Raw genomic sequence first — 72089 nt, 5'->3', positions numbered from 1 at the left:
TTCCCCCATCCTGAATTCAAGGCGTTTAAGTAGTTCCTGGTTGACTGTGTCGAATACCGAGGATAAATCCAATAGAATTAGGAGACATGTTTTGCCTTGGTCAAGGTCAAGGCTTGAAGATCATCATCCACAATATGGAGAATAGTAGTTTCCGTGCTGTGCCCAGACTTAAACCCAGATTGGAATTCGTCTAGCCGATTAAAGTAGGTGATACGTTGCCTCAGTTGAAGTTGCACACATTTCTCTAGAGCTTTCACTAGATGGGGACAACTTGACTGGCTTTTAGAGAGTCAGGTATGGACCCTTGTAGTAGGGAAGCGTTGATTATTGTAGTCCAAATGGGAATGATAAATTGGGAGGTCGCAGCCACGCAGCTGGAGAGGAGTGGGTCATTATAGTAGGATTTCGGATTTAAGGTGGATAGAATTTGCGAGATGGAATGGTCGTCATGTAACTTAAAGTTGGACCAGTGCGCTCTGTTCTTGGGTGTTGTCTGGAGGGGAAGAGAGGAGAGATGGGATCCAGCAGGAAAAGATCTGATGTTGGTGGCCAAATCAAGTTTGTTTCCTAGGGAGGTAATTTTGGCTATAAAGAAGGAGGAGAACTCCTCACAGATTAATAGTGATTTTGATTCTTCTTTGGAAGTTTTAGGCAGTTTGTTAGATTGGTGTTTCACCATTTCAAAGAACTTACGAGGTCTGTTCTTAGCATTTTCCAATTCCGATCTAAAGAACTCTTTTTTAGATTTGAGGATGTTCCTGTTGTAAGCATTTCTGGTCTGTCGGAGAAGTTTTAGTTGGGAGGCTAAGGGTGCTGTTTCCAGGTTCTTTCTGTTAGCCGGAGGGTTCTCCTTTCATTGTTGAGGGATCTGTTGAACCAGGGGTTTTTGTCTTTGACTCTGGATTTTTTTTAGCTTTAGCGGTACATGATCACCAATTATGTCAGACATAGTCGAGTTGTTTTCTGTTAGGTCGTTGAACTTTGAGAGATTTGGGGGGGAGGAGGTCATTCTTGCAACATGCAGTCAGCTTCTCGAGATCTAGGCTCTTTGTTTCCCTGAGCCAGAGTTTCGGTTTCACAGGTTGCACTGGCCTTGTTTGTCTTGTGGGTGCCAGGCAATAGGAAGGTAATAGCGTGGTGGTCAGACCAGTCGCATGGATCTATTGAGTTAAGCCCGACCGCCGTTGCCTTCGCAAGGACCCAATCCAGTGTGGTGCCTTTTGTGTGAGTTGGTAATGTGCAGGTTTGAGTAAGTGATTGGTCAGCAAGGAAGTCTCAGAGGAAAACGTCGTTGGAGTGGAGGGAAACCTTAGCTGTAATGATTCCCATGAGGTGGTCAATGAAGGTGTCGTTCTTGCCTGGGGGGTGGTAGAAGATGTACAGTTTGCACACCTGGATAGCGTTGTTACATATGGAGAATGCGAGATTTTCGCAGATTAGTGTGAAGTTCAGTGACGAGGAGGTCTGAGCGGTAAATGTAAGAAATGCCTCCCCCTTTGTATAATTGCTTGTGAAGCCTTACGATGCTATAATTTGAATGGACCAATAAATCTAGGTAAGGTGTTGATGATTCATTGAGCCATGATTCGGTATGGATTGGTACGTCAGATGTTTTGCTCTGGATGAGAGCGGTGATGTCCGAGGCTTGCTTTGCTGCTGATCGGCAGTTAATTAGGAGGCTGCCGGAGAGAACAGGGTCAGTGCATGTCTTGTGAGTTAGGGAGGATAAGGCTACCTGCTCTAAGTTGTTGTGGTTTACTCCTCTGTTACAGGGAGTTGATGGTCTATTAGAGTTGATTGCAACCGTGTGAATTAAGTATTCATCTTTCATGTCTGAAGGACTGGGGGCACCAGGAGAGGACTTATAGGATAAGAGAAGGGATTGAATTTCGTCCTCTGAGAGGTAGTTGGGATGCTTGCGAGGGCGAGGAAAGGTTAGCAGCAAGGGTTGAAAGAAGGGCCTGGTGAATAGGGAAAGAACTGAGTTCTGGGAAAGCTTGATATTCGGGATAGACTGTTCCGTGCGGTTAAGGATCCTTTTTAGTTCAAGAATGGAGTTCTGGATGCTCTGAGCTATGTTGGCTGCTCTGAGGTTTAGAGATTCAAGGTCCATAAGTAAATGTTAAACTTGCTGGAAGGCAACCAGTGGATCAGGACTTGTTCTACTGGCATGGTCTACTGGGTGGTTCTACTGGTAGTGGAGCTTAACCACCCTGCCTCTAGGTTTCTGAGAGGAGGGGTGTGCAAAGGGCTAGGCGCGCTCAGCAGGGTAGACATAGGGCTATTGGGGCGTGTGTACACTGTGCTTTGAGTGACTATTGTGTTAGAAACTATGATTGATGGAAAGGAGCGAGGGTTGGAAGAGGGTAGATGCAGCGTTGTCTTATTGTGAGATGATGGAGGTTGGGGGCAGTGGAGGGAGGTTCACTAGTAGATATAGGGGAGATGCTTCCCAGAGTGTCATTTTGAGTGGGGAACACCATAGGCATAGTTCGATCAGTCTGAACCTTAGGAGAGGGGGTGCAAGTGGGAGTGGCTGTAGCTTTGGTAGACATTAACGGGAAGCCCTTAGCATTGTCCTTAGAGCTGCATTGTCCGGAGCTATGGGGGAGCGTAGAGAGATAGGAGTCATGCACATGTTTTTTAAGGAAGGACAAAAAGTCAGCAAATTTGTTGAGATCTGTGTTTGACGCTTGGATCAGAACAGTGCCATTTTTGTATAGGGTAATGGTAAGGTTAGCTCTTAGATTATGGAAGGGCACAATGGTGAGTTTGTCGCCATATGGAATGTTCCTGGATTCATGCATGTTAAGTAGGTTAGATATGGCTGAGCACCATAGTGCTGTTTTTCTTGAGTAGAAAATAAGGTCATTGGTAATTGTGCCCTTGTCTGCGTTAAAGTACAGGTCGGAGATCAGAGTCTCAGGGTATCTTCTCAGGAGGGTATGTTTGAAGGTTTTAGCAGAGGTCCTGGAGAGGTTAGGAGGGTATACGATGGTGTAGGAGTTGCCCCTGTTGCATTTAGGCAAGAGCATGCCATACTGGAGATAGAAGGGGATCGGTGAGGCCATTATGGCGAACTTTGATAGGCTGCAGGAGTGGTTCAAGCGTTAATTCAGAGAGATTGCTACTCCAGGGCACAGTCATGGATGTCCGCTGAGTTGCAGGTCATTAGGAAGCGGGAGAAGCTACATTATATTCTGAGCCCAAGTAGCATGGGCGATACCCATTCATGGTGCTGGTAGATCATGAGGAGGGGCAGGGGTCAGTCAGTGAACAGCCCTCTGTAATCCAGTAGGTTAACAACATCACTGACCTTGTGAGGCTGACCCTGGCTAAGGCAGTCCACGCGTTGTCACCAGACGAGGACAGGGAGTAGCCCAAGTGCTCATTGGCCCAAAAGTTTACGGCCGGGAAACTGGCAGTCCGGTCAGTTCAGGAGCTCCAGCTAGCAGTGAGATCGCGGTGAGTTAAATCCAGTATATACATTAAGAAGTGTTCAGAAAGTAAATCAGTAGGGCAAGTGGATGGTAGGCATTCCTCTTGGTCTCCCAAGGAAGGTTCCCGCAATGCCCCGAATGCAACTATGCTCCTGCGTTTATATACATCAGAGGCAGGCAGGAGCCAAAAAGTAATCAGTAGCTGGCGGAGGCAGGAAGGAGCATTAGAATTGGTTGCTGGGCTCCACTCATAGATTTGCTAGGATTTGGGCTACCTCAGTGGCAACAGACGGCCCAGCGTCTTTTCCCATAGTTGTAATGCCAGGTGGAAAGGGGGACAAGCAGGGGGGTAGAAGCTCCTCCTAGCCACCCCAGGAAGGCTAATGAACCGTTTTGGCCAAAAAGACGGCAGAGGCAGGCAGGGAGAGATTCCAGTCAGATGTTGGACTACTTCTAGTAACCCTAGTAGGATTTGGGCTATATCAGTGGTAACAGAGGCCCCAGCGTCTGTTCCTCCAGCTGTACTCCCAGCTATTATTAAGCGTTCAACTTGACCAAAGCCATGGGTTTCTCCCATAGTGGTTGTGCCCATAAAAAATAATGAAGGAGCTGTACGCAGATGCGTTGACATGCGTCAAGTAAACAAGGCAATTGAACAAGAACAACATCAAGGTCCAGATATTGCTGACATGATAGCGCAATTAAATGGTGCAATGGTCTTCTCACGCCTTGATTTAAATAAAGGTTATCATCAGTTGGAACTCGAAGAAGATTGCATATACATTGCAACCTTTTCTACACATTTTGGTCAGTTTTGAGACAAGAGACTCCGTTTTGGTGTGTCATTGGCTGTAGAACCTTTCAAAGATATCATTCAATGTGTCATACAACCTGTTGTGAATGCATTCAATTATGATAATCACATACTGAGCTACACAGAAAGAGCATGATAAAGCTCTCACACAAGCATATAATTTCCTTACTGATGCAGGTTTGACTTTGAATGCAGACAAGTGTGAGTTACACAAGACAAAGTTAAATTCTTTGGCCATATCTTTTCAGATGAGATTATGACACCTGATCCTGCAAAAGTACAAGCACTGTCAAATGCTGATCCCCTACAAGATGTTTCTATGATACGGTAATTTCTTGGCATGGCCAGTTACTGTTCAAGATGCATATGATACTTTGCTACTATAAGTGCTCCATTATGAGAGTTAACGAAAAGCAATGTTTCACTTAAGTAGTCACAAGAATGTGAGAGAAGTTTCAAGAAAATCCAACAAGCCATTCAAACTGTTGCTGAAATGGTCTACTTCAATCCAAAAGCTTCTTACAGAGGTTGTTGTTGAGGTTAGCACAGTTGGGTTAGGCGATATTCTTTGAAAGCACAACAGATACTCAAATGCTTAAAGGCCTATTGTGGCATATGCTATTAGATGTTTGTCCCAGAAAGAAGGTGCTGAGAATGAAAGTTTAACCATCGTATGGGCTTGTGAACATTTCCATCTATTCCTGTATGGAAAGCCTTTTATGCTGATAACTGATCATCAAGCTTTACTGACTATCTTTGGCAGTCCATAAGCCAAGATGCCTCCTCGCATTGAACGGTGGGGACTACGATTGCAAGAGTGCAATCGTACCATTGTGCAATGTCTAGGGAAGGTTCGAAACCCTGCTAACTACTTTCGAGAGTGCCTATAGAAGGTCAGGGTACTCCATCCAATTCAACTGAAGCCTACATTAATTTCATTATTAAATCAAGTACGCAGCAGCTATATCATTAACTCAAATCATCACTGCCACAAGCCATGAAAGTGGCATGCTGAAGTTGACAGATATAGTTAGACATCAGTCATGGAACCGACTCACTCGATCTCTCATCAGTGATGGTAAACGTCAAAGATTCAAAAATGTTAACGATGAACTATCCATAACTCAGGAAGGAGTTATACTGCAAGGGTTGAGAATCCTTATTCAGAAGAGTCTGTGACAGAAAATAATTAAAGTAGCTCACGAAGGACATTGTGGTATTGTTGCCACCAAAAGAGCTCTCAGATACTAAGTTTGGATTGCATATTTAGATGAGAGGGTTGAAAAGGAACTACAGGCCTGTCATCTATGCAACTGCCTTTCTACAAATATTACGCAACATAGTGTTAACATGTCAGAACGCCCTAAGCATGCATGGGAGGGAATAGCCATCAACCTATTTGGTCCACTTGATAATTGACATCATCTGATGACAATTGTGGATGAGTATTCAAGTTTTTCATTAATAGAAGATCTCTCATCCACAACTCACGAGCGAGTCATTGAGAGATCAGATGGCATCTTTGTGACATGGGGCATTCTAGCCATTTTGAACTCTGATAATGGCCTGCCATTTAACAGCCTAGCATTAAAGGATTTTCTACAGCATCAGAACATAAAACATCATTAAAGTAAACCTTTATGGCTGAAAGCCAATAAATTCTTTGAGCGTTTTATGAGTGCGCTAAAGAAAACAGCACAGCGTGCAACTCTTGATTGAGTTCTACCCTACGAGCCTATCATTTAACACCTCACTCGACCACAGGCAGAAGTCCTGCAGCTTTGATGTTAAGTAGAGCAATGACAACCAAGTTACATCAACAAGACATTTAAGACAGGAGATCTTGTGATTGCCTGACAAATGCAAAGAAGGAATTCTGATGCTCCATATGGTGCTGAACCTTTCTGCATAGTGTTCACCAAGGGACAAATGATGACTGTCCAGTTCAATTCTATTCAATATATTTATTAGGAATTTGGATCTCAAATGAGGTCCACTTAAAATATACACACAATTAATGCATAATAGACATATTACAATACAGTCTCAATTCATTTCCATCAAAGATAAAAAACCAAAACAGATGAAACATCTGTTTCCAGAGACTCTTCTCACCTTCAGCAATAAATCACTTCAAAATTCACTAAGAAGCAGAATTTATGACTATATGACCATAGCCGTTTTAAATTCGAGTTAGTCCATCTTGTAGGAATCAAGATCCTTCATGGCCAGTCCTAACCTCTCTCTTACTCAACAAGACAAGATATCCACAAGCAGATGAATGTATTCATTGGCCCCAAATAAGCCAAAGTAAATAAAATAGTCATCATTAAAACAAACAACCAAATTACAATCCCATAATTACGTTCATTACCCTCAAAAGTATATCAAGTTTGCATACAAACGGGAAACCTCCGGGTAGCTGTGCGCCTTATAAATTTAATAATATTAATACATATGCAATTTATAAATATAAAATACTGTACACTAGCAGCATCATAAGCAGACCTGATTTTAAAATAAAGTGGATCACATAACAGCAATGAGTGGTAACAGAGAATATTTTAAAGAAAACTAACACATTTGTAATGAACAATTCAATTTACTTTAACAAAATAAATAATAGAAACATATAACCTGATTTTATGCAAAAACATTTAAGTAGCTGCAGTCGCATGTGCAAATATTAGAATACTATACAATAGCAGCTTCATAAGAGAAACAATTTTGGATAAAGTGCACCGTGTAGCAGCAGAAGAATAACTCAAGGAAACCTCCAGAAAAGGGCTAACACATTTATCTCTAACCATACATTTTTTCTTAGCCACAATGGTTATAAGCAGAATATATCCTAGTTTTGTGCAAAAGGCAGATTAAATAGCAGTCATAGCATATGCTAAAATACAATTATAATAATGCTAAAACTCTATTAACCTTAAAAAATAGGGTCCCAGGACATAGGAACCTAAATGTGAAAAGGGCCATATATCTAAGGGGGAACCCTGCCTAAATAAGATATAAAGAAGCCAAAAATATATTCATAAACTCCTTAAAATAATTATAATTTTGTACACACTGTTTCATTCTTTGGATAAAAGAGAAATTCACTGGCTGATGCTACATTTTTGATGCAGTTTTGTATAAGCATTGGTCATAGCCATTGGTGTCGAGATGAAACCAAGACTGGGCAAACAAACAAAATATGGTTGAGATTCTGACTGCATAGATTACAATTTTTTCCAATTGTCGTAGTGTGGGACCAATTTGCTGTTAGATAATTTAATGGCAAAAGATTCATGGGGCACAAAATAAGCCAATGTTGAATACCATGTTCTAGATTCTAAGATAGGTATCTCTGGGGTGCTTTCGCTGTATTTGACTTGGCTATTATCTTCAGCCTTTCTTTCGATCTACAAAACCTAACATCTCTGCGGAAACTGACCATACAACTTGTGATTTTTAAAAAATATTTAAATTCTAAAAACGGGAGAGAAATCACTGACTCCTCCTGTGCACCGAAGTGGTGACTGTCCAGCATCCTGGAAAGTCTGTTTCCAGAGACTCTTCTCACCTTCAGCAATTGATTCATCGGTCTTCTGCTCGAGATGGTGAAGGAAAGACTGAACCTGAAATCTCAGTAACTGCTGTTACCTCTTCACTGTATTAAAAAATGTTTGACACTGAAGATGACAGCTTCCACCTTCCAGTAATCAGATCAGGTTGAATTATTTAAACACCAAGAAGGTTGATTGAATAGATGTAATTGTACAATATATATATATATATATATATATATATATATATATATATATATATATATACATATATATATATATATATATATATATATATATATATATACTGATTTGGAAATGTTAGGCGCAATTGTAGTACTGAGGCCGATTTTGTTCCAAACATCAGAAATACAAAAAAATGATTCAGAAATCAGGGGAGTGATACTAAATCTCCGAATAAGGCTGAGGAACGATTATACATACTACCAGGGCTGATGTTATGGAAAAGATGGGCTCAAAATAGACTGTATAAGGACCCAATACAGTAGCGTTCATCACACAGTACAATAGACGCAGCAATTACATATACAGCATTTTAAAAAGACATTGGAATCTTTTGACCAACCTACCTTGCCTTAGGTATATCATTCTGAAAAGCCCAAAATCATGTATCGCTGGGGGGAGAACGATAGGGAACTGGCTTAGACCTAGTTATGTGGTTACACAAAGACCTGCCACTTGGCTTTCTAACCCTATCACAGGATTCTTTACATGCAGGGAATGCAATTTTTGCTCTCTGGAAAAAGACAAGACAAAATCTTTCTGCCACAATATGGGCAGAACATATGAAATCAGACAACACATACATTGTAAGACTAAATTTGTTACATACATTATTGGTTGCCGATGTAATTAAAACTATGTGGACAGTACCATAAGACCGTTGAAACTACATATTGAGGAACATTCCCATACCATAAAACATGGGGACATGAGATACCCCTTAACTTACCACATGCAAGAATGTCATTTCAATGGGACCAATATATGGTTTCATGGTATTGACCATATACCACCTAATCCCAGGGGTGCGGATAGGGAACTCTCTCTCAGATGAAATAAAGCAGACTGGATTTGCAAATTGTGAAGTGTGAAGCTGGACCATAACTCCAATGATGAATTAGACTATTTCCGATAAGGACTTTATGCACACCACTTTCTCTTATAACTTTAGACTGCATCGCTCAATACATTTCTAAACTTGGGGGGTGATTAGTATAGCGGGCGGATCGCCACCTCCCGTATGGCGGTGGCGATCTGCCCACCAAAAGTCACTGCCCGCATGACTTTTCCTCCACCACATTATGATTGCGGGGGTGACCCCGGCGGACGGGAAGACCGTCCGCCGTTTTTCCACCGGTAGGCAATCTGCCTGATTGCCTACTGGGTGGAAAAGCACAGAAATATGCTGGCAGTGCCTTGCAGGCACCACCATCCAAATTACTATGGTGGCGGAGAAGTGCCTTTCCATGGCGGAGACTCCGCCATGGAAAGGCATGCGTTTTATTCTTTCCCCAGGGTTTTGGGGGGGTGAGGGGTGCACATGGGGGGTACCTATGGTACCCCCCTGCATTTACATGCACAAGGTCGAAGGCACCACACGGTGCCTCCACGTTGTGCATGCAAATGTGCGACATGCATATATTGCATTGTGGGGGGTGCTGCTTCCAGCGCCGCCTGCCACAATGCATGTATGTGGGATGCCACCGCCACCATGGCGGTGGCATCCTAACTGCCAGTGTGGGACCGCCGCACCACTGGCGCCTGGTCCCAGGACCACTAGGGTGCCATCCTAATAGGCCCCTTGGTGTTTACCATTGTACTAACATTTACTTCATAGTTCTTAACTGTAACATTTGTTACTCAAGCATCTACCTTACAGCTTGGTAACATGCTTTGGTAGGCAGCTAAATACCTGACATGATGACATTAGTTGGCTGGTATGGTATACTTATACTGACGTGTAATTTTGATAACTTCTTTGGCTGTCAGATGTACTTCTAACATAGGGGAGGTCAATGCCATCTCGGCCCGTCGTCTTCTTTTCTTGTGTATGATGGTACATTGTTAGTGGATCACAATCTATTGTTTCTGCTAACATGCCTATATCCTGAACCAACTAGAGGTTAATGCCATTAGTTAATGCTTATGGTATTTTTTTCGCAGTTTTTTTGTCTTCTTCGTTAGTGTCGTTCTTCTTATAAATTGTTATCTATATAATCATGACACTTTTTGATTATCATTTTGTGGTATCTCTATACTTTTTTCATGTATTATATTCACATGTATTTAATAGTTCTTGCTATACCATTTGTGACTTATGCATACTTTATAGTTTGGTAAGATGCTTGGGCAGATGGATACATACCTGACATGATATTTGTTGTCTGGTATGCTATACTTAGCTTGACATGCAATTGTAGTAACATCTCTGGACGTCAGATGCAGTTTCAACATGTAGGAGGAAATGCCATCCCGCCCCTCCGAATCTCTTGCATATAATGCCACATCTTTAGTTGTATATTACTTCACGTGCTACTTATTAATATTCTTGTTATTTTTGATTTCCTAAGTGAACGTTGATCTCTCAAAGCCTGTCTTTTGAGTGTTTTACTGCACTTTTACTTTACATCCCACTATACGTTTTGGTTCCTCATTAGGGTTATCCAATACACATCCAATATGGCGACATTAGTATTGTTATGCCATTCTTTAATCAATGGCTGCCTGTGGAGCTACTTTTTTGTGTAAGAATTGCTCCTAATATTATGTTTAGCACGTATTTCCATTCGTTCATCTTGCGATGTTTCGATTATTGACTAATTGGATGCAGGCCCGGTTCTAGCGGGTGGGCCGGGTGGGCCAGGCACACCCAATCATAAGCCTGGACCCAAACATGAGACTTGGCCCTCGCAGTGAATCTGCCAACGATGCACAACAACAATAAAAAATGTCAGGATTACTCTGGTAATTTACGATCCTGCTGGAGAGCAATCATTTGTCTGTTGGTAGTTTTTGAATGCAGATAAACTGAATTTTATGTGGATAGCTCAGTAGGTTACTGCCTTTGTCTCAGAGATCCTTGTGTTACTTGCAGTTTAGAAGTTACAATCCTAAAATAGGACAGTGACCTATGAACTGTCATCAAAGAGCTGCATACAAACTTCGCTTTTTTGTGTTGTGATATAATTAGAACTGCCCCAGTCTTTCATTATTCTAATGTTGCTAAAAAGATTTTGTTTGGGCAGTTACACATTTTTATCAGTAAAGCCAACCCCCAACCATTGGAGTACTCTTTAAATCCTGAGTTTTTGCTTGCCCAGACCAAACCCTCTTAAAATATACTGCCCACCAGTATGGATGACGTGATTCCTACACCTTGTAATCCTCATTGGCTTATGTGACATTCCCTGTAGACTGATTTATTGTCTCTGTATAATGTTCATGTGATGTAAAGTACTGTGACACCCTACACTGATATGAATAGCGCTACAGAACAAATTAAATGCATATAAGAGAGGAGCTACGGAGAGATGAGGAGCACTGGTGGAGGGTGGCAGTGAGGGAGTCTTAGGAGTAGGAGGTCATGAGGGGAGGGGCTACGGAGAGATGAAGGGCACTGTTGGAGGGTGATAGTAAAGGCATCTATGGAGCAAGTGGTCATTGGTGGGTCAACCAAAAAAGACTTTCGCACCAGCGCTAAAACCGGCCCGGTCATGGCCTTTCTGTTTTTGTTTATTTATTTAGTAGTTGGGTCATTAAGGCAACTGCTGTACATACTTTAAAGTGCATGCTAATTACATTTACTGCTATATTCAATGTTTCAAGTTTGAAGGTGGTTTTACTAATGTTTTTACCATGAAAAATAAAAGTGGAACCGTATGGTGGCTGATATGGGGCTGGGGACCAAGATATGCTGTGACATAGGGTGCACTGGAGAGGGTTAGTAGAAAAGTGGCTAATCAAGCCACTAAGGGAGTGTGCTGTAGAGTCAGGGGTCAGGTGGAGGTAGTAATGAAGAGGGATTCTCCCTGAAGGCTCACACAGAGGGAGCCCGAGTAGTGTCACTTGTATGATACTCCCACCTCAGAAACCTCCTCTTCCCATCGAAGAGACATTACATGGAAAAAAACACTTTTTGAGAGTGATAACATTTAGAAAGAGATTTGGAAAAGAGTGCCTTCTAGACATATTAGCGACAAATCAGGCCTGCAGTGGCCCACCCGAATGCACACTTGGTCCAACCAGAAAAAAAATCCTGGAGCCGGGACTGATTGGATATCTGTGCGGCAGAGGAGTTGTCGAGCTATCGATTGTGTGCTTTTATCGGGCCGCTTAATGTGTTCATAGCAGGGTGACATCAATTGCCAGTAGGTTACACGTGCACGGGTCAGCTGTTGCGGTGCAGTTTTTTTATGTGCGCCCAGGTGCTGGTCATTTCATGTGCCGGGCGGGTACTTTAAATGAAGGTCGATCACATAGCTCTGTTTGATTCTTTCTGTTATTTGGTGTACATTTGACTGTGACGTTGGTGCTGTGGTTACATATTCTGCTGAGTAATTATTTGTCTGCAGGAATAGGGGGTTTCCCCTTTTCGCTCTCTGTTCGTGTCTGGAACTTTTTTGTTTTAATATTTGGAACATTTTCTATTATTTATTCTTTATTTGTATTTCTGCAATTTTGGTGAATTCACAGTTCACTTGTGGCCCTTTCTCAGCTTGACATTAAAGATCTGATTGTTCTCATATACACCTGTGGTCAGTTACCAGCAACGGTCCATGGAGGGTGTTCCGTGGGGCGGAAAGGCGGGGCGGGGGTTACTAAACACCAGAATATGGATAATTGGAGGTAAGTAAACAATTAAATAAATAAAACGAATTTCGTAGCGCGCGCTGCACCGCATTTTGTGATGCAGGGCACGCTACGAAACTCATTTTATTTATTTAATTGTTTACTTACCTCCAATTATCCATGTTCCGGTGTTTAGTACCCCCCACCCTGCCCCTCCCCCACCCCGCCTTCCCGCCCCACAGAACGCTGCTGTCAGTTACCAGTTTGACCGTGATGATTTTACCGTCCTTATACACGGAGACTCACTCTTCTATTCCTGTACGTATATGTGTTCCCTGATCAGTCAGTATTCCCTGTTTGGTTTGTCTGCTAATTTGTGTACTGTTTATCTTTGGAATGACAGTTATTCTGTCTTTTTTCTTATATAATCTTTACTTGTTTATTTTTGGTAGGTGCCGGTCTAGGGGCTTGATTGATACCCCCTCGTTTCCTTAATTTGAACATTTTGGCAACATATTTGTCTTGCAATCCTCGTACTTGTTCTAACACTGCAACTAAATGCTCATAGTAAGTATTAATCATTACAACATTTTTTATTGATAAGGAGTCGTGTTTGATTGTTGTGTTGTAATTTTAGTATTGGACAGTTTATACATATATCTGTTCCTTGTACATAGGGACACGCTCACTGCTACGCTTGAGATCTGAAACCTATTGTGAACTGGGACAGATATTTATATTGATACCGCAAGCCTTGACATTATTTTCGTTACATTTTGCAGGTATGCTTCCTCCTTGTATATATATATATATATCTCCTTTTCTATAGCTTTGGGCTTTTCTCCCAATCCTAACGACTCTTAATGACATAAACATAGGCTATACCTCTTTCGCCCTTGCTGCCTTTTTTTTTCTTTGTGTCCCATCAATTCCAACTAGTTATATTATATAATTATGTAGATAGTTTTGTATATGTTTTGTAAATATATGTATTTATAAATTTGATTATAGGATATCATTTGTATACTGTTTGTAAATGATCCACTTTCACTTTGTTGTTTACATTAGTAATATATGTTGGTAAATGTATGCTCTGATATATATATATACATATATACTTAAAAGGGAGCTAATCACCATGTGTTGTTTCTCTCTGCAATTTTGGGATTGTCAATCTCATAATGTAATATGTTTCATGTCTATGTTGGTTTATAGATGTTTGTATATATTGTGTTTGCAGCCCTGAAGAAGTCCAGTGTAATGGACAAAACGCTTTGGCTGTTTAAGTGTAACAAACGTATGCACTTTTTGAAACAACAAACAGAATAAAAGAAGATTTGTATTCTAATTGGAAACCTTTCCTGTTGGAATTTTTATTAAGTTTGCCTTACAGATGTTATCTGCTGCACCTTATTTTGTATTTATATTTTCTTAGTCCTTTTGTATTGTAATACACCTTGGCAGCAGGTGTTGATATTGTGTACACATTTCAAATACATTTCGTTTTTGAACATTTGGGGATATACGGATAGTGTGCATTTCACATTCAAGGTCCGCTGCTATGTCTATGTTCTGATTTGTAAATGTATTTAAGAGAGGGAGATGTAGTGTCTTGCGAGTTTTATGATGACCCCTTTTGGCTCCTAACAGACTCTGTAGAGCTATGACGTAGGTGTCAGAGCGGAATGCATGAAGGCTTGTTTTAGAATATTGGCTTCACAGTTACACGCAGACAAATAAAGAAGTGTAATGTTAAGCACCATGTGTGGTGTAGTCATTGGTGGGGGAGGATGCTACATTAACCATCTGACCAACATCATGTTTAGACCAGCCATGTTTTTTGTCCTACAAATGGTAGAGGTTGGTGTAGCAGCCTCTGGCAATATAAGGCAGGCAATATACATTCGAACAAGTCTAAGTGACGCTTGACTAGACTAGGTAAGAAACATTGTTTAACTATTTTGTTTATGGACTTAAACTGATTTAATTATACTTTGTTTTAAGGGTATTGGGCCAGATATGTACTCTATAGTAATGTTGATCTATTGTTAACCCAATTATTTTCTTAGAGCTGCCTTCGTATTCTGATAAGATGTTGTGAACTATATTATATTTTTGAAATCGCCATGTAATTTTCATAGACTCTGTTCTGTACATTTATGGGTTTTAATATGAAACCTAATAAAATTCTTACTGGGTGGCTTGGAGCGTCAAGATGGCGGTCACACAGTATGAGTGCTCCAGACCCCTCCATCATCCTCTGCCATCAGACTCTTGCTACTGAGCCTGAGACTTGCTTCTGGCGGGTCTCTGGTTTCCCCTCACACTTGATCTGGCACGAGGCATGGGGAGTGCCCTGAATATCTGCCATCCCTGAGGGCCTGTTCTCTTCTCTCATGGTGGCCGGCACCACCTATTAGCTGTCACAGTTGCCAGGCCCTGTGAGACTCTTCCATGTAATTTCTCCATCTTCCGCTGGACTGGAGTGATCCTAATTGTTTTCCAAGCATTTGTATCTGCCTGCCCCCTGAACTAGATACCATTGAGGCCAGGCATGAATATTAGTTGCTTACACAGCACTCTGGGTGAATGAGGTGGCCTGCACTGACCCTGCATAGAGGGGAGGTAAGTGAGGCTCCCCCCTTGCTGGTGCAGCTCCAAAGCATCCTCCACAAACTCTTCGACGCCTGCCTTCCCCGCTGCCTGCTCCCTGCTGACCTGTGATTTGCTGTGCTCCCTTCAGCCCTGGAGTGAGGCTTGCCGCTGCAGTGGCTGCGGCCCGGTGGCCTGACTGGCCTGCTGCGAGTCCCGTTCGCCTGCCGCTGCACACCCACACCCTGGATTGTGCCCCATCCACGTCAGGCATGTATCTCAGTGGCCATCCCGTCCTTTCTAGAGACAGGGGCAGCCCGTGCTGACCCAGCAGTGACAGGAAGGGAGTGAGGCTCCCCCCTCGCTGGTGCAGCACCAGAACAAACCTCCAATTCTTGCCCCCACTGACTGCTCCCTGTCAGCCCAGGCCCTCACATACTCCGTTGAGCCAAGAAGAGAAATCTGCTGCTGCTGCAACCATGGCCCTGTGGCCTGTATGACCTGCTACGAGTTGGGTAGACAGGGCTTTTGGTCCACTGATCCCTCTCGAGCTTCTTGTTCCGGCTACATCAGAGGCCCGCACACACTGGAGCTCGGTGCATCGGTGCCAGCTCGTCCTGAGGCCTGCTACCACGGTGCACCTTTGGCCTTGGGCTCCAGCTTTTCTCTGGGACCTCCAGATCTCGTGGGGAGGTCCTTTAGCCTCCGTGAACCCAAGAAAAACGCTGAGGATCTAACCAGACTCTGGGCTGACCATCATCCCCACTGAGCCCCTATAACTATTGCAATCCGCCCCTCAGTAATACACGGCGTGAATGCAAAAAGGAAAACACAGCTTGTCCAAATCACCCAATTGGAAGCTCAGGCTTTGTGATAGAGCTGCAGCTCTCTGGCTCTGTCCACAAAGCCATCACAAGAGAGCTGACCATGCTCTGAAAGAAGATCAGGGCCTGCTCCATTGAAAAGGCAAAGCAACTCTGGCAGGTCTCAACCGCTAGAATATACAGATGGGGAGATAAAAATAGTAAACTTTTGTATTGGTTAGCCTCCAGACCCTTGACAGGGTGGATTATACCCAAAATAATGGATGCCTAGGGTAATGTACACACATTCTACCATGGCTATTAGCAGAGTTTTTGCTGACTACTACTCCAACTCTACAGAGCAGTCCTCCAACCCCGGGCTGAACAAATCTCACCCATTCTTGATGAAATACCATTTCCCAGTCTCTCTATTACTGATCGTCCTTCCCTAGATGAGCCACTCACTCTCAAGAAGATAGGAGACACAATCTCGGAGATGGCTTTTGGGAAAACACCGGACCCCAATGGGTACCCAACAGATTTTTACTCCAAATACAAAGATCTCCTGATGCCCAATCTCTTGCAGCTTAATCAAGAAGCAAGACAAAGGGGCTCCCATCCCCAAGAGATCACCCAAGCCACAATCGTAATCATGCCAAAGACACACCTGCCATCCCTCTTCCACTTGTATTATCGCCCTATCTCTCTCATCAATGGAGAGGTAAAGATACTGGTGACAGTGTTGGCCATTCGCCGTGTCAGTCATTCACCCTCTAATTCACCCTGACCATGTGGCTTGATGCCCACCAGAAGTATAACACATTGTCTGAGACACCTACATAAATCATCAACTCTGTTAGCTTTGCTATTGACTTCAAAAAAGCATTCAATACTGTAGATTGGGCTTCTCTGACTAAAGTGCTGGACAGGGTGGGATTCTGGCCCCGTTTTACTCGAATGGTGCAAATCATCTATTCCAACCCAATAGCCTGAGTGCAGATTAATGGGGTGATGTCGGATGAGTTTACAATTGATCGGATGACCAGGCAGAGATGTACCCTTTCTCCCCTCCATTTCGCCTTGGCCATCAAACCCTTGGCATGCCTTCTATGATGCAACATGCAGATTTCTGTCTGGTGTTGGGATTCGGGACACGAAGACCGAATCACACTTTATGCAGATGATGTGCTGTTATATCTTTCAAATCCACTTGATAGTGTCCCCTGTTGCCTCCGAATTCTACAATTGTTCTCTGAAGCATCAGGCTTGACACTTACTTTACCTGGCTAAGTCGATTCTTGTCCCACTCACATACTCTAGGGATTACTAGCCTGCCAGATGAACATTCTAATACCTAGACTATGCTTCTGTTACTTGGGTATCCACGTGGCACTGGACCCAACTCTCACTTGCTCCTTCAACATCACTCCCCTCACTTACAAGATGACGGCAGATCTTAAAAAATGGCAAACCTTACCTTTGAACGTTATGTGGCAGATAGCACTCTACAAGATGTTGATACTTCCCAGATTTGTATATCTTTTTCAATACTTCCATCACACTATATCTCAGCACTGGTTTCAAGAAATGGACTGACAGGTGATTTTCTTTCTCTGGCATGATTCTCGGCCCTGTCTCACCTTCCCGGAATGTCAACATGCTCTCTATGACAGTGGGCTGGGTATGACTGACCTATACTTATATCATCTGGTATCTAACCTCCTGAATATTGACAACTGGCTTAATGGAGGATGGTCAGATCTCGCTTACAGATATGAGCTCATAACAATGGGCTTCCCTCGAATTCTAGACTCTCTTTATGGTTGTGCAGTGCCCCAAGCAATTCCTGAGGTGACTCGGCAGGTGGTTGGGGGATGTGGTGGCCTTGGAGAGGTTTGCACATTGGGACATCATTGGTACTACTGATCGGGTGGACGTTTGGTCAGAATCACACATGGGCTCCTTTCAGGAGTTGCAGCAAACCTATGCATTATCCAAAACAGTATTCTATAAATTTTTACAACTGCGTCATGCCTTACAGGTTAATTACCCCTGGCACGATGTCCCTGAATTGAGCCCCATTGAGTCCAAATTGATGATGGGAGCCCTGGTTAAGGGTGCTGTCTTCCAGATTTACTGCACCTTAATTAACAATACTCCTGACACACTCCATGGCCTGAGAGTAATTTGGGAGACCTTGTTAGGGCCTCTGGATGACGAAGACTGGCAAGATGCTTTGATGGCACCCAAGGTCCTCACAATCTCCTCCAAGCTCCAATTGATACAAACATACTATTTACACTGCATTATTCTCACCCCCAAAAGGATGTTCCAAGCAGGGCTAAAATACAGTCCTGACAGTGACAGCTGCCTGCGTTGCCCCCAGTGGACTTCTTTCATATGGTATGATCTTGTCAAATTATAGTGCAGAATTGGGATGAAGTAATAGCTAAGATCTCTGATGTTTTATACCTGTCAATAGAGCTTTCTCCCCTTTTGATTTTACTGGGAGTGGACAATGGGGTGGGCGGCACCCGAGCAGAGAAGGCTTTCCTGGGCCCTGCTTTGTTGGTTGCTAAAATGGACATTGCCTCTTATTGGGAGGCAATCACAGCACCGAAGCTGTCGAAATGGAGATGGAGTGGATTGGTGCACTCAACAGGAAAATGCTGTTTATTAGGCATGTACATGTCTGACCAAGCACAAGAAGATTTGGGGCAAATGGATTGGGGGTTTGGGAGGAGACACTGATTTGTTATTGTGATGATATGGGTTGTATGCGCCTTGACTTCTTATGGTGTACTGATTTTTCTATTGCATTGGCTCTCATTCTGATGATATGTGATGTGCTTAGAGTCTTCTTCAAGACCATTAACGTGACTTGTTTTTTCAACAATAAAACTATAAAGCTGTTTACAAAAAAAGAAAATTCTTACTGACTGAGTTTGCTATTCTCAAACCACACTTCTAAAGTTATTATCAATCAATCAATCCACTCGAATTTGTAGAGCATGGCTAACCAGCCGTGAGTGTATCCAGGCACTAGGTTCTTGCTGGGATCAGTCAAAGAGTCAGGTATTGAGAACCTTTCTGAATTCTGGTGGGGGGGATGATGTACGGAGGTGAAGGGGGAGGTCGTACTTGGTGGAGAGGTAGGTGAAGGATCGTCCTCTGCTGGTTCTCGCTCATGGAGGGCCATATAGGCGTATATATGCATCTTAAAATGGCATCTTTACTGGATAGCGAACCACTGGAGGTTCTTGAGGAGTGGGGTGATGTGGGTCCATTTGAGGAGGTTGAGGATGAGTCTAGCAGCTAAGTTCTGTATTGTCTGAAGTCACTTCAAGATTTGGGTGGTGATTCCTGCCTAGAGCGTGTTGCTGTAGTCCATCCGGTTGGTGACTAGGGCTTGAGTGACGGTTTTCCTGGTCATAATGGGGAGCCATCTGAAGATCTATTGGAGCATGCAGAGGGTGTGGAAGCAGATGGTGGAGATTTCGTTGATCTGGCGTTACATGGTGAGCTTGCTGTCCAGGATGTTTGCCATGGTTGCAGGTGTGGTCTGTTGGCATGGGTCCAAGTTCAGAGGGCCCGCAGGTATTGTACCACGGCGAGGTATTGTTCCCAAAAATCAGCACTTCCATCTTGTCTGTATTCAGCTTTAGGCATCTGGTCTTCATTCATAAGGCTACACTTGTCATGCAGTTGTTGAAGTTAGTCCTCAAGGTGGAGGTGTCTTTGGAGAGTGAGTGGATGAGCTGGGTGTTGTCTGCATATGAAATGATGTTGAGGCAATGGGTTTTTGATGACTTTTGCCAGGTGCATGATGTAGCTGTTAAACAGGGTGGGGCTCAGGCATGAACCTCGAGGGACACCACAGATGGTGATAGGTAGATTCTCTGAGTTCATCCCGTGAGGAAAGATGCAATACATTTGAGGGCATCTCCCTGGATCCGGATGTGGTAGAGACTCTTGATGAGTGTGTGATAGGATACAGTGTTGAATGCTGCTGGGCGTTTGAGGAGGATCGTGGCCACTGTTTCAACCCGGTCGAATGAGGGTTCTGATGTTGCCATTTAGGACCCAAAACAGTAGTGAATGTACTCCATCTCATAATTGGAGTATGTTCAGCACCAAATAGGCCCACCACCTTCCCACTGAAATCAGTTGAATATGAAAATTAAAATAAAACCCCATAGGAAATCGTTATGGTAAAGTATAGGGAAAACAATAAAGTTTATTAAACTTGAAACATAAATAGTACAAATATTTTACATTAAATATGAATGTAAATTAATGCTGTATATTTATTTTAAATGTAGAACAAAATATAAAATGGGGTAGCACTATTAACTTAATATTTACTGAACTAAATATTTAATCACTTTAATCCTATTTAATTAAATAAAATGGTTTTTCTGAATCTCAAATTAAAAAATACCCGCTCAAAAGTATATTATTTAAAGTGATGTATAGAATTAATTAAAAGTTATTTAATTGTAGTTTGGTAAACATTAATGTTACATACATTTTTAAATTAAAATCATTTATTAAAATATTTTGCAATTAAATAATAAATATGTTTTCTTTCTTATAATGTTTTAATATTCAGTTGAATGCATTTATATTTTTATTTTAAATATTTCAAATAATTTATTTTCATTTAATATTATAGCTTTCAGGGTTTCATTTCAAGTCCCTACTTCCATTGATTTCTATTGGAGAGTGTTGCACTACCACTGGTTGGTCATGTTTGGTGCTGGACTGTCTAGTGCTCCTTTTCCCTGTAGTAACTTACACTCATAAATTTGGCTTCAACCCAATTTCAGGAGGTGGACACTTGTAAGTCTACACTTTTGAGTAACTGTACACTCAAAAATGGTGATTAGCAAAAATCATAAAGTTACTTAAAACATAAGAATTAACTTACGCGTGTACATTATTCACAAATGTAAGTTACCTTTGTGAATAGCCCCACTAGTCAACAATAAAATTTCCTAATTTATTCTCCTCCTTTAAGGCAGTTGATGCTGGAAGTGAACAAGCAAAAGCAAAGCTTCAAGACCAGCATTGGATGGTTGGTGTCCGCAGCTGTGGAATCTAGTCTTCAAGTTTCAATCTGAAAAAAAAGACATGCTGGAAGTTGTTACTTTACTGCATCAAACAGTGGTTCATGGAGTATTGTTGAAAATGTTGTCATTTTTAACAAGGAGCTTTTATCTCTTTCTGTCATCTAAGTACTTGGAAAATCCCAATCTTGGAATGTTCAAGTGGGTAGCCCTTTCATTCTTGGCTTGAGGTCTATCAGGATCACACCAGCATTTTCCCCATCATAAAAATGAACCCTGGTTGGGGTATGCTGACCCTAAGATGATAAGCGATCTATCTTTCTGGATATGTCACTTGGTGATAAGGTTTGCCTTCATGGGGGTGTAGGTCACCTGGTTAGGTACTTCTAAACTCAGTACGTTATCCCACCCAACCACTGTCATTTGTTTCCACAGACTAACTCCCAAATCATCCTCCTCTGGGTCCCTAAGCATACACAGGTCTACCTTATAGGCTGCAAACCACTTATCAATATCGTACCCAACCACATATTTAGGCACCAGGTCTTTGTGGATGTGTACGCTTCTGTCTTCATTGGGCACAGCATGGTAGTTTTCATCATGCTGCTGGACTCTGAGAGCTGCTTGGTTCTTTGTTCCAGCTTCTTTTGACTCTCATGATCCAGCAACATTATCTTATCCTCCAAGTCCCTTTATCCGCTGTCCTCTCACCTTCCAAAGCCAGCTTATTTTCTACCTAAGTTCTATCTACCCCAGCCTTCCGCATGGCAAAGGCTCTCTTTGCCTCAGCTTTCTCCTTCTCTGCAGACAGTTTCAGATCGGCCAGCTGCAGTTTCATCTCCCTTGCTGCTCTACAGTCCTGCATCTCCTCAGGCAACAGGTTGTGGGAGGAAACACTGCTCCCTGCTCTGGATCTAGCAGTGGACCTCACAAATGTGGGCCCACCTCTGTCCTCTGGAGCATGGTTAGGAGGTTTTCTCCCTCCTTTTCTATTTTATCCTCCTCTTACACACAATGCTCCTCCTACTCCTCTTGTGCTTTATATTGCATCTGGTGGGCCGCCTCCAATGCTCTGAGAGCTATCTAGAGCTCCTTTATCTTGGAGCCCTTGGCCCTTTACAGTCCTCCAAATTGTGTAGGGTAACAAACTGCTTGCTGAGGACGTCTTCATGAATGCAAAAAGTATCACAGGGGCACAAATATGAAGCAGGAGTTAAATATAAAAAATATTCTGATGTCAGATTATTTATAAGGGATTTTTGTTTTTTACACAAATCATTGAGTGGCACTGCACAAATACAAGTACTGGATACCACCACTGAATACCAATGTAAGAAATTGTGTTATTAGTTTAGAGGGGTGGAAGCCGCACTTCAATAATAAACACAATCCTTGTTAGGGTGAACCACAAAAGTCACTAAATAAACCTGTGCTTAACCCTCTGTTAGCTTGTCACAAAAGCAGTTAGGCTTAACTTAGAGGCAATGTGTAAAGTGTTTATGTTTAGCACTCAAACAGTAATAAACTGAAAACAGAGCACAAATCTCAAACCAATGTGGAAAAATAGAGTTAACTTTAATAAATAAAATGACACCAAAATGACAAAAGTTCTTAGTTATGAATTTTTAAAGTTCTAGGTGAAACTAACGACAAAATGCACAAAGCGCCACTTGCGGATATCTGGTCACTATAGATTGGGTTAAAGTCAAAAAGTCAGACCAACCTCGAAGGAGTGCTATTGGATAAAGAGACCGGGTTTGCCCCAGTAAAGATTTGACTTTCTCTGAGTTCAGGTCCATAAAGGGAGGTGCAGTGGAGCTTCACATTGGCTGTCAACGTGAGGAGACCATTGTCGGTGCGAGGAGCTGGTCATGCATAGAAGATGGTCACTGTTCAGTATGAAGAGTCAGTCATTGCAGGAGCTTCAAGGTGGCAGTCGACATGGCTGTCGTTGTTGGTGCTCGATCTTGGAGCTGACGCAAAGAGTGAATTCCGGCCAGCAGGCATCACAGATGGTCACCAAGTGACTCAAGCAGTCCGTTTGAGGTCATGAAGAGCCCAAAAACCTCTGAATCTTTACCTAGACTACAGACTTGTGATTTTGAAGCAGGGGGAGTACACTCCAATGCCAAACTAGGGTCCAGGACCTGGGGAGCACTTCTTGGGGATCAGGATTGCTCCAGCAGAGGCCAGCAGCGGAGCCCAAGCAGGTCTAGGCAGATGCAGTTGGGGCTGGTCAGCTGGGTTGTTGCAAGGAGACATCCTAAAGCTTGTTGTATCCCTGTAGCTCAAACAGGATGTCAGCCAAATGATTATTAGAGTCACTTCTGGTGTGCCAGGGATCAAAGCAAGGAGGTGCACTCTTCCGTCTACAGAGAGCAGGGCAGTCATTCTTCTAAATCTTCCATAGGTCATGATTTGAGAGGTTGTGAGGAGGATGCCCCCTTTGTTCAACCTTCCCCTTGTCTTAGGTTGGGTTACAAATTGTCTAGGGTAACCAAGGGCAGGCAGAACTAGGTCTGAGCTGCATTTGTCAGTGGCTGGACAGGCATCCCTTATAAGTCTGGAAGAGGGTTAGCATAGTCAGGATGCTACTCTTAGAATCTCAAGAAGGCTGATTACACCCCCAAGGACATACTGTTCTGGAGAGCAACACTCTACCCCACACCCAATGTCCTTTTGTCCCCATGTCTGGAAGGAATACACAAAGCACCACAAGAGAGCCATTCACACTCAAGTGACCCTGGACACTTACAGAAAGGCCTATTTTATCTAGGCAGAATAATGCCACCTTTCTAAAGGAGGCAGTTTCAGAATAGTAATACAAGTTTGCCATCGTAGAGGATTTTAAATTACAATTCATTAAAGTGTAAGAAGAATTTTTCTATCTGCTCCCAAACAAGAGATATCACTTATTGGGCTAGATGTACGAACCTATTTTGCATGCGAACGGGTTTGCGAACCGTTTGTGCATGCAAAATAGAAAAGGGTCATGGACTAACCCTATTTAGCGAGGTGCAATTTATTTGTGACTCGCTAAATAGGATTAGCGACTCGCTATTAGGAAGGGGCATTCCGAGGGTGTCCCTTCCTAATTGCGAGTTTGAGCCCTATGTATGACTGTTTTGCGACCGCAATTGTGGTTGCAAAACAGTCACAGTTTACCACCCTTCTCAGAAGGGTGGTAAAGCACTCACAAAAGAAAATATTTTCTAGGGCCATGCATTGGTCTGAGGGACCACTACCTGCCCTTAAAAAATGAGACAAAAATGTTTCATTTTTCTTTTTTTAAATGCATCCTGTTTCCTTTTAGGAAAACGGGCTACATTTTTAAAAAATCTGCTTTATTTAAAAGCAGTCCCAGACATGGAGGTCTGCTGAGCCCAACAGGCCACCATACCTGGGAGGGCCAGTCATTACCAATGTGGTCGCTAATTGCGAGTACCTCATTAATATTCATGAGGCATGCAATTTGCGACCCCATTTGGAATCCCAAACAGTGTCTGAGATACTGTTGTACATTGTGATTTTCGGCTCCCAATTTTTCGTAAATTGCGAGTCGCAAATCACAATGGTCGTACATCTGGCCCATTGAGTATAATAAGGTAGCCCAGTATTAGACTATGGGTGAGACAATGTTACTGCGGTGAAAAATTAATTTAGGAGTTTTTCACTGTCAGAACATGTAAAACATAAATACACATGCCCTACATTTTTTAAATATCATGCTCCCTGCCATAGGGATTGTTGGGGCCTACCTCAGGGGTGACTTATAAGTATTGAAAGGAAGATTTAGGCCTGACAAAAGGTTTATTTTGCCAGATCGAAATGGCAGATAAAAACTGCGCTACAGGCTGCAGTGGCATGTTTGTGACATATTTTATAGGGCTACTTTAGGGGTGGTACAATGAGTGATGCTGCCCACTGGTAGCATTTAATTTAGAGACACTGGGCACATGTAGTATTATTTACTAGGGAATTATAAGTGAATTAAATGTCCTAATAGTGTGTATGTCAATTTTGCCATGTTTAAGGGAAAGAGTGCAATTGCTTTACCAACTATTAGCAGGGGTACAGTGCACCTAGACCTAATGGCAACAAAAAGGAGTTCAGCAAAACAAGGGAGTCATGGCAAAATATTAGGGAAAATACCACACTAAGGATGCTATGTCTAACTCTTACAAATAACAATTACATATTGACACGGTGCAATTGAATACTCTTTGGGATAAGTTATCAAGTGGGAATATCACCTAAACTCCTGAAAGCGATCCAGCTGCTGTATACGAATACCTGAACGAGAGTAAGGTTGGGCCAGGGAACAACAGTTTCCCAAAAAAATATTAACAACAAATGGTTTGAAACAAGGTTGTGTCTTGGCTCTAATCTTGTTCAATCTCTATCTTGCTGAAATCCCTTCAGGTTTGAATAGCATTAACTCACACTCTCCGTTGGTGGCTGGCTTCAAGGTCTCCCACTTATTGTACGCCGATGATGTTGTGCTGCTGAGCTATACAAAGGTGGGGCTGCAGCAGTTAATTAGTGAAACTGCTCTTTATGCTTCATCCCACGGGTTAAAGGTCAACTTAAAGAAGACAAATACCATGTTGGTGTCAAGGGGTATAGCAGCTCGCCCAACACTGAACATAAAAAGGACTGTGTTGGAATCAGTTTTAGAGTACAAATACTTGGGTGTCATATTAGACTCAAGGGGTTCATTTAGGAACCAGTGTGCAGCATTACAGAGAAGTAACAATTTGTTAACTGCAGCATTCACTACCCTCCGGAACAGCTTAAAAAGGGCTTTCCTCAAGCCACTATTCCAAGTTATGTCAGTTAAACATGTTTCATCTCTGACATACGGAGATCTTAAGAGGGACGGCTGATAACATCATAGATACGCTCGTGACAGGAACCTACCATTGCCTGTTCAACCTCCCTCAGCAGGCATCACCATCACAAATTCGATTCGATTAGAGTTTGGGCTCATAAGACAGAATTTAAACAGCCTAGGGGCATACTTGAAATTCTGCCACAAACTTAGAAGGGATAACAATTCCACACTTATGGTCTGGGAGGCTACAAGTGACTGTAAACACATGCAGGCCCATGAATACTTTAAATTGGCTTTAGTTACGTTTAAGGCAAAACAATTATGGGCTTTACCCCTCTCTCAGGCAGCATTTAATAAAGTCACCAACTGGTGTAGTAAAAAAATGTCTTCTCTAATGTACAGAGTGGCGTTGGCGAAGAGATCCCATGCGTGGACAGTAATTGCATCATACAGCAAGCTAAAATCGCAGAATTCTTTAGGGGATCTGAACTGTCTATGTGCTAAACTGAAGTTTTTGAGATTCCGGCTTGGCAGTTTCCAATTTACTGGTGATGCACCAGCTTGGAAAAAGTTGAGTAGTGAAAGGAGATGCCGCCTTTGCAATTATAAGATAGAACACATTTGCCATATAGTTTGTAGCTGCCCAGCTTTAACAGCTGAACGCAGAAGCCTGTTGAGGCAGGATTTTAACAGTCAAACTATACAAACAATGTCGACAGGCAGTTATAGACTGCTTGCAGGGAGAATTATTACAATTAACTGGCAGATTGTTTTACTTTGTAGATATCGCAGAGAGGAAATTGACTAATAGTGCCCAGTAAAGAGATCTTATTGCTTATTGTTATTATTCTGATGATTCTCATTTTAATCATGTTGGTTGTTAAATAATGGTTCAATATTGGTTATGTACGAAATATAGGAACTTTGTATAAAGGTGTTTTATTGTAAGTTTTTATTAACTGAGCAATAAAAATAAACACTTTCACTTTCGCAGATTGAGAGTTTATTTGGTTATTCAATCAATGTAAACTATACTTGCTTAGGACCCATTTTACTTTTCAATCTGATGACTATCACTTGGTTAATGGAAAGTAATAGTGAATTCCCAAATTGTCAAGTTGGGGAGTCCATTTCTCTACAAAGGACCGAGCATATATCTTTCCAATGAAGATTTACTGCTTTGATTCTTCTATCACAGAGAATATTATTGGAGAGCTGGAATTTTCCCACATAAACAGTTGCACAGATTACAGAGAGGGACAGCTGTCTCTCTGTAGTAGGTAGCCTCCTTTTTATTTCCTTTGGAAATAAGCTGGGTAGTGGGCATGAATATCAGAAACCTGCTTCACTAGCAGAAGGCACTCATTGTTCAAGTTAGAAAAATGACATCGAAACCCCAAAAAACCCTCTTGAGATTTAGCATATAAACAATTTGCAGTAAACGCACAGAACTTTAAGCCAGGTCATGGCCTCTGCACTTGATGGAGAATCATATTGCTAGTAAGACTGAAACTGAGAGAGAAATCGGAGTTGCACCCAAGCATTTCACAAGCCCCTCCGAATATAAGATGGGAAATTTCACTAGTTTATGAGAGGTGTTTTTATTAGTGCTTATATTGGTTAAGTTCACGGTTTCCTTTAGTATCATCTATCAACTAGACAGATGTCTGTTAAGTTTGCCAGCTGTGGCAGTGGAGTTGCAAGGGGGGGAGGTCTGTCCCAGGCAGCACGAGTTTTGGGGATGGCGTCCTCACCCAGCTCTTACCTGCTGTCTCGGGGTGGCAATCACCCCCCCCCCAGCCAGACGGCAATGGCATTCTAATAAATCTGCAGCAACCCCCCCTCTCCACCTCCCCCTTCTCCCTCTTCAATCCCGTCATGTCGGGCGTCAAAGGTCTAGCTATGCCACTGTGGGCCAAATTGTCTAATTAAGTTACTGAACTCACTTTTGAAAACAGATTCCTAGGAATATTTCTAAAATTGGAGACGGTTTTCCAGAATCTGCAGGACTCTTTCGGAAGAACCGTGCATCCCCGATATTATACACTAATATTGGAGTTGTGGTCTGGATAATGAAAGTCGTGCACCAGTTGATGAGCATAATCTGATTTTCTTTTATGAAACCAATATTTCTGGGTGCGAAGGTGTGAAGATGTGGCTGCCCATGTTAGAGTTCTCAGTGGAAGACTTGTTGCAGGGCTTTGATAAGCTCTTTTCTAGCTGCTCAAGGCTCAGTCCCTCAGTGTAACAAAAACAACACAAGATCTTCCAGTTTCCCCCAAATGCCCTGATAGTCAAATTGCAATTTGGGAATTTGTCATTCTAAGTAATTGTCTATAATAAGAATAGAATTTTCTTTATTGGTAAAGAAGATCAACTGCTTGTCCAGCTGCATACATGTCAAGCAATCCACATCAAGCCACATTTTCAAATACTCCAGCTTAGAATTCCTTGATATCAAACATTTTTACTTGACAAGTGAGAACACAAATTATAACCTTGTCAATTCTTCTCACTTCCAAAGCGGATTAAGTACACTTTCTTGACCCCAAAGACTATTATGAGGTAATGAGTAGGATGTAGGAAGAGAGCCTAGCCCGGTAAGTTGGAGCATTTGGAGGCCAATTATTAGGGCAGGGTACTGTTGCTGGGGCCTCTGACACCTTCTACAGCTTCTTTATTTTTACAGCAGGTGGGGTGGTGAAGGGGGCGTCAGGAGAGTGAGCGAGAGAGGAAAGAAGGAGAGGGAGATGAGAGAGCTAGGGGAAAGGGAGCCCGGCTAAGCTGAACATTTTGGCTAGTGCTTCGTTTGGTTCCCAGTCTGGCCTTGAAGCCCTCTCAACCTCTTATGACTTCCTCACTTCCTGCAATTAGCTTTTTAAACCTGGTGAAGCATTGTGTACCAAGACATGTTAGTCATTTCGGAGTATCCCACAGTGTTTAATTTGAGGCGGAGGTTTCCGGTGCTCAGCACCGCACTTAGGGCCTGATTACGATGCCACACCATGGCAGAAGCAGGACCGCCCGACTAGCTGTCGGCGGTCACACTACCAGTATTAGGATTCAACCACCTTAAAGGCGGTCACAATCTGTATATTTTGTACTGTGGCATGTGCTGCAGCCCGCACCACACACCGCAGTACAAAATATACACTTTTTAAACATCGCTCCACTATGTGGCAGGTACCATGTGGTGCCTGTCACATGGTGCAGGGATGTTTCCCAGAACCTATAGCTGAGAACCAGGGGCCTATTAGGGGCCCCAAAGTCATGGCGGTCAGACCACCATGAAATGGTAGGCGGAAAGGACATTGTAATCCCTACGGCAGTGCCTGAGCAGGCATCGCCCCTATTGTAGGGATGAAAGTCCCTCCGACTGTCTGATGGGCTCCTTGAGCCCGTCGGATGCCTGCCGGACAGTGTCTCCACCAGCCCACCATCCGCCCGCCTTCATAATACGGCGGGCAGACCTGCAGCAGCAGATGGCGGTGGTACTGCCACCAAAGGCCTGACGGTTGCAGTCCCACCGCCATCGTAATCAGGCCCCTGATTCTCGACACCAGCACTGATGGCAGTCTAATACATGGTGGTGCTATCTGTCTAGTTTTGAGATCAGCACAACAGTGTTGAATATTTCAGTATACATTTAAAAGATGAGTAATACCAGCCACCCATGACATTCTCATAGCTTTGGGTGTTCTGGAATAGTCCGAATTGTCACACTTTTAGGAGAGAAGGTTAGTAGTTGTGTTGATACTGCCATTGGCAGCGCTGGCACTGGCAACAGGTGGTGCAACCTGTAGTGGCCTCTTGAAAGGGTGAATTTACAAATTATGCAGTGCCACAACCAACGAACCAACCACCAAAAATAAATCATAAATTATGAAACAGACTTTTCGAAATGCAACAGTTTCGCACTAGTTGGTTTATGTCCCCGGAATTGTCTTACGTACCTAAAGAAATAAGTGAAAATGATTGGAACTCACCTCAGTACTAACGCCGCCACCGCCAGGAGTCACATGAAGCAGCAGGCTGTGCCGCCACCGCCAGGAGTCATCGGCAGCCACTCACAGCGTCGCCGCAACAACGGGACTACAACTCCCGGCAGCACCAGCGGCGGCGCGCGAATCACGCACGTACGAACAGCGCCAGGAGGCGCATTTAAACAGCGCTAAGGCCGGCGGAGCGGGGGAACTCACCTCAGTACTAACGCCGCCACCGCCAGGAGTCACACGAAGCAGCAGGCTGTGCCGCCACCACCAGGAGTCATCGGCAGCCACTCGCAGCATCACCGCAACAATGGGACTACAATTCCCAGCAGCGGTGGCGCGCGAATCACGCACGTACAAACAGCGCCAGGAGGCGCATTTAAATAGTGCTAAGGCCCGCTACGCGGGACGCACGCGGGCGTGCGCCGGGCTAAGCCCGGGCAAAGGGTGGGCCATCTGTGGCCGTCCGGGGCAGGACATGGCTGGGCTGGGCCACCTCCCTTGATTTTTCTACAGGTAATTCGATCCATGCTAATGATATTGTAACGTTTGATTGCCAGGAAAGCGGTGCTTTATATAGCTCGATTTCACGTGACGTAGTAAGGATGGGCAAAACTACACCAATGTCTACTCGTTTCACCGCAAGGACTAAAGTTCAACCAACAACCCCATTACCAACCCTGACAACAATAGACAGGATGCTACAAAAAACTATAGGGGTAGTTGTCAATGCTATCGAGAGCACAGAGAGGCGTCTGTCATTACCTTCTAGTATGTGTTTGCCAACTCAACTTATCCAAGATAATATCACACACGTGAATACTTCCTTGAATACGGCGTACTCGCAGGAATCAATTCTTATGGATTCATATGCGGATTTTCCAGCCAAAGACTCTAACTGTGTTATTATGTCGCAAGTTACATCTCCCGCCGAACTTATGAGTCGGGAAAATAGGTTGTCTCTTACTCCCAATTTACGGTTAAATGAGGAATCTCCCCTTTTAATCAATGTGTCAGATAATTTGGAGGAGCCAACTAATTGTACAAATAACGGTATTAACACAGTAGGAACAATATATAATGTGACTTCCCCACAAGGATTACAAGGGAAAGGCATAAAAACTAAAGTTGTACCAAATAGGAATTTGCGAATTGTAGCTAAAAATAGAGGAAAATCAAAAGGTAAGCACAAGAAATCTGTACCGATTTCTCTAAAAGAAAAAGGGGAGAAAAGCAAGCCACAACATAGTACAGATGATAGGCACACTGTGCAACGAGGAACTACATTGACAGATTTGGTAGACTTTATGATAAAAATCGAGCAGTTAATGAAATCACTTATTTTGCCAGTAGTAGGAAGACTAAAGTACTTGTTGAAAAAGTAGAGGGTTTAGAAAAGCAGGGAGTAGTTAATTCTGACACACTGGAGTATCTGAGTATATTAATTAGGCCAATAGCTGCCTCTAATTCTAGAAAATCTGATAATGTTGTTAGTGGTGCCTCAAAGTCAGCCGAATCCACAATACCAGTGGTAAGTTGTGATAAGGGTCGTGTACTTCATACCACACCCATAGGGACTAACTTGTCAATCCATAGGGATTCTGGACATGAAGGAGCTGAGAGGGAGACAGGTAAGGGACCCATAGGGACGGAAGGTACGACAGACTTGATTGCGATCAATCGAGATAAGGTTATAAATACCTATGATAAGGCCAAACACATACACATTGATCTCCCCCCCTCAGTCAATCCCTTATACAGTGGTGTTGGCAGGGGTGCCAGAGCTGAGTAATGGAAAGGGAGAAAATTACCAAGAACTTAAGAACAAGGTAATGCATTGGCTGAATTATAACAGACCCTTACCTGGACAAGCACGAGTTGAGATTCTAAATGTTAGGAGAGTGCATTGGATTGGTCATAGGCAAAAAGACTTACCTGGAGATTGTATAATTGTAAATCTCAGAGATAGAAGAGTGGTAAGTTTTATATGTCACTGGGAATCTAATTACGACAGTGGCAGAATTCAAACTGTAGACTTGACCTATTTTTACCCACTAATGAACTTAAGGGGAACCAACACATGGTACCAAGGGGAGTATAGGTCTAGATATAGAGACAATCTCATTCCCAATTTTGATATTCCACTAGCAAACAGATTTCATATCTTGCAAGGGCTAGAAGATATTGACTGACTTAAAAAAGATAACAGGTCCACTGATTTAATCCCTAGTGGACGGCCGGAGTTTGAGGACCGAGAGATGGAAAGTACCACCATAGATATTGAGACAGATATGGTGGTTGATATTAGTAAGAGGCAAGGTCCTGTGTGTCAATATAGCCCTCAAATTGAGGTACCTCAAGGGGATATAACATATTCAATTAGCAATACTGACTTAGCGGTCAGTCAGACAAACGGGGAGGTATGGTCATTTTTGAGTTGGAACATTGCAGGGTTGAGATCCAAATTGGGTAATGAAAATTGGGAAAAGTTGTTAAGTAACCACGATGTTATAAGTCTCCAGGAAACCTGGACAATCGAACCAGTACACATTAATGGATTTAAAACGTATTTCTCCCCAGCTGTTAGCTCACCTTATGGTAGGGCCAAAGGAGGCTTGTGTACTTACGTTTCAAATCTGTTAGTAAGTACCAAAATTGAATTAGTTTTTAATAATACATATTATCATATTATTAGGATCACAATTAATAAAGGGATGTCCTTAGTTTTGGTTAATTTTTATAATAACATTCAAGGAGAAGACATAGATGACGTCTTTAGATTATTAGGAAGTAACATTATATCTGCTATAGGGAGGAGGTCCAAGGAGACTTGTATCATATGGGTCGGAGATTTTAATTGCCCAATATGCAGGAATGTAGAGAGTGGGACATGTGGGGTAAAATTAGATAAAGATATTAGTCTCAGTCATTTTGAACATTCTAAATGGGGGGATCATTTAAATGAACTTATATTTGAGAATGACATGGACTTTGTTAACAGATTGATTAGTCCAGAAGTCCCCTTTTTTCCAACGTTTAATGGCAGAGGGGCAAACACAACTATTGATTATGTCATAATGACTACTAGTCATGGGGGTATGATACAGGATTATAGTATTCTTGATTGCCCGCTTAGCGACCATTTTCCTCTCACTTTTAAAATGAGATTGAGACCTAAAGAATTTTGTGGTAGGGCCAAATTTAAAGTGTTAGTAGACAATATTACTATGGCCCGAAAAAATGGATACGCTTTAAAGTGGACACAAATTTCCCCAGATGACTTTCAGGAAAAATTTATAAAAAGTATGTTGCCCCAATTCTATGCATGTACAGATGAGAATGTTGATGACTTTGATATGATTAACAACGTTCTGATGATTGTTGCCCAAACCAGAAAGTTATTTTGGGTTGGTATTAGAGGTGGAAATAAGAGGCAGAATGGGTGGTTTGACTCTGAGTGCACAAAGGCATACTCAAGTCTAAAGCAAGCCCTACATGCCCCGGTAAAAGATAATGGCCTAATTAGAAATTGCAGGAATGTCTACAAGCAAACCCTCAAAACTAGAAAAAATGCTCTAAAGAAAGAAGCATGGGATGCTTTATGTGAAGCTAAGTTGAGCAAAGACTCTGCTCTATTTTGGAAAGTTGTCAATGCCCCTTTTTTAAATCATAGTAATGTAGACCCATTAGATGTGGCAATAACAGAGAGTGAGTGGGTTGAACACTTTGTAAAATTGTATTCCAATGTACAAGATAAGAGGGAATGTGTTAATGAGAATATTCAAATGGGAGCATGCACTTACTCTAGTAGCACTTTTGTTCCCGAAATTACATTAGCAGAAGTGCACAAATGTATCGATGCCTGCCTGGGAGGGAAAGCACCCGACCCTGATGGGGTCCCGGTTGATTTATTTAAAAATAATAGGGAACTGTGGGCCCCTATTCTCACACGCCTTTTTAATGCCACTTTACACAAAGGTCTTCTCCCTTCGTGGTGTGAATCCCTGATAGTCCCTATTTTTAAAAAGGGCGACCGAGAAAATTGTCAGTGTTACCGCCAAATATCACTCCTGGATTCCACTGTCCAAATCCTAGGAAGAGTAATTTTAAATAGACTTCATGTATGGGTAGAAGAAACTAAAATTTTAAGTGATCTGCAGTATGGTTTTAGGAAAGGGCTTGGAACAATTGAACAATGTTTGAACCTGCATATTTTAATTGAAAAATATACTAAAGCCAAAGAAGGTCGAATGTTTTTAACCTTTATTGATCTTACTTCTGCATTCGACTCTGTAGTACATAGCAAACTTTGGCTAGCTATGAGAAACATGGGAGTAGACCAACCAGTTATTAATTTTCTCAGAGAGCTCTATGCAGGAGCTTCGGCCAAAGTCAGATATGGAAAAAGTGGTGAATGTACCAAATCTTTCGCAATTAAAAGGGGTGTGCACGAGGGCTGTGTCCTGGCACCGTTCCTTTTTACACTCTATATTAACAATGTGGAAAAAACTTTGCTAGCTGAGTGTAGGGACGTGCCGATGGTCGGAGAAAGACCAATCCCAACTTTGCTATACGCAGACGACGAGGTCCTGATGGCCAGAACACCGCAGGCCATGCAGAGACTAGTCACCTCCTTTTCTGACTTTATGAAACAGCTTGATTTGAGTATAAATTGCTCTAAGACATTTACCATGCATTATGGGTCGGGTGCACAGAGAAAGAAAAAAGTAATTTATATTGGTTCTACCCCAGTAGAGGCTACCTTAACATTTCCCTATTTATGGGTTTTAATTGATAGTATAGGCCTATGGAACACTACAATCAAGACCAGGAAATTGTTGTACTGTAAATCTATTATGGCATTGAGAAACTTTAGCCGTAAAATAGGGAGGAAACCAATTAAAGATATGTTGACTGTATACAAAGCGACTTGTGTAGCTATTGTTACATATGGGGCAGGCCTGTGGAGCTACGCTAATGTAAGTGCTCTGCAAGTGGTTGAAAATAATTTTATGAAATATCTCTTAGCTGTTCCACAAAGTGTTTCGACATATGTCTGCCATGTGGAACTTGGGGAGCCATATTTGGAAGACACAATAAAAACAGCCCCAGTTCTACTTTGGCATAGAGTATGGACTGTGGATGAGTCTGGATTAAATCGATTGATTATGGAAAATGCGATGGGATTAGAGAAGTGTGGAAAAATTAGATGGTTGAATTATATTAAGAATTTTCTCACGCTATTAGGCATGGGGAATTATTATCTAGAACCATCCTCCCTATGCAATATCTCTAGAAAATGTTTAAAAGAAAAATGTATGACCTACTTGCATGAGAATAGAACTAGAAATGAAATTAAGAAAACCACGGTGGCAGCTCATGAGCAAATCGTTTTTTGCAAGAATATAGAGCCGTATCTTAAGTTATTGATGAGTGATCATGAAAGGTTTTTGTTAACACGTTTTAGATTTAATTTATTATTTAGATCACTCAGCTTTCCAGCCATGAAGGACTGGTCAAAAATTTTGATTAAATGTCCCTGTGATGATTTATCAGTTCAAAATGATATGCATATACTTTTTTTTTGTAAATTTTATATTAGACCCAGACGAATGTATGTTGTTCCATTGCTAAAGATCATGGAAATCAATCGTTGTCGCCCTGCCTTTTTAGCTGTACAGAAACTGGATAGTATTTTAACTGTTGTATTTATTTCCTCATTTCTTAAAAATGTTTTTAAATTACGAAAAACAATTGTGATCTGAACCTATGTGGAAATTTCTCTGCTTGGCCTTAATGATAAAAACCCTCTTTTTGTGATTTTTTACTGTACTTTCTTGTACTTTTATGGTTATCTTGTTACAATAAGCGAATAAAGTTTATTTGAATTTGATTGGAAGAGCTGCAAAATGGAAAACCACAGAATCGTGTTTCTGGGTTTGCAGTGGCAAAGCTAGCACCAAACCATTAACCAAGCCACTTGAAAGTGCACCTACAAATATGAAAAAATATTTTGTAGCTGAATATAAGCATGTGTGGTGCAAAGAACCAAGAGGAAGTATTCATACATAGTGTACCCCTTGACAGATTGTGCCCTGTTAGGTGCCTGATGAGAAATGCATTTAACTTTTTAACTAAGAATTTTATATAAAATATAGTTAAAATGCCCCATAAGGACATCTAGGCTCTAAAACATAGGGGTATATGTGCAAGCCCCTCTATCGCCACCACTACATCACTTTTACTGACGTTGTGGTGGCGATAGTCACTAAGCCTTATTTACAAGGCAGCTTTAAGCCACTTAACTTGGCTTAAAGCTGCCTTGTAAATAAGGCCCCCGTTCACGCTATGGTTAGCGTGAATGGGTTGGGCCGTGGGTGTTGCAGTGGGCGTTCCACAGCAACACCTATTGATTTTGACGCTGCTCCCTATGTACAAAGGTGGCGTACCTAGGAGGCAACACCAAAATTAAGACCAGGGAAAACCTGGTCATAAGTTGGCGAAATGAGGAGAAATGCATTATTTCTCCTCATTTGTGCTTTTTCCATGTGTGCAGCACACATGGAAAAAGCAAAATGTCATGGATTGTTTATGTACGGCAAGGTGTTCCTTCCTGTACATAAACAATGCTTTAAAAAATTCCATTTTGTGACTTTGATGTGGGCTGCACGAAGCAGCACACATGACAGTGACAAAATGGCTTTTAGGATTGTTTATATGCAGGAAGGGACACTTTCCTACACATAAACAATCCTCCCCTGCATGCAGAAACCCTTGCACTATGGTGCAAGGGTGCCTGCGTTGGCGCTAAGTTGATAAACTTAGCACCATCGCAGGGGGAAATGCAAGGCTGCACCACATTCTTGTAAATATGGTGCAGCCTTGCGTTTCAGAAGTGGCGGAGAGAGGCGTTAAGCCAGGAAGGCTAACTCCTTTCTCCGCCACTTCCTTGTACATATCCCCCATAGTTTCAAAAAATAATATTTTCCTAGTCTTGAACAATTTAATGTTTACACCCAATATGTACTGTAAATGTTACTACCGCCTTTCATGCTGTGACAGCCCCATTCCTCTCATCCACCTCAGCACACCAACCTCACAGTAATGATCAGCTTTCCATTGTGACCGAAGAGGCGGCCTTTATAAACAGCATTAGCCCCTGCAAATGAAGGCCCCTGTGGAGTTTCATGAATGTAGCTTTAAGAAGAATCACCCTGGGCTGTTTACGGGAAGTTCACAGCATTTTGCACCTACTGTATGGCCCAGAGCTCCGCGTGTTACATCTGGCCAAGTTCGACAACACACGTTGAAATTCGCAGTTCAAATGCATAGTTCTCATATGGAACGTTTAGTTCTTCCAACGTATAGCAACATTAGCAATCCAAAGCAAAGATACCTCTGATCAAATACCATGTATCCTGTTTGTTCAAGAATACATTCAATAGTCCCACATGCACTGTAAAATTCAGGTAGGTGTGAAGTGCCTTATACTACCACTGATATACAAAAAATAAAAGCAAAATGCATCATACCTGTAGGAGAGTAGGATCTGCTTCACATGTTTACCCCCACTTTTTGCTGGTGTTTCACTGTTTTTTTACTTTCGTCTGGCTGGGACCCTGCTATTCAGGGCCCCAGCCTAGCTGCTTCCTCTCTAAAATGATTCCATGTACTTTAGGTACAGTTCAGATTGTGCCCTTTTAAGTCCCTAGTATATGGTATACTACAGGGTATAGGTACTCCAGAGGCCAACCAGGGGCTGAAGCATGTATTAAGCCACCCCTGGAAAGCCACCCAAAATGACACCACAGGTCTGCTACTGCAGCCTGAGTAAGGTGGTGCATGCACCCCTTACTGAGATATAGGTTCACTATATCTCACCATATACTGCACATACAAACCTATCAGTCACCCCTATGGCAGGCCTTATCAATCCTGAAGGCAGGGTGCTTGGTTATATGATAGGTGCCCAGGCATGAGCTGAGCCCCTCTGCAGCCTTCCGAGTCTCTTCTCCGGGGTTGTCAGTAGTGCAGCCTGACCATATACTCTTAAGTGCATTGTAACCAAACGGTAAATGCTAACTTTTGACTGGCTGCACGGAAACATGTCGTGTTTGGTGTCAAACACCTTGGAATCATTCCCCCACACCAGTAACTGGTGTGGGAGTATGCTCCCACCCTTCTAGAGGGAGAGACATGACAGCACTGGTATACCCAGTAGAAACTTAATAGAGCCCTGGCATCACAAAATGGATGCTGCATCCACAGACACGGGTCTGTCCTCCTGCTGCTGACCGAAACTCCGGCAGGGGAGGCCTGGACAATAAGTTTCCTGTCACACGGAGGTGTAACCACCTCCCAGACAGGCTTATGTGTATTGGGGCGGAGTGGGAGCACTTTCTGAGTGCTTTGAAGTCTTGCACCGGGGGCACATTTGGTGTCCCTGTGCATAGTCCAGCTCAAACCGGTTCAGGGGCTTCCAGCCCCTGCTCTGCCACGAAACTGGCCAAAGGAAATGGTTGTAGCCACCCTTCTTTCCAAACCCTCCCATAGGTGAGTCTCCAGAGTATGTCCAACCCCGGGAGAGAAATCCTTGGGAGAGGATGTGGTCCGTCGGCTAGACTGCCGACTTTGGTGCTGTAAACCAGGGTTTGAGCCTCGGGGTCATGTCCACATCCTGTGATTCTGGGCAAATCACTTTCTCCCCGTGCCTGAACGTGTAATGTAAATATGGTGCTCATATAAAGCGCTTCAATACCTTCGGGTCGAGTTTGCGCTATATAAATATGCAAAAAAAAAACCCTACCTTAGTATAAGTATGGGACCCCAGTCCTTAGGACTTTAGATTACCCTGGACGAAACTCAGTAGCTGAATCCTGGACCTTCGATGCTCTGCACAAGACCAGAGGACTAAATACATTTCCCTTGGTGGCTTGGCAGGCACCAGCAAAGCAATTTGCCGGTCTGCATGATTGAAGCTCCCGCCGGACTCTCAAGTATTTGCAGCCCAGGAAGAGGATTTCCAAACATCTCAGAGACTGATCCGAGTCGTCATCAAAGCTGAAACCCACAGCCCTCGTGACTAGCATGGAACCAGAACTCCTGGTCACCGTGTATTTCTGCAAGTGCATTGACTTCTCGATGTCTCTCGAAGTCATGCTTGGTCTGACTTGTAGCCCCCACCTCGAGCACTGAATCCATCAAAGGTTGTCAGCCTGGTCATTCCGAGTGACTCGTAGGCCGCCTTTTTGTGTTTCATCTTGAGGACCCTTCGCAATCCATGGTCCGTTGAGTGGTGGGTCCCTGAGGGGGTAACTTTGTATTTCCTTGGGCTTTCCTGGTTTCTCCAGACGTGCCCCGACTCCCTACCAAGTGGTGAGTCCCACAGACCTTGCTGGTCTGCACCGAAGCATCTTTCTCGTTTCTGCATTAGTTGCCGTTGCCAAGGCTTGTTGTGTCCAATCTAGGCACCAACACAGCAGCACTCGACATCCTTTGTGGGACAGCTCGAATATAGCTCCTGGTTGTCCTCGACACCTCCTGATCCTTGTGGCAGAAGAGTCAAGCTTCACCTCTTTCACCTGAAATCACCCGACATCGGTGGGCATCTGCTCATCGCCTTCCTGGTCACTGGCTAGTGACCCAGACTCTGTCCCCTCTGCTTTCAGGTTCTTCTCATCTTCAATCCAGGCGTGGATCTCTTCGGACACTTCGCATCTTGAGGGCAGAAGCACTTCTGAGCCAGCTCCCATTGAAATCAACGACGCGAACCGACACCAAAAGACACCTATGCACCCGGCTTCCCTGGGTGAGGTAACATGAGTACTCCAGTGTTCCTGCGGGTGCTAGCCCTAGAACTTTCTAAGTCCCTAATCTTTAAAAATCTAACTTTCCCCATAGAAGCTAATGGGAGCTCGCGGCTGTGTTCACACACTGCACACGGCCCCCGTGGGTCCCCTTTGTCACTACCTTGGGTGGTTCCTTGGGGTCCCAGGGATTCTACAGGCTCTAGGCCTTGTGTCTAGTTAAGTCCTGGTTCTTATACCACTATTTAAGTATATGGTTTGGCTCCCCCCTAGGGCCTGACTTGTATATGTGCTATTTTACTGTGATTATTGAAGTGTAACTTATGTGTTTTGACCTCTAGTCTCATGAAGAGACTAGGAGGGTGTGTTTAGTAATAAATACATATATTTTATATGTATACCTGGTGTGGATATCTATTTAGTGACTCAAGAGATTATAGACTGGTAAAACAAGCTGCTTTACATTCCTTCAAGACTTAGCCTGAAGGCTGCTCTCCATAGCTACCACTAGGATAGCTTTCAATAAAGGTTGTCTTTAACCTATAACCAATAAGGGATTGTTTGGACTGATACAAGGTGCCCGCTATAACTAGTGGACAGCATATATCAGGCCAACTTCTCACATTGTTGTGCAGCGTGTGGGATTCCAGCTTGCTATTGTTTTACCAGATAATCTCAATTGAGTAACTAACTGAAAACCACTAAAGGTACCCTAGGTACATATAATACAAGCTTTAGAATACCGTAAGTACTACTGAACTTAGAGTTGTGTGTTAAGGGATAGCACACAAGAGAGTTTCGTAGGCCACACTAGAGTGGGTAGTGCAATACACCACACCACACTAGTAATGTCTTCAAGGCCAGAAACCAGTAGGTCCTTGCCAGAAGCCAATGGGCTTCAAGATTCCCAGTATGATAGACTCCGATTCATGGAACTGAGAGCATTATGTACAACTAGGAAACTGAAGACAGGCAAAAGTCCAACCACCAAGCATCTCATAGAGGTACTCAGGCTGGATGACCTTAGCAGATCTTTAGGATCTGAAGGACTAGGCAGAGTGGGTGGGACAGCACCTGAGGAAAGGCCAGGGGTTGTAATTCCCCATGACCTGACCTCTGAGGCTGGCCAGGCAGATAACAATGATCTGGACCTGGAAAATCCAATTCCCCTAGACCGTGATGGAGAGGACCAAAATGGACCCCTCTTTGTCTGTCCTGGGAGAGTTGGTGGTGGGATTAGAAGGTCAAGATCTTCCTCCAGGGAGTCTAACCATTCTAACTCATCAGTAGAGACCTCAATCTCCTCTTATAGGAGGGAATTCTCTCAGGAGAGAAGGGAGAGACTGCTTAAGTATGAGGAAGCTCAGCTTGAAATCAGAAGAAAGCAGGTAGCTATAGATAGGGAGGCCCTAGAGCTCTACAGAGTTAGTAAAAAAAGGTGGGACTAGAGTCCCATGCTGGCAGCAGCATCCCTAGAGATAGGGAAAGGTCTTATGACCATAGAAACCTGAATAAGATTGTCCCTCCCTACCAGAGTGGGGATGACATCCACAAATGGATAACTGCACTTGAAAGGGCCTGTAAAGTACAAAGGGTCCCCCAGGAGCAGTGGGCAGCAATCTTATGACTCTCCTTTGCTGACAAAGGTATAGATAAACTCCTCACTGTTAGAGAGGAGGAGTCAGATGATTATAATAGTCTGAAGAGTACCTTAATTGATTGGTTTGGGCTAACTGTGCAATACACGTTATAGTTCAGGGATACCCAAAAGGCACAGACTCAGGACTGGGTAGACTTTGTAGATTGTGCTATTAAGGCTCTGGAATGTTGGTTACTTGACAGTAAAGTGCATGACTATCAAGGATTGTACAATTTGATTATGAGGGAGCAGATCCTTAATAATTGTCAGAATCAGCTGTTGCACCAGTACCTGGTAGACTCAGACCTGACCTCTCCCCAATAATTGGGAAAGAAGACAGACAAGTGAGTCAGAACCAGGGTGAGGCAGAAGGTACAGAACCAAGGTGGTGAACTCAAGAAGCAAGATCCTAAAATCTCTGATAAGGGTGAGGAGAAGGGTAAAGACCAGAAGTCTTCACAAGGCCCTCAAAAATCTTCTTCAGGTGGTGATTCACAGTCTAACAAGGGAAAAGGCCAAAAGAAACCATGGTGCAAGATTTGTAAACGAAAAACTCACTGGACCAGTGATTGCACCAATTCCAAATAATCTACTCCAGCCACCATTGCCCCTAAGGCAACTGTTCCCCCTAATACAGCTACACTTGCTGGTGGTAATGTTAAGAATAAGGGTGTAGTAGAGTTGACCCTGGGTTCTGAGATGGACTCTGGCCTAGTCAGAGTTCCAACTCAGGCTGTGTTAGTCTGTGATGGGTGCATGGATATGTCCCCCTTTGTGAGTCCCAGTAACCTGGGCAAATACAGACAACAGACCAATATGGAGGCAAGCAGTTAAGACAGACAGACCATGGATAGGCAGACATTGATGGACTGATGGAGTGAATGGATGGATGCATGCATAAATGAATGAATTGATTTAAATGCAGGAAAATCTTTCTATGCACCAGACTTCTCCAATGAGTAGCTCGTGGGCTACTGGTAGCTCTCCAGCTAACTGTGAGTAGTTCTCATGTGTGCAGCCAAGCCTACTAAATGAGAAGCTTTTGCTTGGTTGAATTAATATACCTATACCGAAATTGAAAAGCCTGTGTTTGCAATGAAAATGTGTCTATTTTCAGAACTCCTAAGCTAATGTTTGGAAAAATGGCTGTGAATTTCCGAAATATTTAGAAGTCTGATGTTGAGTAATAAAATCCAAACTGAGTTAGGGAGACTTATTACTAATATTATTAACTTGGTGCTAGAGTATTTATGTCCAGGGCTGATATATGTTACCCATGTAAAGGCATGCCACATTGATAAAGCATTTTTACATTACTGCAGGCAACTGTGCCTGGGCACTAAAATGATCACTGCTGGAAATCTTTCCATATAGTGGCCACTAATATAATCTTGTCCGATGTGGTAACTATTGCCTCTTTAATATAGTAGCTCAGGATGATTTTCATTGAACATGAGTAGCTCTTATTTCAGAAAAGTTTGGAGACCTGTGCTGTGGGCACTGCCAAAGGTCCATTTCTAAGTTAGAAATTTGCGAGTCGTTGAACAAAGGACGACATCATAAAGAGTTGCTTTCAGATTGCATTATGCTTCTATACTGTCTATTCTATTCTGTCGACATTTGGAGAGGGCAAATAATCACCCGAGAGGGTATGCGGGTGCAACAAGGAAATGCTGAGGAAGGCAGAATGATGAACTTTAAAAGTACATTTTTAAGCAGTTTCGAAGGTAAAATGGGGAAGAATCTGCTGTAGAGATGATGAAGGGCATTCCAGTTTTCAGGACCACATAAGTAGAAGAGCGTCTGTCTTGCCTTAGGGGTGAAACCTGGTACCTGGAGTGAAAGAGGTGTAGAGGCTCTGAGTATTCTTGTCAGCTCATAAGGTATTGACCAGTAATGAATGTAAACTGGTCTTCCTTGATGGACCACACAAAGAAACAAGCAGAGAAGCATGAACAGATTACATTTTGGGATATGTATATGCGTTTACATATATGGAACTATGTGTTCAATACACACACAGAGACACGGATGTTACTAAATAAAAGGCTGTATTGGAGGTATATTTAAACCTTCTCAATATTCACAAAGATATCCAGAGAAAATCTTCTGCTTTTCAAGATTAAGACATCAGAAAATAAGAAAACCTTTCTTGATGTCACTAGTAAAACATTTAAATACATCAAAGTTATTCAGGTCCTTGCTAGAATACAAGGCCAATTGCATATCCATGAGCCCCTTTAGAAGCTTTTTTGTAGATGCTCTCTGCCAAGCGCCATGATCTGGCATCAGTGTCGTACAACAGTGAAGACTGTACAAAAATGAAAATCTCCGGAATCCGCATAGCTGGCCCTCCGCTTGACTAAAGTAAGTGCTACTTCAGGCATGCCGAAGATCAGCAAGGAAGAAGTAAATTAAAACATAAACTCTTCCCAACATAACCACTATTCTCAAACATAAACATACACCAAATCCCTGTGTATATAAGCATTTATTTGACCTATAAACGTGTACCAAGATATGTGTGTTCCTTTGTATAATAATTATGTTTATAAATATATAGTTCTGCTTAACAAATGTACATATTGCGTAGGATTATGTTATTCAATGTTTAACTTGTATATGTCACTGCATAAACAAGTACATTTTTATAATATCTATTTACCTACAATTGCTTCACTATTGAATTATGCAAAAAAACAATATTAATTATATAAATAAATACATTTGCTTAACCCCTTCAGCGCGGCGCGGATTACCGCGCTGTGCTGAAGGGTTCTTGCGCGGGCGGGGCCGTGACGGAGTGGTTCCGTCACCCGCACAGCGCGACCGATGCGCGTGACGGAACCACTCCGTCACGCGCATCGAAGGGGTTAAAGTACAGCAACACTTGAAAGTCTGAGTTTATTTATTTATTTATTTATTTTTGTCCTCATTGTGTAACCCTGATAGTATAGGAGATCTCGGGGTCCTTTCTCTTTATCCCGCTTTCGCCATCCTGGCAAAGTTGCTTTTCCCGGAATTTTGGAGAGAATAGGAACCCCTTTGTTAGAAAGGATAGACGGACCGGGAGGGTCGGCCGAGGTCAGGAGGAGAGGTCTCCGGGGAGAGCCGTCTCCAGCGATCGTACAGACAAGTAACTTCCCCCCCCACAGACAGATACCACACACGGATAAGGTTCAGTGTTCTTTATAAGCCCTTCTTAAGGTACGGTTGAATGGTACAAGGAGGTCTGGACTCAGGGGTCCCCTCGATTCAAGTCTCTCAAAGCAGGGTAAGGGGTAGCGGGACAGTCTGTCTACCAGTCAGGTAGTTTGGATGAGATGATGATTAGCTCACAATCCTCGAGCTTAGTTGGTACGGGCCGCGGCAGCGCCAGCAGGTCCCGGAAAGATGGTCGATGTACGGTCCGCGGCAGCGCCAGCAGGTCCCGGTGAGGATGGTCGTTACCACGGGCCGCGGCAGCGCCAGCAGGTCCCGGAAAGATGGTCGATGTACGGTCCGCGGCAGCGCCAGCAGGTCCCGGTGAGGATGGTCGTTACAACGGGCCGCGGCAGCGCCAGCAGGTCCCGACGAGGATGGATGTTGTAGAAGGCCGCGGCAGCGCCAGCAGGCAGGACGATGGTTCACAAGAGCGGGCTACGGCAGCGCCAGTAGTCCGTCAAGGCTGAGTTCTCTCGGTGTCTCTCGACTCCAGGATACAACCGCCTTCCTGCTCCGGAGTTGCCCCAGTTATAGGGCAGGCGCCCTTTGATGTCCGGACCCTCGCACTTGGAGGTCGGAGGGCCCGGGATGAAGGTGTCCAGACACCCAGCAGGGGGTGGAGCCAGCGCCTGGGGGAGCTGGAGGCGATCGGCACCTGGCGGGGGAAGAGCTCTTGACACTTCGTCCTCCCATTGACTTGCCAAGTGGTCCGCTCACCTCCCGGGTGGATGGTGGTGCCGGGATGTCGGGGCCGGCCAGGCCCGGGGTTAGGGTCGGGGCGAGGCCACGCGGCCTCGTGGTGCGGGGCCCAAGATGGCGGCTTGAACCGGCCGGGGGAGCCGGTGGGGCTGGGCCCCGTGATGAGTAGAGGTCCGAGGGCAGAAGATCCGTCGGGAGACGGGGTACAGGTGCTTTTCGTGGATTATGCCTGGTGGGCCGGAGCTCGGGCCCTGTCGTGCGGGGAGGGAGCAAGCCCTTCGTGTGGCCTGTCCAACATGCGTCCCCCCCAGCTGAAGGCGGGGAGAGTCACCCATCTCCTTGGGGACTCTCTTCGTCGAGGCGGAAAAAGCGGGACAGGCCATCCGCGTTGGCGTGGTCTTGGCCTGGTCGGTGCTCCACAGTGAAGTCCATTCCCTGCAGGGAAATGGACCAGCGCAAGAGTTTTGGGTTCTCCCCCCGCATCTGCATCAGCCACTGCAGGGGTCGATGGTCGGTTTGTACCCGGAAGTGGGTACCGAAGAGATAGGGCCGGAGCTTTTTGAGGGCCCACACCACTGCGAAGGCCTCCCTCTCGATGGTGCTCCAGCGCTGTTCTCGGGCCAGGAGACGTCGACTGATGAAGGCCACCGGCTGGTCATGACCTTCGGGGTTTAACTGAGAAAGGACGGCTCCGATGCCGTGGTCGGAGGCGTCGGTCTGTACCACGAATTCCCGACTGTAATCGGGGGCCTGGAGCACAGGGGCGGTGCACAGGGCGGCCTTCAGCTTCTCGAAGGCCGCTTGACAATCGGGGGTCCAGTTAATCCGCTTCGGTTGGTTCTTGGACGTGAGACCCGTGAGGGGCCCCACGATGCTACCGTAGTCCTTCACGAACCGCCGGTAGTAGCCGGTGAGCCCCAAGAAGGCTCGGACCTCGGTCTGGGTGACGGGGGGCTGCCAGGACTGGATGGCAGCAATCTTAAGTTGTAGCGGGGCCACCAGCCCGCTTCCCACTTGGTGCCCAAGGTAGGTCACAGACCCTTGGCCAATTTGGCACTTGCCGGCCTTAATTGTGAGGCCGGCCCGCTGGAGGGCCTGTAGGACCTCTTGGAGGTGACGGAGGTGGTCGGGCCAGTGGCGGCTGTATACAGCGATATCGTCCAGGTAGGCAGCGCTGAACTATTCGAGCCCCGCCAAGACCTGGTTCACGAGGCGTTGAAACGTGGCGGGGGCATTCTTCATGCCGAAGGGCATGACCTTGAATTGGTAGTGGCCATCGGGGGTAGAGAAGGCTGACCGTTCCTGAGCCCTGGGTGTGAGGCCGATCTGCCAGTAGCCCGCTGTTAGGTCGAAGATACTGAGGTAGCGGGCGGCCCCCAGCCGGTTGATCAGCTCGTCTGCTCGGGGGATCGGATGAGCGTCGGTCCGGGTGACAGCGTTCAAGCCCCGGTAGTCGACGCAGAATCTCAGTTCAGGTGCGGTGCCGGGGGCAGCGGCTTTGGGGACCAATACAACCGGACTGGCCCAGGGACTGTCCGAGGGCTCGATGACCCCGATTGTGAGCATCTTGGCCACCTCCTCCTGTATGCAGGCCCGTACCCGATCTGGTACGCGGTAGGCCCGGTGTCGGACAGGGGGACTGTCCCCGGTGTCCACGTCGTGCAAACACCAAGGGGTGACCCCGGGGGTGAGGGAGAACAGGGTAGCGAACTGCAGCAGGAGGTTCCGGCAGCCCTGGCGTTGCTCCGAAGTGAGGGCGTCAGAGAGCCGGACCCCGTCCACGGAGCCGTCATTCTCCTGAGTCTTCAGAAGATCCGGGAGGGGTTCGGAGTCTTCCTCTGCCCCACTGTCCGTAGCCATCAGGAGGCTGAGTTCTGAGCGCACAAAGTGTGGTTTGAGTCGGTTGGTGTGGAGGACCCGAAGGGGGTTCCGGGAGGTCCCCAGGTCGATGAGGTAAGTGACGGGGCTTTTGCGCTCGACCACTTTGAAGGGCCCCGTCCACTTATCTCGCAAGGCACATGGTTCGGTGGGGGACATCACCCATACTTGTTGTCCAGGCTCGAACTCAACGGAGGAGGCATTGTGATCATACCACTTCTTCATGTCCTCCTGGCTGGCCTCGAGGTTCGCCTTGGCCATCTCTCTGAAGCGCCGGGTCTGATTGCGTAGGGCCAGGAGGTATTTGAAGACGTCTGGAGGGGTCTTTAGGGGGGCCATCTCCCAACCTTCTTTTACTAGGCTGAGGGGCCCTCGCACAGGGTGCCCGTACAGGAGTTCGAAAGGGCTAAAACCGAGGGACTTCTGGGGAACTTCTCGGTAGGCGAAGAGGAGGCACGAGAGTAGTACATCCCACTGGCGACGGAGGGGCTCTTCCAATCCCCCAATCATCCCCTTGAGGGTGCGGTTAAAACGCTCCACTAGTCCGTTCCCTTGGGGGTGATAGGGGGTCGTGAATCTGTAGGTGACCCCGAATTGTTGCCAGAGGGACTTCATGTATTTGGATATAAAGTTCGTGCCTCGGTCGCTGACGACTTCTCGGGGGAAGCCTACCCGGGAGAAGATCCCCATTAGGGCCCGGCCAACCACCGGAGCTGTCACGGTCCGTAGGGGCACCGCCTCGGGGTAGCGGGTGGCATGGTCCACCAGTACTAAGATGAACCTGTGTCCTTGTGCCGTGCGGGGGTCCAGAGGCCCCACGATGTCTATCCCCACCCTCTCGAACGGGGTGGTGACCACAGGGAAGGGTTGCAGAGGGGCTTTCAGCTTCCGACCACTCTTCCCGCTGGCTTGGCATGTGGGGCAAGATCGGCAGTGGTTCAGGACGTCGTTCCTCATCTTCGGCCAGAAAAAGTGGGTCACTAGGCGGCTGTACGTTTTATCTTGGCCCAGGTGTCCAGCCACGGGGACATCGTGGGCCAGGTTGAGCAGAAAGTCTCTGAAGCGGAGAGGTACCACCAGTACTCGACCGGCCCCCAGCTCGGCGATTCTTTGCTCGCTGTATAGCAGGTCGTTATCCCAGTAGACCCAGTGAGTTCCGGTGGAGTCCCCTGCGTTCTGGGCGCTGGCTTGTTGGCGGAGTCCCTCGAGGGAGGGACAGGTCTTTTGTTCCTGGCGGAACTGTGCTTGGGTGGGCCCCCCCTCTTGGCGCCACTGAGCCAGGTCAGGAAGGTCCTGGGGTTGCGCGTCCCCTTCGGCCGTCGGGTCTGGGAGGCTGGCCTCGTCGTTGTCTTCTACTGGGGCGACTGGGGGCGGAGGTGCTGGCCATTCTGGTTCTTCTGATCGAGGGACGGCACGGGCGGCCATGGACCGGGTGGTTATGCAGGCCCAGTCCGGGAGGCCCAGCATCCCCAGGTGCTCTCTTCTCTCAACGGTGGCCCACGGGGAACTCTCGAGGTCATTCCCCAGGAGGCAGTCCACGGGGGCATCGTCCCGGACCGTCACCTTCAACAGGCCGGAGACCCCTCCCCATTCGAATGGGACGCAGGCCATTTGACACATACTTTCAGAGTTGTCTGCCGAGCGGACGGGGCAGAGAATGTTCGGCAGGATCTGCTCGGGCTTCACCAGGTGACAGCGGACGGCCGTCACACTGGCGCCTGTGTCACGCAAGGCCTCGGCTCGCTGTCCATTAATGGTCACCCACTGACCGTATTTCCTGGTGTTAGCGGGTAGGGGAGCCCGCGGGACCATGTCTCTTCCCCGTAAGCACGCCAGGACCATGGCGGCCGGTTCCCACTCTTGCTGGGCCGGCTCATACTCCTCTGGTTCCTCCAATGATCGCTCTTCCCCCAGGGCGGCGGCAGCTACCTGGCGGGGCTTGGGTGTTTGGTTCTGCGGGCAGCTCGGGTCATTGGCGTAGTGGCCGACTCGCTGGCATCGGTGGCACGTGACGTTGGCTCGGACCCCAGGAAGCCACGGGGGGTTGCCCCGACCGGCCGGAGCCGGGGCGCTGGCCACGGGTGTTGCGGGCAAGGCGTCTCTCCCTCGCCCCTGGCCCCCTCCTCCTCCCCGAGGACGGTGCTGGCCTTGGTTGTTTCTGTTCTGTTCGTGTGGCCCCCTCCGGCCCACTCGGGTGCTTTCCCATCGGTCAGCTTCGGCGGCGAGCTGCCGGGGGTCAGTCAGCTTACTGTCGAGGAGGTGCTGCCTGAGCTCGACGAAACAGTTGTTCGACAGGTGCTCCCATACCATCAGGTTAAAGAGTTGTTCGTAGGTGGTGACCTGGCTCCCCTTTATCCAACCCTCGAAGGCACAGCTGAAATAGTTCACGTATTCTACCCAAGTTGTACCTGGGATCCGGGTGCAATCTCTGAACCTCTGGCGGTACATCTCGGGTGTGAGGCCGTAGCGGGTGAGGAGGGCAGCCTTCATGTGGTCGTAGGACGACATTTGGTGATCTGGGAGCTGCAGTAGGGCATCGCGACCCTCGTTGATAAACCTCCCCCAGAGTCCGGCTCCCCAATCACTCCGGTCGATCCGGTGGGAGGTCATGGCGATCTCGTAGGCTTTAAACCACTGTTGTATGTCGTCTTCTCGGACATACTCGCGGACAACATCCTTGGGGATGTGGACTTTTTTCTCGATTGGCCCCGGGGTGTGTGGTCGCTCAGGCACCCCCAGTTCTTTATTCTGTTTCCGAAGTTCTATTTCCGCCAGTTTGCGCTCGTGCTCGAGCGTTATTTTTTTCTCCTCCAGCTCTCTCTGTCTCTGCTTCTCTTCTCGTTCTTCTCGGAGCCGCATGTGCTCGAGGTTGAGTTTCTGTTCAGCTAACTTGAGTTCCCCATCCATCTTGAGTCGTGCCATTTCCAACTCGTGCAATCGGGTTCTTTCTCTTTCTCGGATCTCCTCCTGCGAGAGGCCCGTTCCCCGCTCCTCGGGAGCTGTGGCGTTCCCCTCTGGTGTGATGCTGCTTTGGTCGGAGGGTCCGGCGACCCCAGTTTCTGTCCACGACTCTAGGGCGTGCTTTAGATCATCTTTGGTACTCAGGCCGGTGGTAGCAATGCCAAGTTCTATGCAGAATTGTCTCAGTTCGCGGTGGTTGTATTCTTCTAATTTATCCATTTGGAATTTCTCGGTGGAGTTGCTATCTTTGGCTGACATCGTGTTGTTGTCGTGGGGTGAGCTACTCTCTGTACGATTACGCGTTGATTCGGATCGCGCCGCTGGCCACCAATGTTAGAAAGGATAGACGGACCGGGAGGGTCGGCCGAGGTCAGGAGGAGAGGTCTCCGGGGAGAGCCGTCTCCAGCGATCGTACAGACAAGTAACTTCCCCCCCCACAGACAGATACCACACACGGATAAGGTTCAGTGTTCTTTATAAGCCCTTCTTAAGGTACGGTTGAATGGTACAAGGAGGTTTGGACTCAGGGGTCCCCTCGATTCAAGTCTCTCAAAGCAGGGTAAGGGGTAGCGGGACAGTCTGTCTACCAGTCAGGTAGTTTGGATGAGATGATGATTAGCTCACAATCCTCGAGCTTAGTTGGTACGGGCCGCGGCAGCGCCAGCAGGTCCCGGAAAGATGGTCGATGTACGGTCCGCGGCAGCGCCAGCAGGTCCCGGTGAGGATGGTCGTTACCACGGGCCGCGGCAGCGCCAGCAGGTCCCGGAAAGATGGTCGATGTACGGTCCGCGGCAGCGCCAGCAGGTCCCGGTGAGGATGGTCGTTACAACGGGCCGCGGCAGCGCCAGCAGGTCCCGACGAGGATGGATGTTGTAGAAGGCCGCGGCAGCGCCAGCAGGCAGGACGATGGTTCACAAGAGCGGGCTACGGCAGCGCCAGTAGTCCGTCAAGGCTGAGTTCTCTCGGTGTCTCTCGACTCCAGGATACAACCGCCTTCCTGCTCCGGAGTTGCCCCAGTTATAGGGCAGGCGCCCTTTGATGTCCGGACCCTCGCACTTGGAGGTCGGAGGGCCCGGGATGAAGGTGTCCAGACACCCAGCAGGGGGTGGAGCCAGCGCCTGGGGGAGCTGGAGGCGATCGGCACCTGGCGGGGGAAGAGCTCTTGACACTTCGTCCTCCCATTGACCTGCCAAGTGGTCCGCTCACCTCCCGGGTGGATGGTGGTGCCGGGATGTCGGGGCCGGCAGGGCCCGGGGTTAGGGTCGGGGCGAGGCCACGCGGCCTCGTGGTGCGGGGCCCAAGATGGCGGCTTGAACCGGCCGGGGGAGCCGGTGGGGCTGGGCCCCGTGATGAGTAGAGGTCCGAGGGCAGAAGATCCGTCGGGAGACGGGGTACAGGTGCTTTTCGTGGATTATGCCTGGTGGGCCGGAGCTCGGGCCCTGTCGTGCGGGGAGGGAGCAAGCCCTTCGTGTGGCCTGTCCAACACCCTTACTTCCAAATACTTTAGAAGAAGGTTTCTTGTAGGGTGGGGGGTTGAGCTAGCCATACTGGCTACTCTTTGAAGTCTTCATTAATGTTGTGTTGTTCACACGTAATCATCGGACTTTGTAGCCAAATTTCAAGAGGGGATCACCAAACCTTCTAGCAAGGTAGGTGTCACAACCTTCTATATTTATAAAATCAACCCATATGCCACTTTTCCCATATCTCCCAAAACTTATATTTCTTAGAGAATGGTTTCTTTTTTTAATCTAAATTATACACTTTTAAAACTGAAGATAGCCAATCCCTATAAAGTGGAGGGGTAGGACTTAGCCATTTTATAAACACCTCTCTCCTGGCCAAGAGTATCAATAAAAGACCAAGTTTTCCTGAGCCTTATTTACATTTCCTTCTACATTTACGTCCGACACCCCGAAGATAACTAAATCAATACTTACAGTTAGTTGTCTTCCTACTGCCTCTCCTAAAGTCTTACCCACTTCCATCCAGAAATCATCGAGGTGGGGGCACAACCGGAACATATGCAGGTCATCTGCATTCTGCAGTCCCCATTTCGGACAACTCTTCACTGCTGCTCCACCAAATTTAGATAACTTCTTCGGGGTCCAATACGCTCTATGAGTGGTAAATAAGTGGTTTCTTTTTAATGCAGCAGAAGTTACAATGGACCAGCATTTGCTCATTGATACTTGCCAAAGATTATTCATATCCAGCGTCGGCAGGTCTTTCCCCCATATTCTCTCTGGGATCTGGAATACTTCCTCGCCAGCTGCGATAAGGGCCCAATACCAGTATGATATTTCTTTCTTAAGGATCCTTCTCCAGCATCTTCATTTCTAAAGGACGGTTTCCCTTTCTGTTTTCTTTTAAAGACCTTGCCCAGCTTAATAGTTGGTAGTATTTGAATTTTGATTAAGGGATGTTCATATTTTCAACTAGTATCTCCCAGTCTAGTATTTTGTTCCGAGACAACAATTGCCCCCATTCTATTATTCCTGCTGATTTTAGGGGAAACGCAAGAGTGTCCTTAAGGCATTCTGGTGTACTTGGTGAATCCCAGATCGGGGCTTTGTCACTAAAAAGAGTAATATCTAAGGTAGATCTTACACAATACCACAACTTGGCGGCAGACTTCAAGACCTTCAGTTTTATTTTTTTTTAAGTATTTCGGGTGACCGAACTTATATAAAAAGTGGCTTGTGTTATTTGTCATTTTCTGTAAAAATATTGCGTAGTGTGTATATGGGCCTAACAAAGTCCTGCAAGATTTAAATCACACAGCAAACTAGCCATGCCCCTCAATACACAAAACACACCCCACTGACACAACCACATGGCAAAAGGAAACATACAAATCCCAGGACAACACACCTGACAGCAATACCTCAATTGGACACATCCACATATCTGAGTATAAAACCAGCCCCTTCCCTGACCACAATCCTTTGCAATACTCCATGAGAGAAGGGACACACACCCCAGCTGACAGGAGAGGCAAAGTACACAACATCACTAGCCACACCACACACAGCACCACCACCACTTCGACACCTGCACAACTAACCCCCTGTACAACACACACCATACACATCACAACCACAACCACCACTCACACAAGCCACAAGGACACAAATGTGGGCAAGGACAGTCCAAAGGGTCAATGCAGTAGGGACCACCCTAAGATCAAACAAGCATTGGCATAGCCAATAGGTCATGCTTTTGGGACCTTATAAGTGTTCAGCTATCCAACAGTTGCACAACTAAATACTTATAAGGTCCCAAAAGCGAGACCTATTGGCTTGTTTCTATTTATTACTGCTCTGTAGTAATGGTGGCGCACGGGTGCCACCATTACTACATAGAAGTAATAAACAGGAAAAAAAAACTGGCTCACGGAGAACATAAAAGCGTCCGCGAAGGTGAAAGTGATCACGATCAAACATCAAAGCGGCCGCAAAAGTGAGGTGCGCGCGCCCGCGCACATGCACTGTAGCTCTAAGCTACAGTGGTAGCACTTTTTTGAGCCCTCACAAAAAGTCTCGCCAGACCAGCACATGCGCTGGGTCAGGTAAGACCTAAAAAGGAGATCATGAAGCGGTGGCATGATCTGAAGAGGGTGGTCAAGGAGAGGAAGAGCAAGAACCGTGAGCTGGCTCAGAGGACTGGCGGTGGAACTCCCATTCCACAAAAACCATTCACACCATGGGAGGAGAAGGTGCTTGCCATGCTGCATCCAGAGAGTCTCACAGGAGTAGCCGGGGGAGTGGAGGCTGGTAAGTACAAACAAATGACTACCTCCACTCTACTATGTACAGTGCTGCACAACTACAAAGCTATACCACCTAGGACAGATTCCATCCATCTGCACCACACACTCACAAAAACAAGTCTCACAGATCCAACATTCACCCACTCCCATTCACCCCAAACATAGCTACCAACATTACCATGGGGGCATGTGCACAGGCAGACAGCACGACAACTCCCACCAGGCCCCCTTGGCCCACAGCAGCAGCAAGATGGACCCCTTCCCCCACCCCACCCAGAAGCATGCATCAGCCATTACATTACCCTCATCAAACTTACAGGTAGGTAGCCCTCTTCCCTGGGAGGGTGTTTGGGGGTGGGAGGCCTGCACTACCACTCCCACTATTCCCCCTGGCCCCCACCTCAGCAGGATGGAGCCCTCCCCCCACCCCACCCAGAAGCAGTTGGAAGCCATTGCAGTACACCAAATGGATGTATCTGTCCTTGTATATCATCATGGCGGAAAGTACATCACACAGCACCATGCTGAACATCGGTTGTGACATCCCACCAGCACTGGCCACTGTCTCTTGGAACGATCCAATGGCAAAAAAATTAAGGGCCACCATCACCTTATAAGTAGGTAATTGGATATGTCCGGCGAGGCTGCAGGTGGGGCTCCAACAGATCACAAAGGGTTTTCAGGGTGGCTCTATACAGACGGCATTTCCGTATTATCACAACATTCTCCACGTCCTCCAGCACCTTCAAATGACAAATGAAATTTGGCCTCCTCCTATTTGAGATGATAGTGGACACATGTCAATGCAATACATCATGAGATGTGCACGATATATCATGTTCTGGATGTCTCATCGACATCAATGACTGACATCAATATTGAATAACAGACCAGCTCACATGTAGGGACACCTTCAGCTACACAAAGGGCACACCTGTCAACTTACACAAGACAAGTACCTCAAACACCACCTTGGTCAATGTGAATGCACATAGGGAGATGGCCACATTTCACATGAGCACACCTGGGAGTATAGCATCCAGCATATGTGAAACAAATCAAACCCACTGTCTCATACGTAGCTGCTGTACCTGTCACACCTTAATGCGTCATTACAATCTGGCACACATCCACCACACAATGACCACAGTCGGCACAGAAATGACGAATGTGTGCATGAGCAGACATGAGTGGCAATGCAAAATAGATCATCATTCATTGAGACGAGCATTGCTGTGATTGTCACTGCACCTCAACACATTGACATGTGTACACATTGTAGAGTCCAGAACAACACTGTCCTGCCTACCCGACCATCAAATCCATCAGTGACATGTAAGTGAGTACAGGCCAATCTACGAAATCACACACACAAACATGGCATGCGAAGCCATCAGTGGAGTAAATGGAACATTGGCATTGTGTGCACAATGATGTGCAATTGACCATGTGGGCACTGTGCACTGTTGATGTTTGCCAGATGGGCAATGCGATTATATGGCACCCATATCGTAGTAGCTACTGCCTGGCCCCGGTGGTGTGTCACCAGAACCCCCACTCACACATGTGCGGCAGTGATAGGCATGGAGACATGTGGAAATGGCGGTTGGCATGCTCCGCCGCCTGAATGGCGGTGCCGAATGTGAATATATGGCATCCATATCGCGGTAGCAACCGCCTGGCCCCGCCGGTGTGTCACTAGCACCCCATTCACACATGTGCGGAAGTGATAGGCATGGAGACATGGGGAAATGGCGGTTGGCATGCTCCGCCGCCTGAATGGCGGTGCTTCTTGTCAATGTATGGCACCCATATCTTGGTAGCTACCACCTGGCCCCGGTGGTGTGTCGCCAGCACCCACATTCACACATGTGCAGTGGTGATAGGCATGGAGACATGTGGAAATGGCGGTTGGCATGCTCCGCCGCCTGAATGGCGGTGCCTCGTGTCAATGTATGGCACCCATATCGCGGTAGCTACCGCCTGGCCCCGGCGGTGTGTCGCCAGCACCCCCATTCACACATGTGCGATAGTGACAGGCATGGAGACATGTGGAAATGGCGGTTGGCATGCTCTGCCACCTGAATGGTGGTGCCTCGTGTCAACGTATGGCACCCATATCGCAGTAGCTACCGCCTGGCCCCGGCGGTGTGTCACCAGCACACCCATTCACACATGTGCGGAAGTGATAGGCATGGAGACATGGGGAAATGGCGGTTGGCATGCTCTTCCGCAAAAATCGCGTTAGTGCACAACGGGCCACTGCGGTGTGTCACCACCATGGAGCTTGCCCTAGAGCCAATGGGAAGCTCGATAGCGGTGGCATGATGCAGTTTTGAAGATCTCGGTAGGTGTGCTCCGCCACTGCGGAGGCAGTCATCGGATGCATTTGAAAGATGCACCTTCGCACTAGCGCACACCGGGCCCCTGCGGAGTTTCACCGCCATTGAGCTTGCCCAAGAGCCAATGGGAAGTCGATAACGGTGGCATGATGCAATTTTGAAAATCGTGGTAGGCGTGCTCCACCACCGCGGGGGCGGTCATTGGATGCATTTGAAAGAGGCAGACCTGGACCACCAATTGCTGCAGCTTGACAACTTTGAAAGGACCCGAGGGGGCTATACATGTGTGGAAGTTAGCCTCACATTTCCACTGCTTCCAGAGCCTTCTGCCAGAGACCCCTCACCTGCTGCTGCCTCCAGGGACTGCTGCCTGAGACCCCTCACCTGCTGCTGCCTCCAGGGACTGCTGCCTGAGACCCCTCACCTGCTGCTGCCTCCAGGAACTGCTGCCTGAGAACCCTCACCACCCAATTCTGCCGCTGTTGTCTCATGTCCACAGTGATGGCAAGGACAGAGAAGATCCGTGCCAGTCCCTTCACAAGCGAGGAGCTGGAGGTCCTGGTGGACGAGGTGCTCACACAGTACCCAAGGCTATATGGTGCCCCAAATGTCGTGGTAAGTCCTCAACAGGGGGGCAACACATGTAGTTGGACTGATGCAGTATGTGCCTGAGAGTGTGGGGTAGTGTCATGCACTGCCTGACATGCTGTCTCCAGGGGGAGGGTGGGTGTACCAAATGCCACAGGTTTGCCTCCCTGCACTTGTATGAATGAGTGACCTGTGTTGTGATGTCAGCCATACAGTGACACAGAAGGATGTTCATGCTGTAGTCAGGACAGTGATTGCTTGGCTGGATGGCTCTGTGTGCCCCTGTAGTCCATCTCAGTGTGAGCCCAGCTTTGGCAGCACAGTCCCCGTCTACAAAGACAAGGGCACATCACTTCACTTACAGAGTATGACATCAGTCTTTTCACATTGCACTCCAGCTATGGGCCATCTCAGCACTGTAGATTGCACACAACCGTCCTTTTGAAGGGCATTTTGTAGTTGTGAGATCATGTCCCTCAATCTGACATCCTTGACACAGTTATCTATTCACTGGGCAGGGACATTGGGGCTGCGCAGTCTTGGACACAGTGGGTCACCCCCCAAAACACAGGTTGATCTGTGATGTATGTGTTGCTCAACCCAACAATGGACTGGAGATGTGGGCAGGCTACATAGGGGTTCCAGTGCATGTGTGTGAGGTGTGCAGGGACTGTGTTCTCCTCACACCTGCATGCATTCACATCAGCTTTTCCCTTGCAGATGTACCATGTGAGATGTACTCTAGTCTCTGATAGACATATTGTTGGATATGTGATGACTTTGTATCTTGCTGTTATACTGATAGATGTCGGTACATAACACTGTGTCATTGACAATTCCCCCCTCTTGTCTCCCATGCCTGCAGCTCAAGGTACACCAGCATAAGGCTGTGTGGAGAGCCATTGTAGCGAAGGTTTGAGCTCTGGGGGTCTGAAACCGACGGTGCACCCACTGTCACAAGAGGTGGGACGACATCAGCCAGCTGGCAAAGAAAATGGTGGAGATGACCTTGGGGCTGCTTCCTCGCACTGGGCGTTTGGCACGGTGAAGCATGACATCACTAATGGGCGTCATCTTGGCGGTGACACAGCTTGAGCTCGATGCACGTTTGAAGGTGCATCAGCAGCAAGCCAGGGGTGAGCATTTGGGGAGGGTGACTTTGGCTGCGAGTGGCTGTATGTGTACAGAGCCTGTGCCAGCGCTGGCCTATGTTATGTTAGTAGTGTGATGCTGTGGCATGTATGTGGCTGCTGGACTGCGTGCCGGTGGCATGCATTTGCCCTAGCTGTACTTACAACGGTGATTTGGATGCTATGCATTCACCTTACATTCTGAGTTGTGCTCCTCAGGTTTCTTCTGCATTGGGTTAGCCTTGGGAATCTCATGGGAGGGAACGGCAGTGTGCCCGATCTGACTGTGCCTTCATCAATGCGTCAATTGCATGCACCCAGATTGGGGAGGTCTACACATCTGACAACAATGTGCAACATTCTATTGTCCCCATTGTACAACATGGTGGGTGGCATGGGCTAATGTCCACTGTGGACTGTCATGTTGTAGTCTGGGTCTGTGTTGTCCCCTCCTGTTCCATCCAGATCTGTCATTGGAAACAAGTAGTGTGCCCCCATCATGACCCTAGGTGTGCTCAGAGCTAGTTGTGTGTCTGGTTGAACAGAGCCACAAGGAGGGTGTTATGCTGTTTGGTCATCACATGGCTCACTCATGCCTGAGTTTCCAGTTTCCATGCACTGCTTGAGTCTATATAGTGAGTTGGCACGATATGATTGCACAGGGTGGCGTACAACATGTAGATTTGTTCATCTTTTGTAATGCATTGCTTGCATATGTTTGTTCTGTTGCTGTCACTGACCTGACCCTACATCTCTCTCTCTCATGCAGCATCTCCTGTGGTCACGGAGGGACAGGACACGGACACCAGTGGGGGTGAACCTAGCACAACAGCTGCACAGGAGCCCAGTGACACAGATGTCACCAGCGCCTCAGAGGGGGACAGGAGTCTGCTGGAGGAATCCCAGCCTGAGATGCAAAGCACCACATCATCTGATGCCAGCGGGGATGCATCCATGTTGGAGGGGACAGAGAACAGGGACTCTGCATCCACTTCCACCACACAGCGGCCAGTGCCCACCCTCCCAGCCACTTCCTCTAGTGCTGCCCATGTCTGCCTCAGTCAGAGGGGAAGAGTGTCCTTCACCCCTGGCACTGCTGCCCCTGCCCCTGTCCCCCCTGCTGCCATCAGTGCTGAGTCTGTGGATCTTTTGCACCACCTGTGTGTAGGCCAGACAGCTCTCCTCAATGCCTTCATTGTCCACGACAAGAAATTGGGCCAGGTGGTTGCTTTCATGAAGGGCATACATTCAGATGTGGGTGGGCTGCACTGGACAGTCCAGGCTTTGTCAACAACAGTGACATCTGCCCTTCAACAGGCACATACTCACTCTCCAGCTCCGGTCCCTTTGTCCACCCCCTGGCAGTGGCCATGTCTGACGATAGTGACCACGATCCACATACATCAAAGTCACGATACAGCACACGAAGCACACAGCAGCAGCAACCCAAGCGGTCGTGACCACAGACACCATCCCCACAGAAGACCAAAGCCACCCAAGAGCGCAGGGAGAAAAGCCCGTCAGGCGACACCAGTGGACAAAAAGCAAAGCAGCAGACCTCAGGCACACATGTCTCAGAGGCATCCCCATCCAAGGATTCTCCTGCCCCTAAAGCATCACGCAAAGAGAAGCATACAGTGTCTGTGCCCACCAAGGAGGTAGCGCATGCCAAGGGTACACCTAGGAAGGGCTCCAAGGCAGATTCACCCGCCACCTCGACTCCCATTCCAAGCCCAGTGAAGCAGGGGCCGGAGGGCACTGTAGGGGTAACACCTAGTAAATAGAGGTAGGGGGCAGAGGCGAAGCCAGGCAAAGCATTCCTGGTGGGTCCAGCACATCACCAGAGGGGGTGCCAGCACCTGCACCTGATGCAGCTTTGGTGGGGAGTGTGCCTGTTGGGCCCACACCACTTCCCATTGATCCAAAGTCAGGCAAGCCATTTAGAATCCCCAAGAAGTGGAAACGCACCCCTCCACAATCCTCTAGCCACACCGTGTCTTCCGTCTGCATGACTCCACCTCCACGTGCCACTACACCACCTGGTCAAAGGAGCCCTCTAGCTTGCCAAGTCACTGATAGCTCTACATCAGCTGTTCCGCTCTCTCCCCGTTCAGGAACCCCGACAGTCCCCGAGACACAGCCAGCTCCCAGTCCGCCTGACAGCCAAGTCTGAGTGTTAGTCACCCTCACACACCTGTCTCTCACACAGGTGGTCCTGTACTGCACATTGTTACCCCCTGACTCTGTTGCTGACCATGGAAAGGTACAGTCGCACACATTCTCTGTGCTGCTTCTCATGGACATGCTCTGCTCTCTGCCCTGGCCACTGGCCTTGTCATTCACTGCTGTGTGCCCTCTGCCTGTGCAGCTTCTCATGGACTCACTCTGCACTCTGCTCTGGCCACTGGCCTTGTCGTTCACTGCTGTGTACCCCCTGCCTGTGCAGCTTCTCATGGACATGCTCTGCACTTTGTCCTGCCCACTGGCCTTGTCGTTCACTGCTGTGTGCCCCCTGTCTGTGCAGCTTCTCATGGACTCACCCTGCACCTTGGACTGGCCTTGTGTTTTGCCCCCTGCCTGTGCAGCTTCTCATGGACTCACTCTGCACTTTGGACTGGCTACTGGCCTTGTGTTTTCCCCCTGCATGTGCAGCTTCTCATGGGCATGCTCTGCACTCTGCCCTGGCCACTGGCCTTGTCGTTCACTGCTGTGTGCCCCCTGCCTGTGCAGCTTCTCATGGACTCACTCTGCCCCTTGGACTGGCCACTGGCCTTGTGTTTTGCCCCCTGCCTGTGCAGCTTCTCATGGACATGCTCTGCACTCTGCCCTGCCACTGGCCTTGTCGTTCACTGCTGTGTGCCTCCTGCCTGTGCAGCTTCTCATGGACTCACTCTGCACTCTGCCCTGTCCACTGGCCTTGCCGTTCACTGCTGTGTGCGCCCTGCCTGTGCAGCTTCTCATGGACTCACTCTGCACCTTGGACTGGCCATTGGCTTTGTGTTTTGCCCCCTGCCTGTGCAGCTTCTCATGGACATGCTCTGCACTCTGCCCTGGCCACTGGACTTGTCGTTCACTGCTGTTTTGGCCTTACCTGTGCAGCTACTCATGGACATGCTCTGCATTTTGTGCCTTGCTCTTCTCTTGTCATGGTGCCATCTTTGCAATATGTGAATGAAGACAGTTGCTCCTGTTGTCTATTTTGTCAGTGTCCTTACTAAATAAAGTTCTTTTGCTGTGTGTATATGGTTTACTGTGCCACATGCTCTGCGTGCCACTTCAACATGGTCAATGTTTGGGCTCACTTACGAATCAGTTTTCTGGGGTGACAGGGTCTTCAGTTCTTCCTGAACCAGATACTTGTGGGGGCCATGGTGTAATTTTACAATGTGCAGCAGTTGTAATTTACTTGATTAGTTCAAGCTATATTGTACACATGTCAGGTTGGGGGGCACTGCCGGCACTGAGAGGGTTTCTGCACACAGATTTGCAGGCAGGCTGTCCAGGGTCATCATGTATGTGTGTTCTTCCTTTATGTGTGCCCAGTGGTGTATGTGTGTGGTCATCTTGTGATGGCCAGTCATCCTAGTCCCATGGCTTGCTTTCCATGTGTGCTCTTGGATGGTCAGGTGGTGTGCAGTGTGAAGGGGGTGAGTTTGTGGGGAGTGTTGATGTGTGCATGCCCCTGCATTGTGAACTACACACATGTGTCACCCAGGAGCTGTATGCCTGTTGTTTTGATTGTTCAGCCCTGTGGATGTGGTTGTATGCACATGTGTGAGTTGTATGTAGTGCACTGTGCAGTGTGTTGGTGTGTCCTTGCAGTTCTGTCTGACTCCTACTTGTTGTTTTTGTCACTTGTGAGTATGCAGAGTGGGTGAATGGCGACTCAGTGTTGTGTTTTGTTACACATCCATGTGTCTGGTGGCTGGTTGTGGGGACTGTGCAGACCTGCTGTTCCACACTGCTATTGTGGTTGTGTTTTCTCATGCCTTGCTGTCACATGGTATCTTCTTGCCTCCAATGTGGCATGTTGTGTGTGTTGTCATACCATCCCCTATCTGTGCTTCAGATGCCTACCCATTGTGGGTCTGCACTCCCTCTCTTTGTGTATGGTACACTCCTTCCATGTCCCCTACTGGAATGCAGTACACTTCACTTTGGTGTCAGCTGTCCCCTTGGTTTCCATGTGTGTATGCCTCCCCATCACTTTATTTGTGACACTGTGCTTTGTGGTGCAGTTCTTTGTCCAGGGTCAATGTGTCACTAAGGGCCTTTCCCCAATGGGTTGTTTGTGATGTGCTGGTGCTGTTTGTCAGTCATGGTTGCTCCTATGCAGTCCAACTGTGGGTGCTGCCCAGTCCTCTGGTCAAGTTGTTTCCACCTTTGTGTCCCGGACTTGTGCATCTGTTCATGTTGTGTTGGATGTATGTGTTTTGTCTGTGTTATTGCTTCACTTCCTGGGTGTGCTGTTGTCTTTGTGCTGTGCTGTATGGTGTTGTGTGGGTTGCTGTTCTGTCACTGATGTCTGTGTGTGGCTGGTATGCTTGGTGTGCACACACTGCTTGTTGTGCATGCAGTGTTGTGTGTGTCTGTTGCCTTGTCATTGCCTGTTGTGCATCCCCTGCTGTCCTGCTGTGTTTGCTGTGTGATTTGTGTGCCTGTGCATCTGTTTGTTTGATGTGGCTATGTTGTTCTGTGATGGTGCACTTCTTGTGTGTGTTGTGGTATGTTGTCTGTGCATTGTTGCTGAGTGATGATGTTGTGCCCTCCTGTTGTGTCTGTGCTCCCATTGCCTTCCCACAGTTTAGCTGCACAGGGGTTCTTGTTGTGGTTTTGTGTGTGTTTCTGTTGGGTTATGTGTTTGTGTGTTGTTTTTGTGTAGACATTTGTTGTGGCATCCCTGTGTGTGTGATGTTTGTGGCTACCCCCAGGGTGTGGGATTGTGTGTGTGTTGACTGGCAAGTATTGCCAGCTTTCAGTGTGTTTGACACTGGTGTTGTGTGCTGCTGGTGTGAGGGGGGTATGTGTGTAGATTCCTACTGGTGTTTGTTAGTCATGGAGTGTGTCAATGGGCCCTGTGTGTGGTGCTGCTGGTGTACTCATGTGAAGTAGTTGTATAGATGTGTGGCTGTTCGTAGTTTGACTAAAGTGAATAAAATCCTAATTTTAAGACTTTCGGTATTCACAGAAGGCATTTAGGAGTCCTAAAGTTAGGAGTCCTAACTTTACTACTACTAAAGTGAGAAAAATCCTAATTTTAAGACTTTCGGTATTCACAGAAGGCATTTAGGAGTCCTAAAGTTAGGAGACCTAACATTGCTACTCCTAAACTGAGAAAAATCCTAATTTTAAGACTTTCGGTATTCACAGAAGGCATTTAGGAGTCCTAAAGTTAGGACTCCTAACTTCTGTGAATACCGAAATGAGTAAGTGCCTTCTGTGAATACCAAAATGAGTAAGTGTATTCTGTGAATACCAAAATGGGAGTAAGTTTAGGATTTTGTCTTAAGTTAATTCTGTGAATCGGGCCCCCTGTGTGTGGTGGTGTGGTGGTGTGGTGGTGTGTGTTGTTCCCTGGCCCTGTGCTACTGTGCTGTGTGTTCCTGTGCAGCCACTCCTGCAGTGTCTGTTTCCCTGGTTGTTTGTTGTGTGGTGCATGGTGTGTATTGACCTGGCTTCTTGTTGTGCATTGGGTGCACAGGATGGGCACATGACATGTGCCTTCATGGGGTGTGCTAGTGTGTGGTGGGAGGGGGTGTGGCCCTGTGGTCTTTGTGCCCGGCGCATGCCTGGCACTGGTCCTGCCTTCTGCATTGTGTGCATGCATTTCCTTGTGCTCACCACTGCGGTGATGTGACCGGGACATTGCTGCATGGTCGTGGAAGATGTGTGTCCAGGATGCAGAGGGGTGACTTGGTTGCAGGTGGGTGATGTGTGGGTGCCCTTGTGGATGTGTCCCTGTCCCCACCAGGGTGTCTGATGTGGATTTGTACCCTGTGTCAGCCCATGTGTTGTGTGTTGTGTTATTGTGTACCTGCGGCAGCGTCCGCGGCGGTCCATGAGTTCCTGGTGAAGTAGCAGGTGCTGCACCGGAAAAACGTGTAGAGCTGGGTCCATGGCGGTCGTGATCGGGTGGTGTGGACCGGGACTCTGGTTTCGAGCTCCGCTGTCGTGCTTCCGCAGTCTCTGGTTGAGCGGTATCTCCGCTGCAGTGCTTCTGCTTGTTTGGGTCATCCTAATTTGTGGAGCGGGGCGGGCGTCATTCCGCACGGTGGAGAGTCTCCATTGGCTCCCACTGCCGCGGTGGTGGGTGCACTTTGATGGCAGTTCGTGTTGCACCGCGGCGGTCGGGAGATGGGCTATGTTTGGTCATACTAATATGGCAGACATGAGGGCCGCTGCTTGCGGGCGGAAAAAAACATTTTTCGCACCGCGGTCGTGCCACCGCCCGACATCCTAATGGACCCCTATAACTCATCCCAAACCTCATTCTACTACTCTTACCAATGCACTACCCTATTTCTCTTTTTTTACCTCTCTCAATATATCCTCTACCTCCATTCTCTGACTCATCCCAAACCGCATTCTACTATTATGATCCCCAAAATATCCCTTTCTAGACTCTTCCCTCCTCTACCCCTTTGTGCATCACCTCAAACCTCTTTTACTATTCAGATCTCCCAAACAAGCCTTTTTAAACCCTTCCCTCTTGCATGTCCCCCTCCACATCCCCTTTACTCATCTCAAACCACCTCCTATTGCTATGATCTCAAAAAACACTTTCTAGACCTTTCCCTCTTCTATCCCTTCACTATCCTTTTCAATCCAACTAGCAGACTCACAAGTCCACTGCTCAAATTAATTTCATACCTCTCTATACTTATTCACCACTTATCCTTTTTGGGTACCGAAGTAACATGCTACTCTCCGAAAAGTGCTTCAGTTCCTTCGTCAAGGGTAGTAAGACCTACATAAAAACAATTACAATTACAAATACATGCCAAGTATGAATGGAGAGGTTTTTGTGGAAATCTTTGTCTTTAGTTATATATAATTACCCTGCATGTCCTTGGAGCGAGAAGTCCTAGAAATTGTTCTCAAAAGATTGTGCAAGCATTCCCAATGTTAAGTCCATGTTGATTTCAGAGTACAATTAAAATTTATTCCAAGATTCACCCAGGTTGACCTCTGGCTAATAAGACGCCCAAAAAGACAGCAATGCGATCTGTTTACCATGTAAGGGAGCATGGACAGCTTAACTGACCATCTCTTTGAGGGAGCTGGGGACAGAGGTGTAGGAGTTGGGGAAGGGGTAGCATGCATTATTTAAAATAGATTTGCAAAAACTGGATCTTCTTTTATAAAGATAGTTGAGGCAGTCCTACCTTCAGTCCTTTCTGAAACTGTTAAGTTCCATTTGAAGCAGGTAGTGCGCTAAAGTGGGCACAAAGAGCCAGGTCCTGCAAACTTTCACTTCAACCCACATGAGCAGTAAGCCACTAGGTTAATAAAGGCAAGAGTTTAGCAGCAGAGTTGGCTAAAACTGGACTGCAGATGGACTTATTTATGTCATTTTACAGCATCCATGAGAAGGCCAGAGCAACTGGTTTGCTTTTGATGGTGAATTGGTGACACTTGTGATTGCCTCCAGTAGTGACTTGCTCATGCTGTAAAAATGTAAACGTGACTTAAATAATGCAGCTTACCCTTCTGGGACCCAAGCTCAACTGTCATTTCTATGACCAGGCACCTCTCCCATGTCATGGCATTCTATCGCATCCTAACATTCCATGACACATCACTGCTTCAACATTCCACTTCATGTAAGCCATGTAATGGTTAGGCACTGTTAATTTCTTCCTTGCTGACAGCTTTTCACAACAATATTATAGTATTCACTCTCACTGAGAAGATTTAGGCTGGTATATTGCCATTGTTTCATTTGATTTTAAGGTTGAAAAGCTCATTTCTCATGTATGCTCCCCAGGCCACTGCTGTTTACAACATGACCCGATCCCCAGAAAAATAGAATGTGCAACACGATGTAAATAGTATTTGAATGGACGTGGGTACTCACGTCCGCTCGTCACCAAATTTGTAGTGACTTGCACCTGGATGAAGAACAGCTGCCTGAAACTCAACTCGGAGAAAACAAAAGTCCTCATCCTGGGCTTCACCCCTTCTGTATATGATGACTCCCGGTGGCCCCCAACCTAGAAAATCCCCCCACCCCGACGGACCATGCATGAAACCTTGTCATCATACTGAACTCATTGCTCACAATGAACCACCAGATCAACACCGTATCCTCAACCTGCTTCTACACCCTCCTCATGCTTTGAAAGACATTCAGATGGATCCCATCCAAATCCAGAAAAACCACCTCACACACCCTCATCAGTAGCAGACAAGACTATGGCAATGTGCTCTACACCAGAATCTACAAGAAACTCCTTCGCAAACTCCAGACTGTGCAGAACACCGCAACCAGACTGATCCTCAACACCCCCTTGCAGCCACATCACCCAACACCTCTGCGATCTCCACTGGATCCCACTCGAAAGAAGAATTACATTCAAGCTCCTCACCCACACATACAAGGCCCTGCACAACATCGGACCAACATACCTGAACAACCGCCTCTCCTTTCACGTACCCAAAAGACACCTCCGATCAGCCAACCTCTCTCTAGCCAGAGCCCCACGCATCTAATGAACCAGATTGGGAGGAAAGTCCTTCTCCTACCTCGCAGCCAAGGCCTGGATCGACCTTCACCTCCAACAAGCCCCCACACTGTCCCAGTTCAGGAAGATCCTCAAGACCTGGATCTTTTGATGACTCCATCACTCAATGGAGCTGCCCCCCCCCCCCCTAGAGACTTGAGACCCTCACGGGTGAGTAATTGCGCTTTACCAATCCCGATTGATTAATCGATTGCTCACGATGTAGAAATGTAAAAGTAACATGAGTTTATGAATGCAGCTTCCAAAGCAGGGACTCTGGCTCAACTGCCATTTCCTTGAGCAGGCACCTCTCTAACCTCATGGCCTTCTATCACATCCTAACAATTCCATGACACATCTTTGCTTCAACATTTCACTCCATGTCCTGGTACTATTGATATTTCCACACCTTCTACAAACCAACAACCCAAGTTGATGCCGTTCCACTAGTGAGGTGTTTAGGCACCAATCCCCTCTTTGTAGGCTTGTTAACTGAAGATGTTAACCTTGGTCATAGAGGCAATAATGCTAATCTGTTGTCTTGTTATATTCATCCCTGAGATGGATCTATGTTTATCTCAATAAAAAAGGACTTATTGTAGTGCGAACTGAGCTGGCGAGCAATGAGCAAAGGAGGTTAGATTTTTTTGTATAGGCATTTTAAAATGCAGAACAATATACTGTTTGAAAGTGCTAATTTTGTAGAAAGTCAAAGATAAATCTCAAAGAAGAAAGCTGTATATGTTATGCATTATTCAAGGTTTGCGTGCATCCACGATGCTATTGTACTAAACTATTCACTTTTTTCTTTACTAATACCCTTTCTTAACAACAGAGTTATCATGTGGAAGAAACCCTCTAATTAACACTGTAAGTTGGCTTTTCTAAAGGCTTGACATAAAAAAATCTTCCAAGTTTGTCTCCATCAATAAAAATTACATTTCAGAGTAGCAGAAAGGAAGATTTAAACCTTTCATTATAGGAAACAATAAGCACAATTGAACTGTCTGTCTTGCCACATGTAAATCATCTAATATAGCCCTTGAATAGAATGGATGATTACACTTTCTCAAAGGTAGATAAAAGCTCCCCAAACTTAGCTGCTCCACTGGGCACGCAAAAATAAGATAAAACATTAAGGATAAACCCCGAGCATCTCCAAGAGAAGAGCAGTGTGTTATGTTTCAGTGTACAGGAACAATGGAAAATCTGAAGGAAGGTTGACTTACGTTGTGCAGCCAAGAGGAACACCAGGGCCTGCATTTTAGTTAGAGATGCTTCTCTCTGGCTTTGTGCGGAAATGTTGAAATGTTTTCAACTTTGCCTCTGTGACCTTAACTGATGTATGCGAGATGTGTGCAAAAAGTGCAGGGAGAGGGAATCAAGTACACTCCCCCAACCATTCGAAACCCTATCCCATGACCCTCGTAATGTGAAAAACGATAGAGTTCAAACAAGCATCGGCAAAGCTCAGATTTACAAATTTTTTAATTGTAGTAAGTCCGTAAAAAAACTTTAATCACACTGTCACTACCGTATAAGGACTACAATGCGCATCTCTTCGAACAATACATCACATTTTCTTGGCTATCCTCTCACCAAAATCCCCATGAGGAGAGTTCCAAGTGACCGCACCTACTATGGTCACTAGATCGTCCTCTGGCCAGCACAATTATCTCATTCCTACAAGCCAACTCAGGGGCATATCAGCAAGGACTGGCAATAATTATCGCTCAGGGCGCTTAGCGCGAGGATAATTATCGCCGTCTAGCGCTGAATCAGCAACGCTTATCTCAAAAGCGATAAAATTGCAGGCGCATGCTGCCAAATGTGCGATTATCGCTGGAAATCCAGCGATAATCGCACAATGTTTGGCGATACCTTGCTGATAGGGCAGGGCAGACTTAATCATGATATCCACCTTCCATTGGATATCATGGCTAAGTCAACCTAAAAGCAGGCATAAGAAGAGTAGCGATCACCGCGGTTAGCGCTACTTTTCTTATCGCTATGCTTGTTAGCGTGCCCATTGATAATTGGAGAAATGTCGGTTAGCGACATTTCTCCAGTTATTTTAGGACGGAACACCCACTTTGCATCTCATTAGAGATGCAAAGCTGGGCGTTGTTGTAACAGGTGCTAAGTCAGCAAAACACGTGATAGCGTGTCTTTGCTGATAAGGCGACTAAATTATCGCAACTTTTCGCCCGAAAACGGACGCAAATGATGCGATAATTTAATATCTCCTCCTTGATGATATGCCCCTCAATTCTTTTCTGCCCTCCCCCCTCATCTGTCACCCCTCCCACCCCCCCCACGTCGTGCCTGTATTCTAATACTCTGTTCTTGTCCAGTACTCCATTGTTGCATAACTTACATCATTGCTGACATCACCTCACCATTTACATCATTGATGACTCCAGTAATGATAGGCAGTCTCTTCTTTGATTGTATATGTGTTGTATATGTGTTGGTGTGTCCTGATGTTGTGCTGTTATATAGTTTTATTTATTTATCTCGAAGCACACAGCACACTTCCTATATCAACATAATACACTGTATGTGCTTTTGGCTATCTGTAGTTGGAGTTGGCAGCAGGGCCAGTGCTTTGGCCAGGCTGGATGCCAACCTCCACTATGCACATAAGCTGTCAGCCGTGCACAGTGGAGACTCGGCACAGGCCCTGTGCTAAGCCCCAATATAGCAATACCTTCTTAACTGCCAGGAGTTTAAGAGTTGGAAATAATGAGAAGGGTCGGGCCCTATAAAGCAACTTTAAAACCAATGACCATAGTCAGGGAAAGGACTGGAAATTGTAGAAGGGTCGTTGAGAGATCAGGAAGCTAGACACCAATCCACAGCAGGTACGAGACTTACAAGTTACAATGCACTTGCAGGTGAATTGTGGCGATACAGAAATAGGTCCACTCCATGTAGTACTTTAGATAAGTTTATTTCAGGTTAAGATCATGAGCAGAGCCCCACCAGGAGCAGCCTTCCTGCTGCTCAGCCAATTATCCCAACTGACAATCTTCACTCACCCAACATTCCACAGCATCATCCACACCAACATTCCATACCACATTCACACTGGCTTAGCAGCGGGTACAACACTTCTCCCTTCCTCATATTAAACACAACACAATGCAATGATAAATGTGAAAAGCACATCAAAGAGAAAATAACATGCACATAATTCTGAAAAGTTACCATTGCAAAGACATAAGAATGGTTAAGGGCAAACCCGTAGAATGAAAAGCAGAGAAAACACAGTACAATGGGCTCACAAGATGACATCCAAGAATGCAGGAAAGCACAGGAAAGAATAGCAATTTGCATGAATGTCAACATAAGGCAAAGCAACAGTAAAACAACAATGCCCCCTGCACTAAAGAGAAGAAACAAATCGTCAAACAGAAAGACAACACATACACACATCCACTCCCCTTCCACACACAAACAAACCAGCAAACAACAACACCATGTGGGTTTGTATCCCATACTCGATGCCAAAAATGTGGTGATACAGAAATAGGTCCACTCCATGTAGTATCTTTAGATATGTTTATTTCAGGTTAAGATCTTGAGCAGAGCCCCACCAGGAGCAGCTTTCCTGCTGCTCAGCCCATTCTCCCAACTGACAATCTCCACTCACCCAACATTCCACAGCATCATCGACACCAACATTCCATTAGGGGTGGGCGTCAAATTCCGTTCCGCTCGCGGAATTGCGATATTTTGACATTTTCGCGTTCCGCGGAGAGCGCGAAAATGCTAAAATTTCCGCTATATGCCGTGTTGTGAAGAATTTTTTCATGTTCGCGCTTTGAAAATGCATTCTCACGCACGCGACCGCCTTACCGGGATCCCTGCGTTCGCCGACGAGTTTTCCAATCCGTGCGCCACGAGATGGTGATAGCCAGTCGCGCTATCCCGTGAGAGTTCGCGATCGTGATCACGTCATTCTTCTCGCCATCAGCCACCGCGAGAGTCTGCGATCGCGAACACGTCATTTTCCAGCGCGAGAGAGAGCGTGAAGTCGCAAACACGTCATTTTGGACACGCCATCAACATCCGGCGGAAGTGTGTTGAAGGTCGCGATCGCGAACACGCCAAATTTTCGATTTGGAGAAGAATATTAACGCTAGCTGCATAAAACCTTCTCTAAATGATGATTTGGATGGATAAAACTCCTCTGATTGACATTTGGCTGTCCTTTTTTGTGCAAGCAGTCCTTTTTAAAAACTTTTGGGGGGAGAGGGAGGAAGTGCGACAGAGTCTCCAACCTCCTGTTCCTGTCCATCAGGCTCCTCTCAGTGCTTTGTCCATCTCCTGTTCATTCTGCCTTTGGATTTCAGCTGGAAGGATCACTCTTTGTGTCTGCTGCATCATTATCATTGGATTTGAGGACTTTTGAATTTGATATTTTACAAGTAAGTTGGTTTTGTGTCTGTTTGTTTGGGGGCATTGCAGTTGCTGCAACTACAATTTTGGTACTTATCATTCTTTTTTTTAAATTGCTGGGGGTAGCCAGTAGGCCGAGAGCTAGTCATGGGTGGGTGCATGATGAAGCAACTGTTCCTTTGGTCTGTTGAATGTTTTTCAAACATCATTTAGGGCATGGATGGCATTGGATTGAGTTGGAAAATGTGTTTTTTGGGGGGGATTTCTGTTTTTGGGGGTGTGTTAAAGAAATGCCTTTGTTGTGTGTGCCTGGTGTGTTGGTGTGCACCCTGCAGACCTTGTTTTGCCCTGTGGATTTTCGTTTTTGCATTTTATTGCATTAAAAAGGCACAGCAGTGTGGTTTAGCATGCATCTTTTGCCTGGCTTCTTTATAGGCCTTTTGGCAGTTCATTGATTGCCAGGCCTCCAGCTTGTTGCGTGTGAGTGTCAATGTGGCTTCTGGCCTTTTCTGGTGGGAGTTAATATGGGCCTGCAGGGTTTTCCTATTGGCTTACTGCTTACTTCTTCCATCCATCCCCTTTGCCAGCAGCAGCTCCCTTCCATTACATTTGTATTTTTGTGGTTGTTCTTAATCTTTCCTATCCTTCCTGAGAGTGTAGTGTGTGTATACTGTACACAGTAAGTAGTATATCATAGCCCTTGTTGCCAAAGTCTCACAAATGGCTACACTATATCTTCTATTTTTTTGTTTGTACTAGTAGGAATTGAACCACAACAACGAATGCAACATTTCACTGATGTTCTTCTCCTGGCTTATTTGCTTTTAGGTGCACAAAAAGACACAGGAGAAAGTAACTATCAACATCATCCATTGTACTGCCAGACAGAAGTCCTGCTGCGGACCACATCACGTCCAACTGTGACCATAGACATCTCTGCAACTTGTGCACCTGCGTCCTGTCTGACCTCTGAAGAAAATGGGCCCAAAGAAAGGTACCAGGTCCTCCAGTACCAAGAAAGTTGCCGGTGAGAAGA

Source organism: Triturus cristatus, chromosome 5_1 (assembly GCF_964204655.1).
Source record: "Triturus cristatus chromosome 5_1, aTriCri1.1, whole genome shotgun sequence".
In the NCBI taxonomy this organism is placed as follows: Eukaryota; Metazoa; Chordata; class Amphibia; order Caudata; family Salamandridae; genus Triturus; species Triturus cristatus.
The sequence above is the reverse complement of the archived record's forward strand: the minus strand, read 5'-3'. Positions refer to the sequence as shown.